Source organism: Lepeophtheirus salmonis, chromosome 11 (assembly GCF_016086655.4).
Source record: "Lepeophtheirus salmonis chromosome 11, UVic_Lsal_1.4, whole genome shotgun sequence".
Lineage (NCBI taxonomy): Eukaryota > Metazoa > Arthropoda > Copepoda > Siphonostomatoida > Caligidae > Lepeophtheirus > Lepeophtheirus salmonis.
This window is the reverse complement of record NC_052141.2, coordinates 13,605,699-13,677,787: the sequence shown is the minus strand read 5'-3', so window position 1 is coordinate 13,677,787 and position 72,089 is coordinate 13,605,699. Positions and strand designations below refer to the sequence as shown.

Here is a 72,089-nt window from a genome sequence, read left to right as displayed (position 1 = left end):
CCGTTGTTAAGGAATGGGATCTTGTTTGCGAGGATAAAGAAAAAATAGCACGGATTGGTTCGTCCCCTATGATTGGATATCTCCTTGGTGGAATTATTTTTGGAACTCTCTCTGATAAAATTGGACGAAAGTTTACTTTTTTATTGAGTGTGACCCTTCTTTTTATCTCTAGTGGAGCCTGTGCCTTTGCTCACTCAGCTTTTGTGTTTATGATTCTAAGATTCATTGTAGGGATTGCTATTCCTGGAATAGAGACGTCTTGTTTTGTTATGGGCCTTGAATTGGTAGGTCCTAGTAAGAGAACACTTGCCGGACTTCTTTGCTGGTTTTTTGAGTCAATGGGCCTTCTCACTACTGTTTTCATCTCATACAATATTCATGATAATTGGAGATTACTACAAGGAATTTTCGCATCACCTTTAATACTGTTCCTTTTATACTATTTCTTCACTCCGGAGTCTCCTCGATGGCTTGTTTCACGTGGAAGAACCAAAGAAGCAGAAAAGACAATTCATAAGATCCTCAAATCCAATGGATTTGATAAACCGGAAGAAAATTTAATCGAATTATTAGAAAAAAACAATATGGGGGAATCCCAAAAAATCCGTCACTACACATTTCTTGACCTTTATAAAACCCCCAATCTACGCATCAAAACCCTCATTCTGAATTGGCTCTGGATCGTTTTAGCATCTTTTTACTACATCATGCTACTGGATCAATCTGATCTCTCTAGTAATCCATATCTGGGGTTTTTCATCACAGTCGCTGCTCAGTTGCCATGCTACGTCTATGTTATGTTCACAATAGATCATCCAGCTGTTGGAAGGAAAAAATCCCTTGTTATCCTTTTAGCCATTGCTGGAACTTGTCTCATTACACATCCCTTTGTTTCATCAAAGGGAAACACTTATTGGATTAGCTTTTCCTTATCCCTAATTGGAAGACTCTCCGCTACAAGTTCATTCACGATCCTTTGTCTTTTCTCAAGTGAACAATTTCCAACAGTATTGAGAGGAATTGGATTCAGCTTTAATCTAACCGTCAGTCGGATCGGGAGCATTCTTGCTCCGTATGCTCTGATGATGGGAAAATACTCTCATGTTATATTTGGAGTTGGAGCTCTCATTTCTGCCATTCTTGTGAGCTACTTAACCGAAACACATGGCATTCAACTCCCAGACTCAATAAAGGACTCTGAGAAAATACAACCAGCCTTTCCTTGGCAGCAAGGGAAGAAATCCACAAAGTCAACCGGGGACGTTTGATTTATCCAGCATGATTATTCCCATTTATATTTGTGTACATATTGGTGTAATTAATTAATTAATAATATTGTTGTAAGAGAGTACAGAGTCTCCGGAAGTAGTTAGTTACTCAAAGCAATTTTATAATGACATCATGTCCTTATGAAAACGAAATTTGAGGATCTATAGCCCATTTTTTTATTTTATTTTTTTATTTATTCCTCAAATTAAAGCCAATCAAAGCAATCAATAGACTGAGTGTCATTTTAATCATCAATTGAGAAAAATGAGATTCATCATCCTGACAGCATACAATTGACTCCATTTTCAGGTCATTTAGATATGCCTCAGTCCCTCTTTATACATTGATGATTTTTTTTTTAAATTGCTTTGGAGTACTTCTTTGACAATCAATATAAGAAATAAGAGAAATAGAGCAGTCATCGCCTCTGGGTTTATATCATGATCATCTGACGGATGTAGGACATCATATTTTGTAAAAAGTACCTAGATGCTTACCAAATACAAATCTAGTTTAAGTAATTGGAAGAAAAAAAAACTAAGTTTCAACTAGAGTGTAGTTAGTTTTCATGAGCCTCTTCAGCTTTAAATAAGAGTTTAATTTATAAAATATTCGCAAAAATAAATTTCATTTAACATAACAAAATATAATTAATATTTAACGACAATTTCTTGAATAAAATAATATAATAACATTCATAAAGAATCCAATATTAGTTCATATTTCCTACTTTAGAAGTTGAAGTCATGGTCAAATATTCACGTATTGCTTGGTTATTATAATATTAAAAGTAGCTCTGGGTACTTGGGTGGGCATTCTTTTATATTGCTTTACAGAGTGGGGACCCAAAACTTGCACTAGCGAAAAACCTGTTTTTTTATGGAATCAAGGAAAGACAACTATATTTTTTATTCCATATGTCCTCTTTCACAAGCATTAATGGCCTACAACGCCAGCAAATAAATGGACAGCTCTTTACGATGAAGGCTGTGTCCTTGATGTGATGTCAGGGGTGAAGGAGGTCCCATAGAGGCAGGTTAGATGTCAGGAGCCCTGGAGATTGAATGGAAAAATGAACGGTGTGTACGCTTTCTGTTCATTTTTGTACGATTAACTGCGTTCATTTCCTTATTGTCTCTATGGGGTTCTTTTATGACTATTTTTTCAAAATATAATAACATTTTTTTTTTTTTTTTGATTATGGACATAATTATTATCTTTGAAGGTGCCTAAAAAAAAGATCACTGTGCACATAAATTATTTTCTACAAAATATTTCACAACACTATTTGTAAATCACTTGACTTTTGAATGTTTGTGTAGGAAATGGGTATTCTATAGGGTCGTTCCGATAAATCCGGACTATCTTTAACTACATCAATAAGGGAAGCAAGTGGAGGTTTGAAATTTTTTTTACAAGTTCTGATAATACAAAAGAAATAATTCATTGAATTTGTTTGCTATTTTTCCCAAATCATTTACTCGATAGGAGGTCTAAATGATTTGTAGGTAGTGACCATACTTTGTGCCAGCACTTCATGATGGAGGCCTTCAAGGAGTTGATGCATTTGTTTGCCTTCCTTTTTATCCCCTCCTAAAAGAAAAGAAGTAATCCATGGGATTCATATAGGAGGAGTTAGAAACCCAGGTGTGGGGTGTCAAAATCACACTTTCTCGGAGGAGACAGGTTTCATACAACGAGTTCTATCATATGCTCATGACTGGTACTGACTTCATCAACAAGAAAATTGATGCTCACTCCCAGGTATGAGTTGCAGCTCAACTCATTATTTGGTCAGCTGTTCCTTTATTCAATAGGGATTATATTCTGGATATAATCTGAGGCAAGGTTGAGAAGCCTGTCTTCTTTAGGAATCTTAACACTCCAAAGAAATTAGAGGAAGAAGCCATGGGAAAAAATATTTTAACCTTTAATGACTGAATGGGACATACCCCCCTTTTGTGATGGCCGTTTTTACTTCCTTTTAAAAAGAGCGACAAAAGAATTTATTGTTTCCAGACCCTTGCATCTTCAAATGACTTTACTTAAACCAACAGATGAAGCTCAATCTATTTGTGATTACTATTTAAATATGTAAGGACTTCGCGAAAATTGGAGAAAAATAATTTTATATTCCCTTATGTATATTTCGGATTGAAGGAAATTTACTGACCAATTTCAGATTTCTGCCAATTGTATCAAATTTTATAAGCCATTCAAAGATTGTGCAAAAATTTTTAACAATTTACTGCTTGCCTTTGTGGATTGCAGGGCTGTCAAAATTCTCCAAAGATTCATCAACATCAAGAGTCTGGAAAATGTACCTTTGAATTTAATTAAAGCTTGTAATCTCTTCGGATTATCTCAAAGGAAGAAGCTGTCTCCACAGAAGTCGAAAGCCATTGATTTTGCTTTATTAACCTCTAAGGCATTAATTGCAAGAGAGCTTACATCCTATGAGGCAATAAACCATTACGAACACATGAAACTGTCGTACTTTTCATGACCCCAAAGAGTCAAGTTGCTGGCTGGAAACTTGGTTTTAAAGACGTGGAGGACATAAGCTCTCTCTCTCTAGCCAACCATCTCTCGTTCTGGATGTTTTGGGATCTGTCGTCAGTCCATTGTTTCTCATCTGAATAAAAAGATGATTCGGTTACCAAGGGACTTCAAATCGTTCACCAATTTTCTTCCGTATGAAGCCCAGGTGGCCTACATTTTGTCTTAAGGATATTACTTTTGTAGAAGCGGCATGACTTAATCCTCAAGTCAGTTGTTATGGGCCTGGAGACTGATGCACGGCTTAGTTGGTGCTTTTTTTGGCAAAAGGAATAATTGAGTCCCAAGGAAAGCTTCAGGCCTACGAGACATATAGGAGAGCGTTTTTTATCACTCCGATACATTTGGGTTTTTCTCTTATTGGGCCCTCCTCCTTCTGTTGATGTAGACGTCATAGGCTGTGCTCATTGGATATCAGAGCATCATCTTGATGTACGCTTGGCTCTGTCCCACGCAAGCAAATTCGAGGATGGTATTCCTTGTAAAATCAAACAAATTCATTTGGTGTGATATTTCACTATTTCATTGATCTGAGGCAGTTCCAATTTTCTCAAAAACACACGTTTGATGATGATGAGGGTTCGCTCATACTTTGATCTAGATAAAATTTTCTGATAGTTTGGGTCGTCTAAATGAGAATAAGGGTCCTCAAGATCCATTTTAATGTTATTTAAAGATGAAAAACCCATTTTATGTCTCCACAATTTTTTGTCCCTTCTGGAGGAGAGTAATAAATTTTTATCAGTCATATTTTGATGTGTAGGACTTACAATGAAACAATCCTTCACGTCATTATCAGCTTATTTTACATAAAGAGTCAAATCCAGGATGACGTCATCAATTAGTTATAAAGGAATTATTTTACATTATAAATATATGTCAGGCTGGAAGCCAAGGACTTTTCTGGCTTAGCGAAATGAGGTTCAGATGACGGACTTTCGTGCTTGTCCCTAGACCAAATCCACCTCTAGTAGATAAAAAAGATAGTCATAAACTAATTTATATAGGAATCGAATCTTTTTTTCATTAGTATCAAGGGAAATAGCGAACCATTTCAAAATGGGAACAACCAATGAAAGGCCTTAGCCCTTACAGTCTATAAAAGTCTAGTTTAATTATATAGCTGACCCTAAAATGTATTCCAAATATGTTATTACATCGTACTACAATCTTATTTCCATATTGTAGATAAAAATTAACTATTACATTTAATAACATATTTTTTTTCTAATTATGCACCTATTTTCGTCCTTAATCGATCAATTTGATTATATTCAGTGTTTCGCATTGTCATCAAGTAGTGCTCAATGTAGGTCATAGTTTTTATTTATTCTCAAAACCATTCGATGATGTTTCATCAAGGTTTCTTATCTTATAATCATTTCAACTTTGAGTCTCCAAGATGACATTTCCTTCAATTATGATGCAATTTATGTTGCTAGTGAAAACAATCATTACTTAAATAAAATTCATTTTCCTAATCGAATGTCCAGTGACAACGGCGTCCACATGGTGTGAGCTAGAGGAGCTGTAACCCCCCCCCCTTCAAATGAAGGAATTCTTGCTTTTCACTAATAATTTAAAATGCGAAATTTAATTTAATCTTTCAATTTTTTTTCCAAAAAAATTAATTTTCCGTGTATATCTATTAATCTATGAAATTTTTCTCTAAAAAATTCGATATTGGTAATTTTTTTTCAACAGCTGTGAATTTTTGAAATTATTTTCCAATTTTTTTTTGTGAAAAGCTGTGGAATTTTGAATTTTTTTCGAAAAATTTAATATTTGAAATTTTTTGCCAGCAGCTGTGGAGTGATTAATTTTTTTCCAAAAAAATTAATTTCTAAATAAAAGCTCAATAAAGCTATGGATTTTTTGAAATTTTTCACAAAAATTTAATATTTAAAATTTTTTGTGGATAGCTGAGGATTTTTGAATTTATTTTTGAAAAAATTTAATTTCTAAATAAAAGCTATGGATTTTTGAAATTTTTTCACAAAAATTTAATATTTAAAATTTTTTGTGGATAGCTGAGGATTTTTGAATTTATTTTTGAAAAAATTTAATTTCTAAATAAAAGCTATGGATTTTTGAAAAATTTTTTTAAAATTTTTGTGGAAAAGGATTTAATATTTAAAAATTTTTTTTGTGGATAACTGATGGATTGACAAAAAATTTTTGAATTTATTTTTGAAAAAATTTAATTTCTAAATAAAAGCTATGGATTTTTGAAATTTTTTCGCAAAAAATTTAATATTTAAAATTTTTTGTGGATAGCTGAGGATTTTTGAATTTCTTTTTGAAAAAATTTAATATTTGAGCTTATTTTCGTTAAAAATTTGAGTTTGAGTTTTTTTTTTAGACAAAATGATAGTTTTATATGATAATGATTAAAATTTATCAATTTAGGGAGAGGGCCACAATACTTCCTTTTTCTAGCACCTCCTCTACGGACGCCCGTGAACAACGTGTAAAAATGTTCAAAAGTGCCTGATGTTGCCTAATCATGGAGAAAGACCAACTTTATAAAGGCTCATACTTCAGTAATTTCAGTAATTAATAAACGTTTATTAACGTAAACTACTTCAACATCATTCCACTTACGTTTATCTGTCACCAATGATGCTCTATACATTTAATATATGCATGTCTTACCAACAAATCAATGACTCTTTAAATTATGATATACTAAAAAAGATAAAGGATTCATACATTTTTTGAAATCATAACAAACACATTTTCCATGTTCTAAAATCATAAGTAAATGTTTGCATTTCTCTGGAAAATAATTTTTAGACTCAAAAGAAACATAATTCAACTCAAACAAAATAGTAAATCAATCTTCAAAATAAAGTGCGAGTCATGTCTAGAGTAATCCTGGTTCTAGAATGCAATCTAGATTAGCGTCCTATAAGGTTGATCTCATCCCATGAGATACTATATTGAATCTATTAATTTGCATGCAATCAATTTACACTTCATAAATCGAACCTATTATTTTTTATTTATATTTCTGACATCACTAGAAATCAGTTAAAATTCCCGGCTATCATCTAGATCATAATTTTTCTTGCTATACAATTCTAAAATTAGCTAGCCTGGAAAGATTATTCTTTATAACTGACAATTAAGGTTGGACCGGTCTAAAATAACTGAAAAGACTACAGTCCTAATAAAAATTTTCAGTCCTACGAGTGATCCTTATCAGTCTTTTATGGTAACTACAACACCTGAAATGACGTGGTTACTATGTCCTTTGAGAACAGTCAGTTAATGAAAATTCATTCTTTAGATTACTAATAAAAAAAATTAAAAAAATGGGGAAGCTAAAATATTCACAGGATTTACAAATTTTCAAAATAGGGAGTCATAGTTAATATCTTGCTGGTTAGCAACTTACACTTTTTGTTAATGTATACTGACAAGAATTTCGACAATTTTCATGTCCCTATCGATTAGAATGTCCCTTGCTACTTCTCCCTTTTCATGTTATTATTGATATGCAATACACTCAAGAGTCATTTGAACCTAAAATCCTTTACATTGGTGACCCCGATGTGATTCGAAAAATGCCCCGAAAGCAAACTTCACCACCTGTGTCTCCTAAAACAAGCAGAGTGATTAAAAAGGAAGAAGTGAATTTAGCCATAGCCGTTGCGGAACCCCGCCTTCCTAAGTTCTGTTCTTTAGATGTGGAGAACTAGTTCCTGGAAAATTGAACTTGACTTTGCGTTGAGGAGATTTGTCATACCAAAATTAAATAAAGTCTTATGGCGTCAGTATTGCCAGATGAGGTTTTCAATATAATTCCTATTAGTGAGGAGAATCTCACTGATGAGGGAGCGAAGAAATCCATATTAATCCGATATGGGCTATCATCTTCCGCAAGGATAAAAATAATAGTCGACTTCCGTGCTCTCGAGTATGGAGGTCTAAGATGAGGTTGAACGTCTTCTGGAAGAGGAATACATAAAGAATTTAATTGAAAGTTTGATTAAAGAAGCACTAACAAGGAATGCTCCAAAGGAACAACAGGGTATTTGAGAGCACAATCAACACTTATTACTAAGATTTTAGCAGATATGTGTACGGCAGCTAAGAAAGCCACAAAAACTTCCATTTGTACTGTCGAAGGTCCCTCTTCGACTCTTACTGTCATACCTTTGATTAAGAAGAGACCTAGTAGAGCGTTTTCAAAGTCCTCAACATCTGCAACCCTTGAACGTGTTTGACGAATTTCCATTCGCACACTACAAGCAGTTGGGCGTCTCCGGGACCACCATCTACGCCGTCATCAAGTCTGAAACGCTGGAGAGTAAGAAAGGTTCTGTCAAAAAGTCCAAACTGTACGCGGATGAGTAAAAGAGAAAAGGCAGGCCAATCTCCTCACGTCCATGAGGCCCCATGCAATGATCTTGTGATTTCACACCAGACTGTCAAGATAGATATCAAAAAAGTGGATGGAAAGAGTTCGTCATCAATACACCAATGCGCTCAAAGCCACTGTCAGCCAGCACTGTGACGCCCTGACAGAGGACTACATCCGTAGTGTGTGCCAGGGCTTCTGGCATCGCCTGAAAGCCATAATTATCACTAACGACAGGTACAATCATGTTTTAGAGAGCTCAGAGACACATCTATTTATAGTATTAAATTTGTTGAAATTATATTGCTAATTAATAAATGATAACTTGTTGAAGTTTACGAAAACAAAGTAACTTGACTTAATCCCAACTAATTTGATAGTTAGTTAATCTATGTAGCTTATCAATTACAAAAAACGATGGTTATTCACAAGTAATTCCTCAAGATGATATTCTTTTTTTTTTTTTTGGGGGAGCTTGGTTTCGAAATTTTTTTGATTAAAATTTTGTCGAAAAAAATTTCAAAATCCATAACTATTCACTAAAAATTTCAAAAATAGGATTTTTTTAAAAAAATTTCAAAAATCCACAGCCATTCACTAAAAATATAACAAAATATTAAATTGTTCCGAAATTTTTTCATGAATCTATACCTATTCTCAAAAAAATATATATATTTCTTTTAAATTTTAAACATTGTATTTCAAATATTAAATTTTGTTTAAAAAAAATCTCATAAATCCAAGGTATTCTCAAAAAATTAAATTGTTTGGGAAAAATTTGAAAAATAACATTTCAAATGTAAAACTTTCTAGTAAAAATCAACACTCCCTTTAACCCACCCCCTGCGGACGCCCCTGTTCACATGTTGATAATAGGTTTTACGAACAGAGAATAGACTTGACTTTCATGAATATGAGACTACAAGCCTTCAAAAATATATGATTCAATATATTATCGTCTGACTGATTCGATTCTGACCCTGAAAGTCTATATACATTGAACCAATGAGTAAATGCTTCAACTATATTTTTCTCTAACATTTGAAGAAATAAAATACAAATAAATTAAATTAAACACTTGATATTTGTATATTTGTTAATACTATTATAATTCATTCTAATGTGATTTTTTTTTTTTTTTTTGACAAATACATAGATATTACATATACATTATAAATACATAAATAAACTGATTTAATTTAAGTGATAACATACTTCACAGTTTGCTAAACTCCAATAAATATATATAAATAAATAACACTTTAATACAAAAGATAATCACATAGAGAGGGGATCCTTTTCCAAGCTATCTCCATTCTCCAACTCCTTCACGTTCCCTTCATTCCTGGTTACTTCAGACTCGCTCACTTCTTCATCCATTTCTCCTTTGTAATCTATTTTTCTTGCAGAGGAATTAATTAGATCAATCCATTCACTTGATCCCATAGGAGGTAGCGTTTGATCCTTGTGCTTCGAAGTCATCAAATGCTTTGGAATATCAGCCTTACATTGAAACTCTTGTTTACAGAGAGGACACTCAAACGGCCATTGACTCCGAGGTCTGTGACTTATCAAGTGCTTATTGAGTGTAGATTTAGTTGAGAGTCTCTTCCCACACTCTGGACACTGCTCACGAAGATTTGTATTGTGAGTTCGGGATATATGCCGACGTAGGGAAGCTTCTTTGTCATAGGTTATATCACATGTGTTGCAGGTATAGGATCCAGACTTTTGATTCAATGCCTCTAAAGTAGATGGCTTGTATACTCCGGTGATGGTGAAGGGGCAAAATGAATATTTTCGTACTTTTTTACGTCTTTTTCGGGTTGTAGGGATTTCCTTTACCCAATTCCCTCGATATATGAAAAGATTTTTTTCAGCTGTCGAGTCCGCGGTCAGTGATCCCTCCTCACTTTTATATTCCTCCTCCTCGTCCTCATCCAAATGATTATTTTCAAAAGAGGATGTAATGTCCTTATTATGTAGCCACGACTCTGAGCTAAAGATCATAGCTCCCGCATCCTCCTCTGCGTACATTTTATTGCTATCTAATTCCTCTGGAACAACATCCATCACTTTTTCACGAGATGACTCGAATTCCTCTTCGTCCATAGGAAGACACACACGAGCATTCAAACAAAGTATTTTCGTGATCAAATATCGAATATCCGGCACATCCTCACCATCAATGACCAAATTACCAGAATACAAAAACCGAAGCACGATTTTCATATATTTCGACTCCACGTCAGGTAAGCAAATGAATGCAGGGGAGGATGGACCTGGAATGTTCAGGAGTAGAGTTTTGAGAAACTTACTTTGAGCACCAATGATGAAGCGATGACATCTTAGTTCTATACCATCTTTACAAATGAAACTCAAGTCACTGTGATGATGACTATTATCCCCGCTAAGTAGGGAGCCGATGTCACCGTAGTGACCCAGCGTCACATAACCCTTCATTCTGTAAATTGTTCTACCAATGAGTTCTTCATTGTTTCTACTGTCCGAAAACTCTATTTTGTAAGACATAATATGCTTCCTTCTCCTCTTCTCATCATTCTCCTTGTCACTTTTGAGCCATTTTGTTCCATGTACGCAAGGAATGAAGAGGAAAGTTTCCTAAAGATTGTTTCAGACAAACATATATGTATAATATTTGAAAAGAAAAACTGCAGAGAGACAAGCTACTCACACTCCCTTATACCAAATATGAGAGTGGCTTTAACTCCAAATGGTCCCCTTTATTTTTTTAAATATTTGTCAAACGTTTTAATTAATGATGAAGATCCTTGCCTCCTGTCAACATATCTCTACCATTCCTGCTAAGGCCATATCTATGTACATTATACCCCAAGTCCCTCACTGAGGACCTTGAAAAAGAAATTCATTATTGAGAGGCTCAGAGATATATTTGAATGTAGGTAGGTACTTTCATGTAAAGTTGCTTTCTCATTCTCTGAGTGAAAGAGAGAGAGAGAAGAAAAGAAAAAGGAAGAAGAGATTTATCGATTAGTTTTCCTTTGATTTTTCATATCAATTGCTCTTCGTCATGAATGCGCACCACATCTTGACTTCCAAGGAAGTATATTTGTTTATTTATATATACTGTACACACATAAATATTTGTCTTTAAACGCAAGTATTATCAATATTTTTTATTTACATAGAAATCAATAGAGTTCAACTCAAAGACCTTTCTAATATAATCATTAATAGCTTGATTGGATAGTAACAAAACCCATTGAGAAATAGGGAAGAGGATACCTACCCCCTGTCCTTTTATACCTTAGCATTTCCACTCCACGAGCCATCACCCCTCCCCCCTGAATCCTTTGCCATCAATCCTTTTTTATCATTATTATAGAGAAGTAGAGTCTGGTCCTGATTCATTTGTCCTTCCTAGTGTGGAGGTGTGTGTGTGTGGGGGGATTAATTCAATTTTGTTTCAAGCGCAAAAAAAAATCATTTTATTACAATATAACGATCACAGTGGTATCACTAGCTGTTTTTTTTGGCCCCCAAAAAAAAAATATATATATATATATATAATCCTGCGGTCGCCCCTGGGTTAAGATAGGTTAATATATCAAAAGGAAAATATAACCCCTATAATTGAAAGAGGATTGGGCAGAGAAAAACTGTGGAGGGCATGTCCAGAGGGTTTAATGTCGATCGATCAAAAAAATTACACTGTTGAACCCACAGGGCTTCAGTACATATTTTGTGGACCATACAGAAATGTCCCATAGGTTAAACTCTGGTGATGAAGGGGGCTCTTTGGACAAGAATCGGGCCATGTTATCTGCGCAGAACTTTTAGCGCTAGGCGGACGTGTGAGAGGGAATGCCGTCCTAAGTCCACACGTAGTTACCCTACGGGAGTTGGTCTTCCGCCATGGCAAGATGGTGTACCTGAGCACCTTATAGTAGGCCTCCTGGCCGATTTTCTGTCCAGCCTTGAAAAAGAACGAAGGCATCTTCTTTCTATAAGAGGCCACAACGCTGAGGACCATTGTTTGGGCCAGATTCTTGGCGTGGTAAAACTGTTGGACCTCTTCTTTTGTTTCCGAAGGGCAGGGGTCGTACCAGTGGTTGTGATTAACTATGAAATTATCTTTGTGGGGATTTTCTTGCACCTCTCGAGCCACCTGGCTTTCATGCCCTCTCTCAGAAGGTGGCATGGGGTCCTCGTGAAAGAAACTATTCCAGAGTTGTGCTTTATAGCCCTCCTGCTGCTCCTAGGAGCCATAGAGAAGTATTTGGCGAGGCGATTCATCGACTTAGTGGGATCTTCTTTTATATTCCTCTCCAAACTTAACAAAACTTCGTATCCCTCTTTAAATTATCCCATCAACTTCCTGACGGCCTGGAGAGGCCTTTTCCATTTTTTTCATCTTGGATAACTTAAAAACAAATTCTGGTTGCTTACCCAGCATTAGAAGTCTAATGCGATTAAGTGCATCCACGGGATGTTCATTAAACCTACCTATTTGACTCAAGCGATTTTGTGGCAAAATATTTATTGTATCGAAACGTTATTATAAATTCTACCCCACATTTATCTTGTAAGTAGGGGAACTTTACTTTGCTATTTCAGTCATCATATTAAGCTCTACTTACAATTCTGGAATTTACATTTCCAAAAATATCGTAATTGAGTTTTCTGTTAGATCGTTTAAAAAACTGTGATTGTTGAATGTAGAATAAGAACTAAATCTTAACTATGCCTTTTTGGTGGGTTAATCATATTGGTAATTAATTACAAATGGTTATCATTTGGAATTTAGCTAATCCTTGATACACAATCTTAGGTTAAGAAATGGTCCTATCTATTTCTTGTCAAATATTTGAATAACTTCTGAAATAATCATCATCACTTTCCCTGATGTAGTTTATTTTCCTAAATTATGAAATTGTTTGCATAGTGTAGAAATTAAAAATAATAACGATATCATTTTCCCCAATCTTTTAAAATATTATAATATAAAAAAAAATCGAATAAACTTTAATAAACTACATTGCAGGCCACGGAATATTTGGGTGAGGCCCACTACTCATTCTCACTTCAAGTAGTATTTTTTAGCAAAATTATTGCAATATCATCAAAACGCGTAGAACGCTCAAAATACATTTAAACATTGAAAAATATTTGAGGGTATCTCGTATTTTCTGAAACTCTAACAGGTTAGGCAGTTTAGCTTTTTTTAAAGCAGTTTGGCCTTGAAAATTGAATGTGTCCTTTATTTATATTTAGCTTAATTTTGTAGGAAATTTAACTTAATAGGTTTTGTGGCCCATTAAAATATTTCAAGTGGGCCTGCAGCCCATTACATGAAAAGGTTAGACATTCCTCATCAATTATTATTATTTTTTTCTTGAAATTTATATTGCACTGAGACAAGCAAACTATAGTATGATAAGAAATTGTCACAAAAGACTCCATTTCATTATGTAAAATATACTTTGGTCAACAAGTTCTCCAGGTGGATCAAAATCTATCACCACCAATATCCTGAGTATCAAGCCCCCTTCATATATATTGAAATACACCCCAGAATACGGGTTACGCATGTAACTTGTGTTTTGATGATATTGCGATAATTTTTCTAAAAACCCTACTTGAAGTGAAAATGAGTCGTGGCCACACCCAAACATTCGGTGGGCCCCAATTTCGCCCGTTATCCACAGGTTGTACATCCTTTTACTAGATTATCAAATTGCTTGCAATGAAATATTATCTTAATTAAATTACTCACAATCATTTTATCTGACACTAATCTAAATGAAGTTAAAATGACCATTGGGCACTCTATTGGAAATTTTATAGATTGCCAGGACATTTTGCATATTGCCCGCTCTAAAGGCCATTTTGCATATTGATCTATTTTCCACATTTCCCTGAACATATATACTAAATATTCACATTCTATGAAGAAGAAAAAAATAGATTGATAAGAAGTCTGAGTTTAATTTACTAGTTCTTGGAAATTTCCAATAAATTGTCATAACATCAATATTTCCTTCTATTGCAAAGAGATCCGGGGGTCCTGATAGACATAGTTTTTAAATTTCTATGAATTGTATGAATATAAAGACTCGATAAATATTGTTTGTTGTCGCTGCCTTTATTTAGCAGCTATAAAAGAATCATAGCTCAATGATTCAATTTATCGTAATTTTAATTTTCCTTAAACTCCTCTGAATGACTTGTTATGAAAAGATCTCAAGTTACTTTTATTTACATCCGAAAACGACGTAAATGTAGGAAATCAATCATTATGCAGTTAAGATTTTTTCAAACTCTCTTTCATCCACCGCCAAGGTCAAGGAGTAATTCATAAAGAAACTATATTCATATTTTCTTATAAAATCCGGATCCAAAACAGTATAACTTATCTTCATCCGAGGGTTGAACTTTTTTGACATTAGCATGCACCATCTAAATGAGGATGAGAGCCTCTCGAAACTCATCTAAGAACTCTTTCCAAAGAAATAGAGGCAATGAAACGAATACTGAAATTCCTCTCAGCAAATGAACGTTTCTCATGAATACAAAAGATATAGTTGCAAATAAAAAGTCATCTGTTCGAATAATTAATAAAATCACTAGCCATAAAGCATAATCTGATCAAATAATAATTAAAGAGCAAGGTTGAGCCCGGTTCAAGTTCAGCGGTTCTTTCGGTCTCGGTTCAGCTTTATCGGTCTTGTTTCTTTTGTATACAGGCTCAGTTTGGTAACAAACAATTAAAACAAGGTGTGTTGCAAGAAAATTAGGGCCCAGAATATGATATTAGATACAAATAGGGCCGCAGCTACCATATACGTAGTGCTCCAAGTTTTAGCAGGGGTCCCAAAAACTTAGGTTGAGTAAGACAATATTTTTCAAAGTGGCCGTGAGGGGAGGCTCAGGAGGGGGAGCAGGAAAATGGAAAATTAAGGATTGCTTTTAGTCTACACTTCCATATTACACACATGGGGTTATCATATGAATAAAAAAGTGAGACACATCATCGCTTTTTGGACAATCAGAACGAGATCCTTGCGTATATATTTTCAATAAGGTTGTTGAAAATGCCCTCCACCCTCACTACATGCTGGATTGAATTTTATCTTAAGCTACATCCGAGCGTAGAAGTTTAAAACAAATCTTACAATTTTCAAAAGTTTATCAGTTGGACTTGATTCCGATATGTAGAATCTTAAAATTCTATTGGCTTTAGTAAGCCAACTTTTGCCATGTAAGTTTCCAGATGACTTACTTGGCTGGAAAATAAGAATTTTATGAAATTTTTCCAAATTGAATAGCTAATATAAGTATTGCTGATCTGAAATTCAATTTTTGAGTAAATCCTTAAAAATTAAAATTACTTTTCCTTGAATGGTATTGAATTCAATTATTGGTCTTTTTGATACATCATAGTAGATATCCTTTCCTATTGGTCCCTCATAAGTTCTTGGTCCTTCCTGAGGTCCTTCTAAGTATTTAAAAAATTATCTGAAGCGTAATTTGTTCATATGTAGAAGTTATATGAGCCATTGTACTGTTCTTCCAATTGAGAGCTCCAATCTTCTAATGATTTCGGACAAAGTCCTCACGTTTCTATTCCAACCATCACAACCAAGGACAAAACTTCGAGCGTACAAAATTCGACCGAAAAATATTGCAGTTCAAAATATGAAGAACAGTTTCCATTACATTCCACTCCAGATATTTTCCGCCCTAGATATTATCCCCACCACCCCCTACATAAACAAACAGTAAGAAATCCTAACAAAACCCCATTAATACTTATACTTTGGGGATATTTCGGGTACCAACGGTCCTTAAAATGAGATTAAACCGAGTGCTGATCATTACATTAATTTTCAGGACCCCTCTCAACACCCCATTTTATTTTACGAAAATTAATAGTTATAACGTTAATACATATTAAATATTATTATTTCTTCTATTATTTCCTTATACATATAAAATAGAAAATGTAAAATTATAAATTCTGACTAATGTAAAATAAAATAAATAAATAATTCTATTTTTTTTTTATATTTTTTTCACGACCCTGCATCTGTGTCTTACAACCCCCACTTTTGGCCCAGCGGTACCCAAAAACAGCCCAACATTGGGTTTTATATGGGAGTTAGTTGGTACCATTTCTTGTAGTTTATATAGTTGTGCAAGACTAACAATCTTTACTCGAATAAAATTTTAAAGAAAAGTATATCCAAGAAAACTTAAAGAAATCAATCTCTTGAAATATTATAAAAATTATCAATAGGTGTTTGTAAAAATTATATTGATTATCATCCTTTAATATAATTTATTATGATATTTTATATTTTGGACGAGAGCTTCTTCATTGGTTGCAGGCGGTAATTTATCGATCTTGTTTTTGACAATGGCTCATAGATTTTTTATCTGAGACAAGTCTGGACTGTTGCTAGGCCATGTACCCTTTGCCAAAATGAGTCCAAATTAGCATGAAACTAGCTTGAGTCACGTGAGAGCTATAAGCAGGAGCTATGCCGTGCTGGAAAATGGCTCTTGACATGTCTAGTAACATCTTCTGCGTCAGAGGAAAAAACTCTTCTCCAATCATTTATTGACCAATTTTCCTCTCACGACAAAAATAAGTCGGTTTTTCTTCTGAAAAAAAAAATTCACAGGAATTATTTAATGACTTTTGAAACAATTTAATCTAATAAACTGAAATTTTACGTTTATTATTTTCGAAAGAATGATTTGCTGTTGTCCAGGCTGTAGGACTGGTTATCTGCTATGAAAAAAAGTATTCAAAACCATATTGAAGAAGAAATTGTTTAAGAAAAACACTCTCTTCATTAGTTTCCATACTTATTGAAGTATGGGTCAATTCCATCAGAAGAAAAAACTAGGAGCCAAATCAATATTCAAGAATCTGTAGCAAGCATTTTCCTATATCAGCTTTTATTCACTATGAAAAGAACGGATACAAATTCAACTCCGTAAAAAATATATATAGTCCACTTAAACGATATAAATTAACATCTGATGCTGTTCCAACAGTATTTCCGTATATTAAAAAAAATAAACTTGAGAAAAATAAACTTTTCCTGAAAGGACAACAACATTATATATTTATAACAAAGAGCCTATACTTTAGTAAAGGCATATTAACATTTCAAAGTAGTTTAAAAGTGCATTTTTATTTTTTCAGATTTGAGAAAAATAAACTTCGTCTTAATTCTCAAATTGAACGTTTATTTCAAGAAGATGAGATACAAAATTTCACGGATATTAAAATCGTGTTTACCCAAAGACATTAATGTAATATATAATGAAGACTCCGTCATGTTTTTCGCCTTATAATTACAAGATCTTGTTCCTTACATTTTGTTTGGTTTAAAAGTGATAATTCCTCCATTTTTTTCATATTTTTTCAAAACGACTTCCTATATCTATTGTCGAAGTGAATCATATAATATGTTCATCAAAGAGTCTGTGCCATTATTCTAATATCAATAACATTTTAGCATATTTAAAAATAAACAAACTAGCTTCAAGCATAAAGTATGCCATTGAGATATTGGAAGAAGCAGTACATCCTCAAGACTTTAATTCGAAAAATCCTATCAGCTTTATTAAAGAACAACTTCACCTTCACTCTGTAAGTGCAAAAGGACGAAGATACTCTCCTGAATTTTTAGGCATTTCAATACTTTGGCACAATACAAGCTCAGCTTTATATAATCAAATTAGATAATCCGGAATTATTTACTTCCTATGTGAATCGCGGATAAGAATATATTTATGATATTCAATTTGTTGCATTTCTTCAAAAAAAATTATAAAAACTTTACTAGCAGACGTAAATCATCATATCCATCTTTTGAAAATGGGGATATTATTCTTCAAACCGAATTTGGGCATGTGAACCAAATCTACTACATGAAGCCAGGCCAGAAATTGAAATTAGCACACAAACTTAATCATAAACTAATTGCTCCTCAACCAATTGAAAAGTGTAATGTTGATCTTTGTGAAAGGTTTTTTAACGAGGCCACTAAGGATGCACTTAACCATTAGGTGTCGAAACATGAGCAATTCATAAGCTTCAAAGAAACAGCACAAGTAATGGATATTCTTAAGGGCTTTTGATATTGCATAAATGTGAACTTTAATACTATATATGTCCAAAACAGAGATGATTCATTAAAATCCATTTCTGTAAATGAGCCGTAATAAATTGATTTCTTGATTAAGTTTTCAGAATGAATTAAAAAATGGTAGACACTCTCAAAGAAACATGGAGGTGATTTATCTTCTGAGACACATTTCATACCGCCTATCAAACCTCTATAGGACAAGCCCATTTATTGGATAAAAATAAAGTGAAATTTATTTTTCTTCGTAAAATTAATTTGGCCCCTGTAGAAAGACGTTTTGGGTGGTATAGACAACTTGCTGTTGGAAATTACTATACCAGTTGTTGACAGGTTTTTTTAAGTTGAAAAAAAAATCGTGTTGGCCTACTTTTAAAATCAATATCATCAATTGCATCCATTTTAGTCGATACAAAAAAGTCTAATTATACAAGTGAAGATGTTTCTACTTTTATTAGCCTTAGGCTTATATCTACCAATTCTACAATGAAAATAGATTCACTTAAAGGTATGGATCCGCTCATTTATTTTGTTTCTATTTTAAAACCTTTAAATCGTGAATAGTGAATTAGCTCCTTTTTTTCTTCAATGTAATTTGTATATTGTAAATATCATATTTGTTTTATTATACAAATAAGTTCAATTAAAATTATGTGTTAAGTTTTCAATAAAAAAAATAATTTTTATTAGATTAAAAAAGGTAAATTATGAGTGACTTATGAGCTGTTAAAGTTTCCATTTACTGCATTTAATTTATTGATATGATAAATCCATTTGCACTCTAGTACAAAAAAGTGCGTTCCAAAAGAAGATATTGTTCCCAAGGTTAATAGAAATACAAAGTTATACTTAAGGGTGATAATTTTGGTAAGAATAGAAAAGCGTGCGAGGAGAAAAGAAGAATTACTTATGGCATCATTGATTAAATAATATACATCTTCTTCTATCAATCAATGAATTAGCAAAATGTTTATCTACGTTCTTCGACGTTTTTTATCCTTTATTATTCAATATTAATATAATATGAGATGGTGATAGTCGATAGAATATTGAATAATAAAGGCGGGAATGATAACGTTCATGAACTGAATAAAATCCCCAAAATGACGTCTAAATATATTCCTTCTGTCTGGATTTCTGAAAATGGAGGCCCAGGAATTTGGGAATTACTTACCAGATGAGAAACAGATGGTTTGTCGGATTTGTCGATATAAATGTGCCTTTAGTCCCCTGTCTAACACGCCACTCATTATCCTCATCTCATAACAAGAGTATCGATATTCATCCATAAAATCAATTTGACGATGAATACATCAAGTCAGACTTTAACTTTGATCTCACAACGATGCTTATTGCTTATAATATAATCTTATCAATTGCTAATCATCTACGTTCAAAAAAATTTATGGAGAAATACAAGGGTAAACATATTGGTTCCCGAGGAACCATCATTAAATTAATGGAGGATGTTGGTACTGATGTCATATATAGAAATACATATAAAAATGTTATGAGTCATCCACACCAAATGATGATCAAGTTATCAGTAAAAAGTATTTACGAATATCAAAATGGAACTCTGAATTTTGTACTATCTCACAGTAAGTATTCAATTTTTTTTTAAATCTAACCATAAAATATGATTCTATTTTAGCTAAACATATCAAGAATTATGATACACAACTCAGTAAAGGGCAAAAACAACTGTTTAAATGGTCACAACAACGGGGGTAGCTTAAAGCGAAGTAGTGGATGGTTTGCAACTAGTTTGTCTGAGACTACTTACTTCGCTTTAAGACTTGGGTATGATAATTAGGTTTTCCAATATTACATAGTCAATAAATATTACTTTTTTATCACTAAAGGCTTAGCTATGGTTGATGGGCTCCAAGAAATGGTGTTCAGAAAACTCATAAAAGGCAAAAACAACTGTTTAAATGGTCACAACAACGAGGGTAGTTACATTGGGTGTTGCATTATAATTAACAATTGTGTATATCCATCATGATAATAGTATGTTGTTATATAAGCATGCCTAAATAACGGGGGAAAATCTTTTTTGATGCTCTTAATAGGGAGTAATATCGCCGGACATTACTACATAATTAGCTTTTGCTCTAAATCTTTACGATGAATTTATTTATAAAATTTTTTTATTTGTATATTTATTGTCTAATTTTATGATTTTGACATTTACTTTATTAATAATAATTAGTTAGATCTCATCGGTAGAGATATATCTATCCTCTGCACAATTGTATATAGCAACTTCCACATGAAGAAGAGGGGTGATTATCTTTTTGATTAAGCTCCACGTCTCGCTTGTGTTTTGCAACATAAAGTTATGACATATCTAACTGGATTCCGATGTCAGAACAAGAAAATATTATTTGGATCAATCTATTATTTCAATATTTTGTATTTATAATTTATTGTTATTATTAGTTATATGATTCCAATTGTTTATTTTTTTATATTTAACATAAATGTGTGATGGTATATTTTTTTAGTGTGTAGATTATATTGAATTAAAGCCTTCTTTTTTAAACTTTTAACTTCAAATATATTCCGAAATACTCTACGTTGTCGTTTCATTAGCTATTATTCTGAGAATAAGGTTCATAATGAATTACAATTTCATGGAGTGTGACGTTTTCAAATCTACTGTAACGGATAAAAAACGTCGAAGTCAATTATACGTAGTGTATCTTCATTAAACATTTTGCTAATAAATACATTCGTTATACCCTCAAAAATCATAATAAAGCAGGCAGATGATAATCACATCAGTATTTTAAACAATGATACCATATGTCTTTTTTTCCCCCTCCTCCTTGCACGCGTTTTTCTCTACAATATTATCAATTATGGTTATACTATGGACGTCTCTAAGCTTCTGGACTGCACTCTTCAGAAGAAGAGCCGCACGCCGGCTCCATAAAGGGGCTGGACGTTTTGCCGCGTATTATTAAAATTATTCACTGTTAAGAAGAAGAAGTAGTTAGTTTAAGTGTGACGATGTTCTTTTTTCAATAAATTATATAGGGATTTTTAATTATTTAATTGTTTCTTCTTGGAAAAGAATAGGATGGAAATGCTGTGACCCAGGATGTAGACAGGGGTATGACGGTACCCCTAAGAACCCTGACATTAGTTATCACAAATTTCCTGGTTTCTATGTACCCCCTAATCTTCATCTTCAGGCATCCTGGGAAAGGGCAATACCAAGATCCATCACGGATCTTAAAACCAAAACAACCATTTAGACGATTACAGAAAATTCCTGGTTACGTTGCCTACAGGAAGACTTCATTATTCATTCCGTTGACAAGCGACATGGGAAAGGCCGGGAGTATAGAAGACAACTTCGTAGTCGTTAAAGCAGCTCAAATTTCTCGTAATTGATATATTATTTATTAATTTATTATTTGCAGACGCTTGAAAAATGATGCTGTCCCCTCAGTTTGGCCAAAGCAAAACAATGCCATCCTTAAGCCTCCGAACGGCCTTTCCTTCTCATCACCACCACCAAGGCCAACTCGAGCTTCCACTAGTAGTCTAAGACCCCAACTTGAACACCAACGTCAAGAGGCCTTGGAGTCAGAAATATTCAATGTGGAAGAGTGTACACGTCAACTGATATGTTTGATAAGTTATCACGGTAGACATTGCCATCAGGATTTCTTCTTATAAAAGCACCCAAATTGTCACTCGTAAAACTTGTAGCTACATCGCATTCTCTCTCAATTACAAAACGAAGTGTTTATCATGCAGATCTCTTTTGGTTGGCAATGACTCTACATTTAACACTGGCATAAGATTGATGGCTGAATCTGAAGAGGAGCAAGTTAACTTGGCTAAGTTGATAAAAATTACGAGTGGAGGAGGGCTCTCAACTCCAACCGATATCCTATTTCTTACTTGTCTTTACACTCATTCTTTATTTAGCTTCATCGCCAACGTACAGGAAAGAAATGACGTCATAGACGTTTTGTCAAAATCTGCCTATCTTGCCCAGCAATCGGTACAATACATAAGATTGAAAATTCTAGCATGCCCGATAAGATGACGGTCTAACCTTGTATTTCTATTAACCTTGATTGTTCCACAGTCCTATAAGAAGAGTTACGACACCAGGCAAACTGTCTGACGTTACCTGAAATAAATTTGTGGCCTTATTCAAATCTTATTAACTGTGAAGTCAAAGTAATTTTTCCAATAAGTCGACCTAAAATCTCAAAATGAGGATAGGAATGCCTTCATGTAGCGCTGTTAAATGCTCGAGTAAATCTGGAGACAAAGATGCAACGTTTCTTTCCCTTCCGAGGGATAAGAGTAAATCAAGGAAATGGATACTACGAATTTCAAAATGAAGAAAAGATTGAAGATCTTGAATTCATTTTTGTTAACTCTCTCGACTTAGCTGAAGTAAATTCCTTCACTTATTTGGTTGGCTATTGTTTACGTAAAACATTTCAGAGTCATTCTCATTGTAATGAATGCAAGCCATTCTATATTGATGAAGAAAAGTCGACAAGTGATTGAACCAGCCTGATGTCCTTATGCGTCTTCAAATGGATTAGTTTACGGCTCTAAATTTTATTTAAAGAAATTTCGAACGTGTAAATAATTTTTACACGTACATACATTTACGAGAACAAACCAAAATTATAAAAGAGAGTAAAAAAGTTAGATATAGTTTCAGTAGTCGTAGTATGTTCATGAGAGAAACATCAAAATAAATATTTTTCCAAAAAAACATTGATTAATATTTTAGTATAATCTTTTTTCTTATAAAATCGATTTTTTTGATATTATAAGTTTATAAAATCAAGTTTTTTTGGGATTCTTAAAGCTAAATCATTATTCAGTTCATCTTAGATTGAAAGATTTGGTATGTGTTGTCATTTTTTTTTACTAAATGCAATTGCTTCATTTTCTATAGCTTCCTCTGAAAATTAATGAAAATTTAAGACTAGAATATAATATAAATTCCAGTTGCTCGCTCCTTTGATAGAAAAAATCAATAATTAATTTAGAACAAAAAGTTTATAACAGAAATTTAAAAATATTGTAGATAAATAATTGTCGAATCTAATTGAAAATTGGAAGTCCATAAGAATAAATATTTAATGAAAAATTCCTTATTCCTATAACATCTTTACTTAATTTGTATTTTTGGTCACTTATAATTGCAAGCAAATATTTTCTGTAAATGTTAGTCGTCATATTTATTGAGTATATGTATAATAGAAAAAGTCGTCTAATCTTATGTCGCACTCCTAATGTTATGTAATTGTAATTAGTTTTTTAAACTAAAATGAACGCATTATGCTTTAAAAAATTTAATGGTGGCATTTAATAATGATTTTATTAGGTTTTATCTACTTTCAATGTAATTAATTTAAGCTGTTTAAGGCCTCAATTGTAGTTACTTAAGGTTGACGCAAGGTGGTACTCAAGTCTATTGTCGCAGCTCTTATTATAGGGCTCTGGATGGTTCCATATTCATTTCAGTGGTCCCCGCTCTAGCTAACCCCTTCTGTTTTCGTTATTTTACTATTTATATTCCAACTCAACCTTCAGTAAATTAGAGGTTATAATTCAAATTATGAATTAATAAATAAAATATTTCATTTAACATAAATATATAATATACACTGGGTAATAACCATTTTAAATTAGAGTTTAAAATATATCGTATGATATGGGTCATTTGTACACACTTTTTTGCAATTTACGGCATGATCATCTCTGATTTTGATGATTTTTGGTTGCTGTATTTTCTATATAAAATAAGAGAGTGTGTGAAATATTAGGGTTCTATGAATCACCTGGGCCTAATGCGTTGGGTCAGTGTTTTTGGAAGCCCATAATTCCGCTTGCAGTTGCTCGATTTATAAAAAAAATACATCAAAAGATGCACAAGAACACAAACTTTAGGTTATATTCAACCATAATCTTATATTTATCAAAAATAAAAGTTTGGGCTCTGGCGTGGCCTTCAAAATGGCGCCCCTGCCAAGCGGCAAGCCTGATTTTGTTTTAATTTTTGTAGAATATGGATCATTATATATTTTCAAACATATTTAAAATTCAGAGTGGGGTCTTAAAGGGATCACTTCCGACAAGAGCATTGTTTAGAGTATATAGAGCAGCTTTTATAGCATATTGGTATTATTGTTCTATATTTAAACTCGTATTATATATAATATACATATTTTCTGTTGATAAAGGAAATAAAATAGAATTCTTATTTTAGCATAATATGATTGAAAATTTATATATTTTTATAAAATATAAATAAAAATAACACTATGATATTGATAAAAATTACGGAGGAAGAAGTTGTGGTAATTGTTGACTTTTCATAAAATAAAAGTTTATTGTCCAGGATGCGGCTCAATCATTTCATTGGAATAAAGCACAGGCAACAATACACCCTTGGGTTTACTATTATAAGAATAATAGGTAAGCTATGTGACCATTCTTGCACTATTATATCCGATAACAACCATCATGATGTTGTAGCCGTACATTTATACCTGAAACGACTTGTAGATCATTTAAAGGAAAAATTGTGTCATATTAAAAATATATATTACTTCTCCGACGGGTGTGCAGGGCAATATAAAAACTGTAAAGCCTTTTTGAACCTCATGCTCCACCAAGAGGACTTTCAATTGTCTACTGAGTGGCATTTCTTTGCCACAAGTCATGGCAAGGGACCTTCAGATGGTGTAGGAGGCACTATTAAAAGAGAAGCTACGAAAGTGAGCCTCTAACGTCCTTATAATAATCAAATTACAAAGCCGAATGATTTATTCGAATATGCACAGGACAATATGAAAAATATGAAGATATATTTTTGTAGAGAAGAAGATTATGAAAAAGAAAAAGACTATACTAAAAGAAAGGTTTGGTTTTCTAAAACCTATTTATGGTACACAAAAACTTCATTCATTTATTCCCAAATTAGACCGATCACTTAGAGTTCGCTTAGATATTGAATCGGATGAGTCAAAAGTTGAATCTGTTATATAATTTAAGTTTAAAATGAAAATGATTGACTCAATCATATTGTTATTTTATAAAATATATAAATTTTCAATCCTATTATCCTTAAATAAGAATCCTATATAATACGAGTATAAATATAAAACAATAGTTTTCTTAGAGTAGGAGACGAAGCATAGTTAATTTTCAAGAATTTCAAAGGAGCTGTGGATGGAGGATGAGAACTCTCTCTGTTCCTCACTCGGTCATTTTGTCGTTTTATGGAACTCCTTAATAGTTAGTTCATAACTCATACTATAAGGAAGTGTGTTCGTATTTTATATTTTTAAAATTGTTATTACCAGCTATATATATATATTTATTTAAAAAATAATATACTTATTAATTTATAACCTCTTTAATTTAATAAAAGGTTGCGTTAGAATATAAACAGCAAAATAAACGTAAACAGATGGGGTTGACTATAGGATGTGGCATTTACCTGTATAAATATAAAATTCAAAAGAACAAGTGACGTCATTTTTTGAGGACTTATGAGAAGAAAATAAAGATGATATTTTCGTCGGTGGTTATCAAACAAACAGAAGTCAATATACATCGTAGGAACCTTTTTCAAGCCCTTCTTTCCGTTATTTTTGATTTTTTTGAACTTACTCATGTTTTAATGTGACGAAATGCTAATGATTTTCGTAACCAATCCCACCTGACTCTTTTTTAAGTCCAGTTTTGTGTTCCTAGTTCTAACTTATTAGAACAGTGTTATTAAAAAACTAAAAATGTGATTTAGTACTTCTACCCGCTTTGACAACTTAAACATGGATATTGAAGGTGTTCAGGAGAAGATTAAAAAATTCAAATGTAGTTATTGCTTTAGTTCTTTTACACAATCTGGAAACTTGAAGACGCATATTAAATGTGTTCATAAGAAGATTAAAAAATTCACATGTAGTTACTGCTCTAGTTCTTTTACACAATCTGGAAGCTTGAAGATTCATATTGAAGGTGTTCATGAGAAGATTAAAAAATTCAAATGTACTTTTTGTTCCAGTTCTTTTACACAATCTGGACACTTGCAGACGCATATTGAAGGTGTTCATGAGAAGATTAAAAAATTCAAATGTAGTTACTGCTCTAGTTCTTTTACACAATCTGGAAGCTTGAAGATCCATATTGAAGGTGTTCATGAGAAGATTAAAAAATTCCAATGTAGCTTCTGTTCCAGTTCTTTTACACAATCTGGATACTTGCAGACACATATTGAAGGTGTTCATAAGAAGATTAAAAAATTCACATGTAGTTACTGCTCTAGTTGTTTTACACAATCTGGAAGCTTGAAGATTCATATTGAAGGTGTTCATGAGAAGATTAAAAAATTCAAATGTACTTTTTGTTCCAGTTCTTTTACAACCTCTGGAAACTTGCAGACACATATTGAAGGTGTTCATGAGAAGATGAAAAAATTCAACTGTAGTTACTGCTCTAGTTCTTTTACATTCCCTGGAAACTTAAAGAGGCATATTGAAGGCGTTCATAAGAAGATTAAAAAGTTCAAATGTAGTTACTGTTCTAGTTCTTTTACAACCTCTCAAAACTTGCAGACGCATATTGAAGGTGCTCATGAGAAGATTAAAAGATTCCAATGTAGTCATTGCTCTAGTCATTATACATGCTCTGGAAGCTTGAAGAGACATATAGAAGGTGTTCATGAAAAGATAAAAAAATTCCAATGTAGTTATTGCTCTAGTCATTTTACATGCTCTGGAAGCTTGAAGAGACACATTGAGGGTGTTCATGAAAAGATAAAAAAATTCATATGTAGTTATTGCTCTAGTTCTTTTACACAAAAAACACACTTGAAGACTCATATTGAAAATGTACATGAGACGATAAAAAAATTCCAATGTGGTTCCTGCTTTAGTTCTTTCACACGAATAGGAGACTTGAAGTTGCATTATAGGACACATCATAATTAGACAACCACAAATACAACTTTTCTTACCTTCTAAAATATATTTATTCATACGATTGCTGTATGCATATATTACAAAAATATTTTTCTATAATTTATATATATTTATTTTTGAAATGTATTTTTCCTTTTTCACTTCAATTTTGGTTTGGTTTGTCCAAAGCTCAAAGTGTATGTTCCCACTGTTTTAAAAATTCCTAATTAAAAGAATAAGTTTACATCATAATAATTAAATATTTATATTTTAATTAGGAATAAGTTGATCGTTACAAAAATGTTGTATAGTATTTTTAAATGGGATTCGAGGTTTAAGAGGATTTATGTCTGAGATAGAAGTTATCAGCTTATTATTACTGTAAATAACTCTGTAATTCAGAAATCAGGAATTTCTACGTATTAACGCCTCAAATAAATAAATTGCTTCATTTTAGTAAAATAACCAGTTTTTGGTTATTTAAAGTAGAAATCAGTCCAATTATGGGGTTTGAAGTACTAACAGTTATTTAAAGTTTTTTTTGAGAAAAGTTGTTGATTTTGTTTGAAGTCTTGATTACGAATCCGAGTTTTCAGTTCTTCTAGCTATAAGGAAATTAAATTTTTGATCCAAACCTTGTATGAACACCTATGGACTTTTTCTACAACTCTTTCTAATAAAAGTTTCTTTTTGAATAGCTCTAATACATTCAAAATTCATTTGTGTTTAAAAAAGATTATTTTTTTGCCAACTTCCGGACATTTTCAGTCAACTACAGGCAAGATTCGGTAAACTTTAGACTTTTATCGATCAAGTGGTATAATTTCATAAAATTATATCCACTGATATAGCCAGTACTGGTACAATTTTGTTTCCTAAGCCTGTGATCTAATAAGGAGCACGCCTCTCACTCTAAAATCGCTGTAGAGAAAAAAAGAATTTATATTGTTCTTGATTTTTCCATTTTAGAATATCAAGAACAAAGAACGGAGGAGTTTTCAACTATACATTTACGATTTAATAATTGTTATTATAATAATAAATGTATAATTTAAGATTCGATGATCAATTATTGCCAGAGATGGGAACTTAGACTCGAATTGGACTTGAGTCTATATTTTGAAGACTATCTTATAATTAAAGACTCGAGACTTGACTTTGACTCCAAAGCTAGTATACTGCAGACTCAGGAATAGCGTTAATACTATAGACCTTATATTATAGTAGTTGACTTGAAATGAGCTTGAATATTATCTGAGGAATTGATGTAAATATTCAAGGACTTGGAGATGACGTGGACTACAGTACATATAAGGACGTTTTCCCTACTCTGATTAATGTTGTATAGTAAGCTGCTGGAGTGGAACCGACACTCCGAATTTCTTTGTAGATTCTTTGTTAAATATATATGTCGAAATGATTAGACACCTACAAAAATTCATTTTTGAATAAGAACTTTGAAGACAACCCATGGGATAACAAATCCTGAACGAAAAAGAAGTACGAATTGGATATCTTCTGAAGCAAGTCGCAGTAAATAATTGGAATTATTAAATGAACAAATAGACGCGTTTCACTTCTCCAAACAACTAAAAAAATTGTCAGATATACAATTAAGGTTGTTTTTAGAGCAAGAGCATACTTTTTATCCTTATCAAAATCATAAGAAGCTTCCAGTGTCAAAGCTTGTGTATATTAGCAGGTCGAATTAATTTAAGATTGTTGATACAATTCATAATGTTATAGCTTTTTTGAAAAGTAGAAAGACTATAATAAGGAACCAAAAGAGATAATTACGAAAATTGAGAATTGAAATTCCTTCTAATGTCTCGTATACCAACAAGTTCAAATTTGCAAATTTAGCTCTCTTCACCATCAATAAAGACAGAGAAAGACTGAAACATACAAAGGACCTTGCTTACAACTAATAAGTGCTATATGCGTAGTTTTATAATGATCTTTAAATTGATTGAATTAAATACGTCTAGTTTCGTAGTTAGAAGCTATGGTCCTTCTGCTAATATCCAATTAAATACGCATGTGACATGGGGATCCTTGAGAAAATAGAAAAGTGAAAAAACTGTGAAATATATCCTAAATGTATTGTGTCTAAATCCAAAAATTATTGTATTTAATATTATAATTGTACCTATAACAATAATAATATAATAATGATGTGCCGTTCGTTTTTTCGTGTAAAAATCAGTTACGTCAACGAAACGGTTAAGCCGTTTCAATAGCAGTAAACTACTGCACAAAATCTGTTCCCGTCATTTACTGATGAAAATTATGACTTGAAGATTTGGAGAAGGAATTGTTGGGAAAGACCGCTGTGAAAAGACTAAAGAAGCATATCATTCCAAGTTAGAAACTGTTCAACTCTGTGGTGAATAATGGAGATCCTAATCCTCGTGAGGATGAAAGATTTCCTAAGAAACAGAGGAGAGAAATACTTTATCAAATCATGAGAGAAGTTGAAACTAAATCCAAAGAAGATTTCTTATTCGACAAAGCCAAGAGTGTTCAAGTGAAACCTGAAATGACACATACCGGATCCCAGACCATCAAAGATTTTCAGACAAAGTTGCTGAAAAACAAAATCAAATTGTTCCAGAACCAGGTGCAATCTCTTACAGAATCCCTCAATTTGTATAAGAAGGCAAATGTAAGATTCAAGTCAAAGAAGAGTAATAAACAACTCATGAGAAAAGAATTCTGTAAGTGCTTCACACCTTCTCAAACAAACATGCTCAATCCTCATAGCTAAGGACAAATCTAAGACACGATGGGAAAAGGAAAACATTATTAATGACCTTGCTTTAAATAACTTCTCAAGCAGGACTTATACGTACATAAAGGACAAGAACTTATTTCTTTACCAAGTGTGGCAACCCTCAAAAGTGGATTAAATATTTTGAAACACCTCTTAGAGTAAACAGGGATTCCTTAAAAGTGATTGAAAAGCAAGTTGAAGTCAGTAAGGAGCCAAACTATGAATATGGTGTCCTGGGTTTGGATGAAATGTAATTACCAAAAGAAGTGACTATTTGTACGCAATGGTTTCTGACATGGGAACGAAAAATCAAAGATTGCGGAAACAGTTGGAGGCAACCCTTGATCAAACATCATTCGTAAACCCAGCGGATTCAATTCGTTCAATTCACGTTTTTGCAAATGTTCCTCATTTAATCAAGCTATTAAGAAGTCAGATCATCGACGATGGTTTCAAACTACGAGATGGTATAATCATAAAACCAGAAAATAATTCTACAAATTGACAATAATGAGTTACGAATGAATTATAATTTGTCCTTTAAAAATTTCAATTGTGTGTGAATAATGAAAGATGCTGCGTCAATTTAGCTACACAACTGTTTAGTAAGAGCTCTGCTATGAGACTTCGTATATTATTTGCCGGTGAAGAATCCTCTCAAAATGTTAATAATTCTGTGGATTCAATCGATTCTTGGGTTGATTTTATGAAAAGTCATGGTCCTTACGATCCAAAGAATGACGTTGGAAGTGGATTTGGAAAGTACCTTGAAAAGCAAAAAAAAGTTCTCGTGAACACCATCTAGATTATTTTATCCATGAGGCAACTTCCGGAAACAAGCAGCAAGAAATATGTAATATTATAAGAAAATAATAATATAAATTTTAATAGTGAATTGAACATGGATCCATCGTAGCATCTTCCTCGAAGAGACACATCAGGTCGAATGAGTAAAACAAAGAAGGAAAGTCATTCATCTCTCCAGACACTCCTAAGTATGGATTTTCTAGGAGTTCGTGCTGAGAAGTCCTTGGTCGTGACAGGGGATCGTGGGTTTCTGGTGAAGAGTAAGTACTTCCATATTGCCCAGTAATAATTAAGTACACTCATTAGTTTTACAAGAACAAAGGTTTTAAATTCCTCATTTTTTATCTTACGCTACTGCAACGAGGGGTTTAAATTGGAAAAATTAATAAATTATAATACGGTGTCGGACTGTCTGACAAATACAATTACTGAACATCTTATTTTCAAATTCAGTAAGTACTTAATATTATATTTTTATCTTATATATAATATTACGATAAAATTATAAATTGTAATTATGTATTGTACATTTATAGACACTTACTTTATTAATCACCTTCTTGAAATTTTTTTTTTATGTAGTATTATTTATTTTGTGTTAAATTAATGTCTATTCAGACTATTCCTATTTCTAACAAATCCATTGGCACACTTCGGATAAAAAAATGATTGTATATCTTCAATGTTAATTTATCAAATATAAATTACGTTATAAAGTGGCAAAGGGAGATCCCAGGAGATTTGTTGCGTTCCTCAAATTAAATTAAATCCCCTTAGCCCTAATATCTAGATATAGAGAAGATCGTTTACCACTAATATTTCACATAGCGAGAACACTATGATAAATTCGAAACTTTATTCAATACAAGTTCAGTTTGTTCGAATTTAAGAAAATATATTTCCAAGGACTTCCATAATTCCGTAGTTATTAAGCAACTGTATGTAATATGATTAATTGGAAAGCTTTTTCATGGATGTCCATGAATGAAAAAATTGTACTCCTCTAGTAAAAATGAAATAAATCATGTCGATGGGATAAAGTTAGTCAAAGAAATAATTTAGCGATTCTCCAAAATTGTCAGGGATAGTATTAAGGACTTAGTTAAAACTAAATATGACTTCTTTGGAGAAAAACTAAATATTGATAATGGCATGATACCTATGAGGCTTTGATGAAACATAAAAAGATGATCAATTTAAATATTTATTTTCGATTGACTCGTAGCAATCAACATTATCTTAAAAAGACAATATATAAAAAAAACATTTGGATATCGATATTGATGAAATTAGAAAAGTAGATTTGTCTTCCGTCGGAAGTCACAACATGGATGCTGAAGGAATCATTGCAAAGTTCGGTGCTCTAAAGGAAAAAGCTTCCAGTGCAACTATAAATGCACTATAAAGCTTGTAGAGTTCGAGCATCAAAAAATGATATTCCACAGAGATTGACAATAATGATGGAAAAAGAAATAAAAAAGTTAATAACAAAAGCAATAAAGTGAGGCCGTAAAAATAGAAAGAAATTTAAAAAATGTCATAATGAAGTACAAATAGAAATAATAAAAATAAATCTAGAAAAAGATTATAAAACTTCATTTAAAGAACCAAAAAAAAAAAATTGAGGCAAAATTGAAAAACATATCTCAAAATACAGCTATGTCTGAACTACTCGATCTAAGTGATTCAATGTAAGTAGATTTGATTTCAATATTAAATGATAGAGGCTTAGGTAGCCGTGCTACACACATTTGGAATGTAAATAATAAAAAAGAACTATACAACTTTAAAATAGGAGGCTGGGATGAAGAAACATCAATTTATACCACAGTCGGTTATTGGGCAGCAAGTGAATTGTATGATAAATGATAATGTATCAGACTATGAAATGCATCAATTAATTGTAGATTTATTACTTCAAGAATTGATGTTTATAATTTAATAAAATCCAGTTTTATATGTTTTAACTTTTATACTATTTACATTCCAAATGTGTTATTAAGATTATTATAAATGAAACTAATGTAAAATGTTAATACATAATATTTAGTAATATAATAAACGATATTTTAATAATGAATAATTATAATATGTATGAAATATTATGTTAATTCAAATTAATTAACAATTATAATATGTAGGAAATTTTATATTAATTCAAATTAATTAATATTTATAACATCAAAAAAGCATAAAATATTTAATAATTATATTATTTGACAACAAATTGTTCTCTTTGCATCGCATACATAAAATATATAAAAAAAAATTACAGACTTTGATCCTTCTTCTTTTCTTCTCTTATCATAACGTCAAGACATAAAATGAACATAACATATACGTCATATCCAGAGTTACCGAATAAACAAACAATGACATTGTGATTGAACGAAAACGATGAGAAGGTAGGTCGGAATTCCGAATCGAAAACACTAAAAATTACTCCGTTTCCATCTAATAAATATTTATGTAATGTTCCGCGAACACCACTTACAGACGGAAGCAACGGACCGGAGTAAAGTTAATAAGAACACCTTTGGATTGGGGGTACTATCATACACTAAAACATATATTCTGTAAGGGATTACATTTAAAAGGACGTACATACATTTGAGTATTAAAATATACAAACTCGTAAAACACAAGGTACCTACCTATCTATTTAAAACAAATCCCTACGTCATGATTTAAAACTAAATAAAAGACAATACATAACAATTTAAAATACTGGCATCACTGAAATAAAGAGAAAAATCTACATCAAGTAAAGGTAAATTATCTCCTTCAAATCTATTATTTTTTGAATACTTTAACATACCTAATTTTTTTACTTAGAAAAAGTGACATAACACAGTGGTTATCCAACAAATAGAAGTCATTTTGGTTTCGAACAAATTCTACACTCAATATATATCGCAAAAACCTAATTCAAGTCCTTCATTCCATTATTTCTGATTTTTTTGTAACTTACTCATGTTTTAACGTGACAAAATCCTAACAATTTTCGTAACTACTCTCAGTCCATGATTGAACCTTACTCTTTTTGAAGTCCAGTTTTGTGTTCCTTGTTCTTACTGTTTAGAAAAATGTTATTAAAAGATTCAAATGTGATATAGTACTTCTACTCGCTTTGACAAATTAAAGATGGACCTTAAAGGTGTTCATAAGAAGATTAAAACATTCACATGTGGTTATTGCTCTAGTTCTTTTACGCGCTCTGGACACTTGAAAACTCATATTGAAGGTGTTCATGAGAAGATTAAAAAATTCAAATGTAGTTTTTGTTCCAGTTCTTTTACACGATCTGGAAACTTGAAGGTTCATATTGAAGGTGTTCATAAGAAGATAAAAAAATTCAAATGTATTTACTGCCCTAGTTCTTTTACATTATCTGGAAACTTGAAGGCACATATTGAAGGTGTTCATGATAAAATTAAAAAATTCAAATGTAGTGACTGCTCTAGTTCTTTTACATTCCCTGGAAACTTAAAGAGGCATATTGAGGGTGTTCATGAAAAGATAAAAAAATTCATATGTAGTTACTGCTCTAGTTCTTTTACACAAAAAGCACACTTGAAGATTCATATTGAAAATGTACATGAGACGGTAAAAAAATTCCAATGTGGTTCCTGCTTTAGTTCTTTCACACGAATAGGAGACTTGAAGTTGCATTATAAGACGCATCATAATTAGACAACCACAAATACAACTTTTCTTACCTTCTGAAATATATTTATTCATACGATTGTTGTAGGAAAATATTACAAAAATATTTTTCTATAATTTATATATATTTATTTTTAAAAGGTATTTTTCCTTTTTCACTTCAATTTTGGTATGGTTTGTCCAAAGCTCAAAGTGTATGTTCCCACTGTTTTGAAAATTCCTATTTATCTGAAACTATAATTAAAAGAATAAATTTACATCATAATAGTTAAATATTTTAATTAGAAATAAATTGATCGTTACAAAAATATTGTATATTACTTTTTAATGGGATTCGAGGTTTAAGAGTATTTATGTCTGTGATAGAAGTTATCAGCTTTTTCATTATTACTAATGGAAAAAATATTTCTTTAATTGATTAAAATAAACATTTTTTGATTATTTAAAGTAGATATCAGTCCAATTATAGGGTTTGAAGTACTGACAGTTATTTGAAAGGTTATTTTGACAACCATTTTTTGATTTTTTGTTTGAAGTTTTGATTACGAATCCGAGTCCCTAGTTCTTTAACTTTATAGGAAATTAAATTTTTAAACAAGGAAGATCCAAACGTTGATGAAACACCTATGCCCTAATAAATACTATTTTCTAGTTAATGTAGATTAGTTTTTTAAATATTAATTCAGACTTAAAAACTACAAGGCTCCCTATATAAGAACCACAGGGCCTAATATCTTCTATTACCCACCCTCAATATTAAAAATTTATCACACAAAATAACTTTTTAAATCTAAAAAGTAATTACAACAATGAATTACTTAAATCATTCACACTTAAGAGTTATCTGCTTATGAGTATGATCCCTTATGAAATGAGTTAATATTCCAATGAATCGAAAATAGCACCTGGATCACAACTTCATGTCCAGTTTCTCCCTTTAAAAAGCTTATTTACTCTTAACAATCCTACTAGATTCAGAAACTGTCTTAACAAAATACTGTGTTAATAAAGTAACTCCACTTTTATCCCTTGTCCTCAAGCACAAAGATACTAGGCTTTTTGGACCACCAACTCCTTTATTCATACTCTGGAGTCAATTAAAAATAAACGATTCAGGACGGAACTACTAGACCGGGAGAAATTTGAGCAGCAACACCAAGATATGCCAATGAGCTGGCCCAATAACAATAACATTGTAATTCGTAGTAATTAGATAAAAGTATTATTATTAAAATTTTCTATGTAGTTACTTATATAGTGACTGGTGATGGAGTCCCGCAATAAATCTTGGATCTGTGCAGTTGCCATTTGTGACTCACCTGATAATGTGGTTTACCAGATTTCCCTAAGGATTGCTAAAGAAGAAAGATTTGGGAAAGAGCTTATCATGGAAAGGGTCGCCTTGGAAATACATCTAGAGTCATTTTGAGGAAAGCAATAAGAAGCTAAAATCTAATTCACATTTTCCTAAGGGTGATGATATATGAGGAATTGAAAAAATATTTACTTAGATTCAAAGTAAACTCATCGTCAGCAGGAATAGTCTGGTTGATTGAATAAAGAAGATATTTTTCAGGGACAGTTACTCAAGTATCTCTCTTAAAAAGGTTACAGATACATTCAGTCAAGTGGCCTTCTTCCGGATCCTTGTGTATCAACTATAAAAAGGTGGATTCGAAATTTTAAAACGATCTATCATTATTGAAATTGTTTCTCGACAATTTAAATTAAAATCCTACATAACTATTTTATCTTTCAGCCATTTTATTTGATATAGGTTTTTTTGTTAATGATGTTTTGGCTTAAAATGTTTAAATTATATATGATGTGACTTGCAACGATCATCGTCAGAATCCCTTTGATATATCACTAACAATTTGCAGCTAAATCAAGATATATACTTTCAGACTTTTTAGTCATCAAATCTTAAGACAGATTAACACCAAAGTCGACCGTAGTCCTAAGATCTCAGAAGCCATTGGATAAATTGGATAACGCTACAGATACTTTTTTTAGTATTCCACGAGTTAATTTATATAATAATGTTTATTATTGGAGCTAAGTCCAGCTTATATGTCTGCAATGATGTCAACAGATAAGAAATTCCATTTCAGAGCTCTTGGGATTTATAGTGCATGGTCGTGTTACAATCCTCAACTCCTAAAAAATTTCATAACCAACAACACAGTAATCATTTTATTAAATATATTCAAAAAAATAAGAAACAGTACATAACATTTCCATTTATAATAATTTATTTTGTGTACACCTTTGTTTATATTTGATATTCCAGTCAGAGTTTGTTCTATGCATAATATTGAAGGTCCTCAGTTATATAAATCCATATGTTTTAGCATTATTTTTATATAAAAAATCCATTGATATCTTTGCAAAATGAATTTGGTTCTTCATATCTGAACATAAGCTAGCAAACTCGACATTTTTAGAGATTGTATCTTAAAAAGTTGATAAGTTAGTTTAAAAACTGAAAACCTTTTGTCTTAATTATTAAAATCAATCACTTTATAATTATACATTTAACTCAATCGATGAATTTAATCAAGGAAGGCGATATAATAGCTATAACTAAAGGACTTGAATCACCACGGAAGACACACATCAGTCCAAATATGCTTATTGTCATACCTTTTATTTCAAATTACCTTGGACAAAACTAGTATCCAAACGGTTGGACAGACGAGGTCTGGCATCGATACAAAGTCACTGTTTAAAAACACTATAAATTCATTTAAGCAAAAATGTATCTACTATAGAATCGTATAAACTGCACATTCTGTAGTGAGAAAATAGCAACGTCAATATACATTATCTACGAGTGTGATAAGATAAGTCCTTCGGTACGAATATGTGATCTAAAAATAAAAGATATTCCACAAGTTTCGATCTCAAAAACTGATAGAGTAGTGGCCACGGATCCGAATATTCCTAGGGTTTTTAAGGTGGAGGATATCATCAACAAAGTACAGCTGATAATTTATTCTTGCAGATGCAATATGAAACCCATTAATTAATTTGGGGATTTAAACATTTGCAAAGGTGAAAAAATAATCAAGATATTTTGGTAGATTTAAGTAATGACCAACGCTACCTTTACAACATTGCTTTTGCAATTCAGTCTGGAAAAATACCTCCTGATCCCCACATACCTCTTAAATCAATGGGAACCTTGCACGAAGCTAGATAGCTTACCAAAGCTAATCGCATTTTACTATATTATATATCGAATAAAAAGCCTAGCAAAAACCTCTTAAAATTGGTAGCATTTATCATAAGCTATTATGGTCCAATGGGATTTGCAATTAAATGTCAACCAAATTAATATGATGGTTCGAAGCATTTTCAGCTTGTAATTTCACTATCAAGAGCTATTGATCAAAATCTGGCCCCTATAGTACAACAAATTTTATCCCGAAATTCTTTCTTCGCTCATCATGAAAATATATTGCTAGCAGCATTCGTATATGAAGATTCAGAAGTTTGTAAATTTGCCTTGAACAAAGTCTTGAATGCAAAAAATTCATATGACCCCGTAGGGAATTCATAATTCCTAATAAAATTAACTATGAATCAAATCATTTAATGAATATGATTGATTGGTCTAAGATAGTAATTTCAGTCCCTCCAATCTTACAATATTGGTAAGATAATGCACTTATGAAAGCAAGGAGTGAGCCTTTAAAATTAGAGAAATATCCATGTTATTCCCAATCTGTAGAAAGGGCAGTGAAACTAGTTTCAGAGGCTTACTGTAAGGTTTACGGATATAACCAAAGACAAGGTTACGTTTTGTCAACTTTAAAATAAAGAAGTAAACTAAGGAAATTTAAAACTAAGTGTCAGTACCCAGTTTGATATATTTACATATTATATCTTTAAAAATAGCGTTCATCAAAGATTAAGGATAATTATACACATTATTGTATAATAATTTATATAGAATTAAAAAAATAAGATATTGGCAGAATTTTCTCGTTTTCATAAAGAAATTATATTTTTTCGTCTATTTTTGCTGGGAACGTGCAATGTTTATCTTGCTGTAGAAGTAAAGGATTTAACTTTAGCAAAAAATTATATATCGTGCAATATCATTTTTAAGCACATAAAGCTTTGTATAAATAAGAAAATAAAGCTTAATTCATAATAATTTTTTTTACTTCATACAACAACCTTTAAGGACAAAAGGGGGGAGAAATTTTTCTCCGGGATTTTTTTTTAGTAAAACGGATTTCTATTTAACATTTACAACTTTTGAGGGATAAGACTGCACGATAACTCAATTTTGGGCTCCCGTGATATCCCCTAGGGTGTATCCAGTAATATTTTGTGGAGCACTATCTTCTAAACCATTGAAAGGATTCGGAGAGGCACTCAAAGGTTGGGTAATAGGAGATCATGGGGAAATAGGAAGCGTAAGCGAAGAAAACTCTAAAGCTCAGTAAGTTGGAAGAATTTAGAATCAAAATAGAAACATTAGAATGATGGTCTTCATCTCTTCATGAACTTTATTACTTATCCAAAGAGTACAAAACAGTCTGGATTACAAGCTTATAGGCTCCTTTAATTTTAAGTGTATATAAATTTATAATTATACTATAATCTTAGTTTACTTTCCGATACAATATTGAATATAATAAACACTCTTAATTTGAAAATAAAAAAATGAAAAATAAGGAAATATACTCGTTTTTAACATAAAAATTACTCAATTTAAAATTTATGTACATTCCAAGCATTGTTCTGTGAATATTTAAGCATATCGGCTGAATTATAATTCTGAACTTGGTTCTGCAATCTATTTTGTTTCTGGTTCGAACTCACTAGATAGTGAGATTTTGATAGTATGCATTGTAATTTTCGGGCATAATTCCGTAATAATTCCAACAGAAAATAACTCCAAATAATATTCCTTGGTTTAAGTAAAATAAATTCTTCACAAAAAATATATTTTCATAAATTTCCAAACCTTGCAAAAGAGATATGGATTCGCAGAGTACACTGAAAATAAAGTTAGAATACATCAAAGTATTCTATCGTTTGCTCAAAGCAAAAATGAAGAAGATTTTATTAAAGAAAGTCGAGACTCTCATACCAGAAAGAAGGTGAAAAGAAATATAAGAGTTCGTCTCGAAACTTTTAAGAAAAAGATGCTTATCTCCACATATTTTCAAACCTTCCTTCATATATATCACATAAAATAAATCATCGCTCAATATCCAGTACTTCTTCATCAATACATCAAAGAAGTCAAGTACGTCCAAATAAACGGAATCAAGAATTTTTGACGCAGGATAATTTGAATACTCTGGATGAAGGTTTTAAAAAGATTGAAAATGAAGTCATTCCCAAAGGATTTATAATTATAAATTCAAAGGACATTCTCACCTTCATTTATTTAGATGAGGATCTAGACAATCCCAAAATATTGTCCAGCCTAGTAATTAAATCAGACCTTACTTTTTCTTTAGTATATAGAGGAAACAAAATTAATAACAAAGAAGTCAAACACCTATGTATGTCAAGAAGGAAAACTTTGTAAAGTATCTTCCACTTTAAATACTCTTTCGTTTTCCAAATCTTGGAAAGAAGCTCCTCCATCCATATTGTTCTTAAGTCAATTTTAAATCAATTAGAGGATATATCATCTTTCATGAATGATGAAAAGCTTCAATTTCAGATATCCTTTTTTATAGAGCAAATCCTCTTGGCAATTAAACCCCCAAGTAATCGTCGCTATTCCTCATTTCTTCTTGGAACTTCATCAATTTGGCAAAGGTTATCTCCTTCTTGACATCGGGAATTGATTACGTCAAGATTGCTTTGTCTTCCCCTCAATATCATATCTACGTAGAATCATAGTGGAAATGACCGTAGATCTTGGACTTGGATCTTGGATTCTTTGAATAATAATTTATACATATATTTCTCCAGAATTTCAATGTAATATTTTAAGAAATGCCATCAAAGGATTAATGGAGGTAGGATTTGATATTGTCAGTATATCTTTTGACAATCATCCTACAAATAAATCAATGATGAAAAACTTTATATTGAACAGACAAACTAAAACATTCTTTACTAATCCTTTTAAATGTAATTCACGTATTCATGTAATTTTTGATATGGTACATAATTTGAAAAATATTCGAAATAATTTTGAAAGAAAAACGATATTCATTTGCTCACCATTTGAAGAAGGAGAATCAACTTTTTTTATTAAAAAACTTTTTTATTTAGAACAGGGGGAAAAACCTAATGTTCGATCACAAATTAACTAAAAAAGCTGTACATCCAAATAATATGGAAAAAATGAATGTTAGCATTATGTGATGCAATTTTTCATGAAAACACTATTAATGGCTTAAAGACGGTTCTTAAAAACTGTATAGTGGATGATATGTACCATCAAATTTTGTTCAATAATACACAAAATAATAAATATTACAAATGTGAAAACAAAATACACTGGGAATAAAAAATCGTGATCCAACAAAATCTCCTATTTATAATATTAATGATTTACAAATTGATTTTTTAAGAAAATTTTCTATATGGATAAAAGTTTTGGTTGACAGAGGATTTATCTTCATGTCTTTCAAAAGAAACTTGTTTTGCTCTTGAGCATAATGCATTGTCACTCGCTGAATTAGAAATACACTTGCTGGAAGAATTATTTTTTTAATATTTTATGATTGGAAAAGTTCAGTCAGATCCATTAAACATTTCACATTTGTTTTGTGCAATATAGAAGAAACCCATGATGGAATTTTTAAATTAATGTTCTTATAATTATAGAATCTGAAAAAATCATTTGTATTAATAACTTAATAAAATACAATAACTTGTCCAAACAATTTTATTATTACAAGATTAGTATCTATTAGATAAATATAATATCATTTGAATGAAACTGATACTACATAATCTTGTACAAACACGAACTGAAGTTGATACTTTATTTTTTGATGGGCAAATTTATCCGTTTAAATAATTAATTCAATTCCTTTTTGACGATTTATTTTAGAAAACATTTAAAAAAATATCTACTTTGATTTTGAGCTGTGAACGTGAAGTGAGTCCATCATTTTTGCCTCAACAACAATTTTTGAGGATTTAAAATGCTAAGCCAAAATGAAACAGTTAAATAAAACACCACGTGATGTTGTTAAAAAACTACAACAACGACAAACTATTTTTTTTATATTTGGGCAAAAATCATATGACTTTACCAGTAGGAATTTGTCATAAAAAATTGATGTTTATCACCACAACATGTTGCGTGATTGGAGCTTGTACTCCTCCGGATAGTATAAGAACTCATCGATAATGCCGTTATCTATAGATTATAGGCTATATATAAAAATATTCAATCGAAAGTGTTATGTCATACTATGAGGAAGTGTGTTCGTATATTATATTTTTATAATTATAGTTACAAATTGTTATAACCAAACTTATTTGATATATTTATAATTTGTTACCTCTTTAATTTAATGAAAGGTTGCGTTAGAATAAAAATAGTAAAATAAACGTAAACAGATGAGATTGGCTATAGAATGTGGCATCCTTAATATAAATATAAAATTCAAAACAACAAGTGACGTCACTTTTTCAGGACTTATAAGAAGAAGAAAAAATGATGTTTTCGGCTTAGAAAAAGTGAAATAACTCTGTGGTTATCCAACAAATAGAAGTCATTTTGGTGTCTTTATTTGGATTTCTTATAACATACTCATGTTTTAATGTGACGAAAGGCTAACGATTTTCGTAACCACCCCCACCTTATTCTTTTTTAAGTCTAGTTTTGTGTTCCTAGTTCTTTCTTATTAGAACAGTGTTATTAAAAAAACTAAAAATGAACATAACACATACGTCATATCCAGAGTAACCGAATAAACAAACAATGGCATTGTGATTGAACGAAAACGATGAGAAGGTAGGTCGGAATTCCGAATCGAAAACACTAAAAATTACTCCGTTTCCATCTAATAAATATTTAAAATACTGGCATCACTTTGACAACTTAAACATGGATATTGAAGGTGTTCAGGAGAATATTAAAAAATTCAAATGTAGTTATTGCTTTAGTTCTTTTACACAATCTGGAAGCTTAAAGATTCATATTGAAAGTGTTCACGAGAAGATCAAAAAATTCAAATGTAGTTATTGCTCTAGTTCTTTTACACAATCTGGAAGCTTGAAGATTCATATTGAAGGTGTTCATGAGAAGATTAAAAAATTCAAATGTAGTCTCTGCTCTTGTTCTTTTAGTCGCTCTGGAGACTTAAAGAGGCATATTGAAGGTGTTCATGAGAAGATAAAAAAGTTCAAATGTAGTTATTGCTGTAGTTCTTTTACACAATCTGGACACTTGAAGAAACATATTGAAGGTGTTCATGAGAAGATAAAAAAATTCAAATGTAGTTTATGTTCCAGTTCTTTTACAACCTCTGGAAACTTGCAGACACATATTGAAGGTGTTCATGAGAAGATTAAAAAATTCAAATGTAGTTTATGTTCCAGTTCTTTTACACAATCTGCACACTTGAAAACTCATATTGAAAGTGTTCATGAGAAGATAAAAAAATTCACTTGTGGTTACTGCTCTAGTTCTTTTACACAATCTGGACACTTGCAGACACATATTGAAGGTGTTCATGAGAAGATTATAAAATTCAAATGTTGTTACTGCTATGGTTCTTTTACATTCTCCAGAAACTTGAAGATGCATATTGAAAGTGTTCATGAAAAGATAAAAAAATTCACATGTAGTTATTGCTCTAGTCTTTTTACATGCTCTGGAAGCTTGAAGAGACACATTGAGAGTGTTCATGAAAAGATAAAAAAATTCAAATGTAGTTACTGCTCTAGTTCTTTTACACAAAAATCACACTTGAAGATTCATATTGAAAATGTACATGAGACGATAAAAAAATTCCAATGTGGTTCCTGCTTTAGTTCTTTCTCACGAATAGGAGACTTGACGAAGCATCATAAGACTCATCATAATTAGACAACCACAAATTTTACTTTTCCTAGATTGTAAAAATATTTATTCATACGATTACAAAAATATTTTTTCATTTTATGCTAATTTATATTTATTTATTTTTTAAATGCATTTATCTTTCCTTTTTCGTTTCAATGATAGTGTGGTTTGTCCAAAGTGTATGTTCGCAAAAAATATAATGAAAAAAATACATTTGCATCATTATAATTAAATATTAATATTTAAGACTGAATTAAGACTAAATTCATCGTTATCAATATGATGTATGAGCTCATAATTACCCTGAAATAACTCTTTAATTAAGAATATTAAATTTCTACCTATTAATTTCTCAAATAGACAATTTGTTTCATTTTGTTAAAATAAACAGTTTTTGATTATTTAAAATAGTTATTAGTCCAATTATGGGTTCTAAAATACTAATAGTTATTGGACAGTTCTTTTGACAACAATTTTTGGTTTTGTTTCATGTCTTGATCACGAATCCAAGTCACTTGTCCTTGTAGCTTTATAGAAAATTAAATTTTTGAACAAGGAAGGTCCAAACGTTAAAGGAGCACCTACACCCAAAGAAATAGTTATTTCTACTTAATGTAAATTCGTTATTTATAAGGTAATCCAGACATGGGAACTACAAAGCTCCCTATTAAAGGCCCTAATATCTTCTATTGCTCACCCCCAATATTAAAATTATACCACGGAAAATAATTTTGAATCTAGAAAGTAATTACAACAATGAATTAGTTAGATCCTATGCCATCCCTCGAGGAACATGTAGCAGATTCTTATTTTAAGCTAATCAGAATTGAGAACTACTAAATCCTACCTTTTTACCTTGACTGTTCACTCTCTTCCTAGAAACTACTGGCGTCTATAGGTTTTGTGGGTCAAAAAGAAGTTGTAAGACCCCTTTTATTATAGTCCCAGATAATAACTAACAAGGTGACAAATTCAGACAGCAAGGAAATTCTCCGCTTGTTTTTTTCATTATCAAGAGAAGAAGGAAAATTTAAGGACGGATCTGTTGCTACACATTAAGTTTTCTGGGAATTTTTTTCTGATACTGAACCATATGTGATGTAACTACTCATCAGCATAATTGTGGAAAAGTATCCAAAGGAAGATTATGAAGTTATAAAAAAATTTATTCGCATTCGTACATTCATTAGACTAAAGTATATTAATATTGTAAACAAAAAGTAGCATAAAAAGAAAAATAGCAAGTTAGATGCGAAAAACTGCTCATTTCATTAGTGAAAAAATAGAAACAGAAATTATATATTTTTTAAAGGCTCATTATTTAATTTTAAACAATAAACTTTTGACATGTGAGTCCCTGTGTTCTAGCTAAGTCTAAAAACTGTTCCAAGCAATTCCTCGGAAATTGGATGGCCAACATTGCTTTCGAAGTAAAAGAGTTCTTCTTTACCACAACTGTAATGCTATTTGGAGGGAAGTTTTCTTCTTGTGTCTAATCCACAAAGAGTCCATATGGGAACTGTTTGACTGTGGATTAATTAGTTCTATTTCAACAAAGTATTCGTTTTAAGATACTTAAGTTTAATTAAATCACAACATAACAATGCAAATTATGATTTCTTTTTAAATTTATGATCCCTAGTATATGTAATTACGTTTTACTTTATGACAATGACCTATTCTTTTACTCTTTATATGAATATAGCATTAGCGATATACTCACCAATGTAGAAGGATATATTTTCCATCCCTTCTACTTTACTACAATTTGAAAATTCAAAATTTGATATGATGCAAAGAAATTCTGTTTTATCAACTTGAATGTTATTTGCATCTACCACCTTTTTGTTGTTCAATAAAGTATCGCGGAGAGAAGTAAATGACTGGATATTAGTCAGCAATAAAGAGTTGATTCTGATTTTCTTTTGACTTTCAAGAAACTGTTGACAACTTAAGAAATAGTTTCCTCCCCCAAGCTGTCTCTACCCTCCAAATCGCCTCTTAAGTAGGTCAGAATTGACATCCTTAATAAAAGAAACTTGGCTTCTGTCTCACTTAAAATATAATTGGATAGTTCAGCCAGTCTCCTTGATGTTTGTAAGGCAGCCAAAAATGTTTCGGATGACATTCCTTTCTTGTGAAGAGACTTATCTCGTCATGATTTGAGCCAAGTGTAAAACGATAATAAGAAATCGATCTGTTCCCGATTCTCATTAGTGATTGGGGCCATTCTTTCGTCTCTCCACTTGATGCTAGAAATCAAAGAATTTACATTGACGCATTTCTAAAATTTACGGAATATCTTAAAGAGCATTGCAGTTTCCAAATACGATTTTTCAGGAGGCATTGCTATTTCCATAATGTTTCAAAGCTTCTATAGTGGAATATTCAAAGAGCTTCAATGATAAACTGACTTTAACTTTTTCAATAGGGTTAAGGAAATAAGAGTTGGTGTGTATATTTTATTCCTAGTCCCATTTCTCCTTGATAAATTTCGACAACATGGTGATAATAAGCTTCCAAGTTTTCATCGTGGTTTTCAAAAGATGGGAAAATAAATGTTTCCTATATACAAGGTTATTGTAGCAATTTTTGAAAATATGGACGGAATCAAATAATAGGAAATAATTGGAATTTGTTCTTTTTTTTAGAGATGGAAAACTGATTTTCAATATACAGTTGGGTAAAACCTTTTCCTAATTCATTCTTTTAAAAAATATGGTTAACCGAATGTCTGTCAGTCAGGATGGCGACTGTTCTAAATAATAAATCCGTAACAAGCTTGAGATCTTTAAAGAACCATTTTTTCATGACTTTTGAATCAATTATCGATAGAGGAACCTTTCAACTACGTCGTTCTACCTGCATAGGATACTTTTCACCATAAAACACAAGATTGTTTTGGTCGATCCATTATCCTCATATCCGTAGAGCTTTCCGCCCGAGAATTCAACTGTTTGAGCAGAATACACATCGTCTATGATGATAGAAATTTCTGTCCTTAGCATCGAGCGAAGCTATTTTACAATTCAAATAATCAGATGTAGAGTTACTTATTCCTGCTTCCATTGATACAATGCTGGTGAGTCTTTTGATGTGTTTTTGTGAAGGCAAAAAAATTAAGCCGGGCAAAATTATTTGTCGATATAAAATCGGACATGTTTTTTGCCATAACACGAACATTCCTAGAATTAGTGCTGCAATATGTAGTTTGAATGAAGGAATAGCTGCTCTTGTATAAATTCATGTTGATTACTTTTTTCCTTGAAGTTATAGAGGGCATCTATGATATCCTCTAAAATAAAGGATTGTTCCGTTTCTTCCTTATGTAGTTATAACTACTCAAATAGGACAAAATATTGTTCACATTTGAAACTAGAGAGATTTTTTGTTCAGGACAAATATTAATAACTTTTATGGGTGATATAGACAGTTTCCCAATTTTCAAGAAAAAAAACCATATCTTCATTGATTGTAAAACTAAATGCAATTCTGGGATGGTTATCAGTAATCAATACTTTATAAAATAGGGCCACATTATCTTTCCAAATTTCCTGTATCTGTTGGTTTACAAGAACGGCCATATTTTTCGGTCGAATCCTTGATATTTTCAACTTCGTCTCTCTCAAAGGACCTTTTTATTAGATCATCAAGTTTGATTTGTTTGTTTCTTAATCTAAAAATTAAAATTGATTTGTATTTAATTTTGAAGGAAAAGAACAAAATATCTAACCTTTGCTCCGAAGATGAACTCACGGTAAGTCTTGGATTAGATGACACTTTCGAATATTAGGAAGGAAGACCTAGATATAAAGTTGGTAGAACATCGTTTTTTAATTATCTTCGCCCCATTTAGGAATTTTTCTTGCTTCTATGTGTGACTCAATAATCAAAAATAGTTATCATTGCAAACATTCGATGATACTTCGTATTTGTAGTAGTAAATAAAAGGACACCATGACAGGGCCATCACCATCAATAAGGACAAAGGAGGAATGATATACACAATTTATATATATTTATACTAAACTAACTCTTTTTCTGTAAGTGCATTTAAAAAAAGCAAATGTATATTTTTATTTAAATTAGAGTCTTGAATGTATTATTGTTTGTTTTTAATGGTTTATATAATGCTAATAAATTTTTTTCTACATTTTTGATGTTGTTTTATTGAAATCTTATACTTGTTCTAAGAACATAATGTCCATGCGTATCAAGATACTTCACTTTGTTCAATGGCTTGTCTCCAAATCATGCCAAATATCAAACATTTATTTTTTTGGAGGTTTCCCCTCAGCAAAAATGAGATGTTTCATCCCTTTTTGATTATATCCCAGAATGGTGATAGGTATTATATCAGTTTAAAAGAATCTTTCCATTTTTTCACTTAGGTACTTTTCCTTTTTGTTCTCCTGCCATTTTTCCCTTACACTGTATTTTATATATTTATAATTTATAACTTCTTTAATTTAATGAAAGGTTGCGTAGGAATATAAACAGCAAAATAAACGTAAACAGATGAGGTCGGCTATAGAATCTGGCATCCTTAATATAAATATAAAATTCAAAACAACAGGTGACGTCACTTTTTCAGGAGGTATGAGAAGAAAATCAAAATTCAATTTTCGCCTTAGAAAAAGTGAAATAACTCGGTGGTTATCCAACAAGTAGAAGTCATTTTGGTGTCGACCAAATTCTACACTCAATATATATCGCAAGAACCTATTTCAAGTCCTTGATTCCGTTATTTTTGATTTTTTGTAACTTACTCATGTTTTAACGTGACAAAATGCTAACGATTTTCGTAGCTACTCCCAGTCCATGAATGAACCTTACTCTTTTTGAAGTCCAGTTTTGTGTTCCTAGTTCCCACTTATTAAAAGTGTTATTTAAAAATCAAATATGGTCTAGTTCTTCTACTCGCTTTTATAGCTTAAAGATGGATATTGAAGGTGTTCACGAGGAGATTAAAAAATTCAAATGTAGTTATTGCTGTAGTTCTTTTACACAATCTGGACACTTGAAGAGACATTTTAAAGGTGTTCATGAGAAGATTAAAAAATTCCCATGTAGCTTCTGTTCTAGTTCTTTTACACAATTTGGAAACTTGAAGACTCATATTGAAGGTGTTCATTTTACACAATTTGGAAACTTAAGACTCATATTGAAGGTGTTCATGAGAAGATAAAAAAATTCAAATGTAGTTTCTGTTCCAGTTCTTTTACACAATCTGGACACTTGAAAACTCATATTGAAAGTGTTCATGAGAAGATAAAAAAGTTCAAATGTAGTTTCTGCTCTAGTTCTTTTACACAATCTGGTCACCTGCATAAGCATATTGAAGGTGTTCATGAAAAGATTAAAAAATTCCAATGTAGTTTCTGTTCCAGTTCTTTTACATTCTCTGGAAACTTGAAAAGGCATATTGAAGGTGTTCATAAGAAGATAAAAAAATTCAACTGTAGTTACTGCTCTCGTTCTTTTACAAACTCTGTAAACTTGAAAGGTCATATTGAAGGTGTTCACGAGAAGATAAAAAAGTTCAAATGTATTTACTGCTCTAGTTCTTTTACACTATCTGGAATCTTGCAGCGGCATATTAAAGGTGTTCATGAGAAGATTAAAAAATTCCAATGTAGTTATTGCTCTAGTTCTTTTACAAACTCTGGAAACTTGAAGACTCATATTGAAGGCGTTCATGAGAAGATAAAAAAATTCACTTGTGGTTACTGCTCTAGTTCTTTTGCCCGCTCTGGAAACTTGAAGGCGCATATTGAAGGTGTTCATGAGAAGATAAAAAAATTCACATGTAGTTTCTGTTCCAGTTCTTTTACATTCTCTGGAAACTTGAAAAGGCATATTGAAGGTGTTCATGAGAAGATAAAAAAGTTCTAATGTAGTTACTGCTCTAGTTCTTTTACACAAAAATCACACTTGAAGATTCACATTGAAAATGTAAATGAGACGATAAAAAAATTCCAATGTGGTATTGCTTTTGTTCTTTCACACGAATAGGAGACTTGAAGATGCATCATAATTAGACAACCACAAATTCAACTTTTCCTAGATTGTAAAATATATTTATTCATACGATTGTTGTAGAAAAACCTTAAAAAAATATTTTTTCATTTTATTCTAATTTATACATATTTATTTTTTTAAATACATTTATCTTTCTTTCCTTTTTCGTTTCAATGATAGTGTGGTTTGTCCAAAGTGTATGTTCGTAAAAAATATAATTAAAAAACATACATTTGCATCATTATAATTAAAAATTAATATTTAAGACTGAATTAGGACTAAATTCATCGTTATCAATATGATGTATGTTATTCTTTAAAGGGGATTCGAGATTTAAGAAGCCTTATGTCTGTGATCAAAGTTATGAGCTCATAATTAACCTGAAATAACTCTTTAATTAAGAATATTAAATTTATACATATTAATTTCTCAAATAAACAATTTGCTTCATTTTATTAAAATAAACAGTTTTTGATTATTTAAAATAGTTATTAGTCCAATTATGGGTTCTTTTGACAACAATTTTTGGTTTTCTTTGATATCTTGATTACGAATCCAAGTCACTTGTTCTTGTAGTTTTATAGGAAATTAAATTTTTGAACAAGGAAGGTCCAAACATTGAAGGAAAAACGTTTTTGTTTTAAGTATATTTTAGTAGAATCATTTATTCCACCTTCTACACTTAAAAAGCTAGTTATTCTCGTCCGATAATTACTACGACGTAGAGATAATAATTTTCTAACACCATTATACAAGCTTGGTGATGCTCTAAACAATATGGCAGCCAATGATAAGAGCTTATTTGTGTATTTCTCTTTATTTTGAAATAAAATAAGTACTTGTTCTTTTATAAAATTCATTTTAACAATAAGGTAATAAGACATTTCTTCTTCTAATTCACTCATCAATTTATATATTATATAAAAAAGCTTTGGGTTGAGATGACTTACCCAAATTCTAAATCCCATGTAAATACATTATTTTTATAATAAACACGAGGTTGTGCGTTGTCATGTGAACATGAGTCCATTGAAGTACGAATAAAGGCAATGAAGGGATTTAGTTCAATATTTCTCTTTTGAAGGTTTGTTCATCTTATCGACTATTATCAACTATACTTATCGTTCACGATCTATTTAGTAGTGCCAAAGTTTGTTGAATTTGTCCAGTGATGCTTACGTGTTGTTGCCCAGTCTGTCGAACCGGTTATCCTGCTTTAAAAATAGTGAAGAACAATGTTCCTTTGGCTTCTCACCCCAAAGTATCCCTCCATCTTTTTTCAAAGGACGAGGAATTGAAAAAGAAATGGCTTCGGGTTATACCAAGAGTGGATTTTGTTCCCTTGAAGCATTCTCGTATCTGTAGCAGACATTTCCACGAGTCATACTTCCGCAAGGAGCGAAAATACTTCAAATCTACAAGAGCTAAAAAATCAACATCTTTTAAAATTCCAAGGCTCAAACTGGATGCACCGGCATACTAATCAAAATTACCAGCTCCTCAGAGATGAACTTCATTAGCCACTTTTCAAAAATGGTAGATGTTCAAAACATACATATAATTTATTACTAATGATTTCATTTAAATATGAATATTTTGTATGGTATTTCCAGAGCTGAGAAAGAAAAGCAAGAGGATAGATAAAAGGATGTCTCACTTTCTTGAGGAGGATATAATCCAAAAAAGATCTCGATAAGTTATGCTTGCCTCAGAATATTCACGAGACGTTCAACGAGGTTTGTCCCAAATTTTTTGCGATTTCGACTGTCGGCGTAATACCCGATGTCCTCCACGGTCTTCAAATTCCAAGTGATTTACCTTTATTATGTTTTTCCACGGCAAGCCTGTTTTACAGAGTGAAATACGTCATATTTGTGGTTCAAAAACTATACAAAGATTCTCTGATATCAGCACTATCCTTGCTTTCTTGAAGAACAAATCCGGCATATCTCACCAGTCAAACATATTAATGTCACTGAAACTATTAGAGTATATCACTGAAGAGGAAGAATTGGAGTATAACGACCACATAATCTTCATTATTGAACAACTCCAGCTACACTTAAGTCCGCTAAAAGGGCGAATATATTCGTCACGACTTCTGAGAATAGCTTCTTTGTGGCAAAACACAAGCCTTGAGCTCTACAATCAACTCTGTGAGTTAGGAGTGATAATTTTGCCTTCTATCAAATATTTAAAGAAACTTTCTAGGGCCTTTAACATTGATGGTGGAATTAACGTTTCGATTAGTGAATACCTCCGAAGATGAATAACAACTTTGCTACCCAAAGATAAGATCGTGTCTATTATCATAGATTAAGTTTATTCTACTCAGAGGGTAGAATTCATTAGAGGGAAAATTTATGGTAGTCAAAATAGCGGATCATTTAAAAAACATTATTATGATTCATGATCAAGAGTGTTCTTGGTCGATATAGTGATATGGTCACCATGATCCCTATCACCAAAATCAGCCCCACAATTATAAAGGATTATTTCATTGAAGTTTTAAAACTTTTTACAAAAATTGGATTTGAAACAGTCGCTGTGATTGTGGACGCTCATTCAACAAACAGAAAATTTTACCTTAAGGAGCTTGGGAAAGACACTTCATCTTCCTTCATCTGGAATCCATACTCGGCTGCTGAACCAAAAATATTTCTGCTCTTCGATCCAGTTCACATTTTCAAAAACTTATACAATAATTTTGTTAACAATAAAGTATTATCATTTCCATCCTATGACGACGAGGGTTTTGACATCCATGGAGACTTTAATCATGTCAAGAAAATATTTGAGATGGAGACTGGCATTGGCTTAAAATATGTACATAAACTATTTCATAAAGTTATTGCTCCACAACCCATTGAAAAATGTATCGTCAATTTGTGTGTCAAATTTTTCCACGAATCAACTATTAATGCCCTGGAATATTACACAAAACAGGAAGAAGAATATCAGCCCAATAGAGAAACTGCAAAAGTCTTGAAGATATTAAAAAGGTTCTGGATTGTGTCAATGTTTGTTCGACTTATTTTCATGTATCCAAAAAGGATTCTTCTTTAAAACCCATTTCAGTAAATGACAGAGAGCAAATAGGTTTTTTTAATTTCATGTGCGGAATGGCTTAAGAAATGGGAAATCAATTGCAAGGCTACTGGTTTATATGGATTGAATCCGGAAACCTTTCATGCAGCTTATAAAACATCATTGGGTCTGGCTGAATACCTTTTGAACGGACTATAATTATCCGCATAAATCTTCTAAATTCATTTTATACAAAATTTATGACAGTATTTTATTAAAAAAAAATAGATGCAATCTGCATGAATCTTGTAAAATTGGGAAATTTGCTTGAAAAGATGTCAAAGAGCATAAGAAGCTTCTTTCATCGATTTCCTAGCAAAAATGGAGAGGTTTGAAAGTAGTAATTTATGTATTGTTTTGTATAATAATATTTAAAAAAAACTTTATTATACAATAACTATCAAATACAACCGACAAGAAATTTTAACAATATATTATAGTTTTTAAAAATTCCATTATAAAAGTATAAAAAATAATAATCACTATATTATACACAAATTTCCTTATTGGATTAGGTTTTAAGGTTTAAAATCAAATAATTAGAGATTATTTATAACATACTATGTAATTGTTAGGCTTATAGTCGAATTAATATAATACTAACGTTTTTAAAATGACAATACGCTTTGTTTAAACTGGAAACTTGAAGATGCATATTGAAGGTGTTCATGAGAAAATAAATAAAATCAAATGTGATTCCTGCTCTAATTATTTTACAAACTCTTTAAGCTTGAAGATGCATATTGAAGGTGTTCATGATAAAATTAAAAAATTCAAATGTAGTTACTGCTCTAGTTATTTTACACGCTCTGGAAGCTTGAAGAGACATATTGAAGGTGTTCATGAGGAGATAAAAAAATTCAAATGTAGTTACTGCTCTAGTTCTTTTACACAAAAAGCACACTTGAAGATTCATATTGAAAATGTACATGAGACGGTAAAAAAATTCCAATGTGGTTCCTGCTTTAGTTCTTTCTCACGAATAGGAGACTTGACGAAGCATCATAAGACTCATCATAATTAGACAACCCCAAATTCAACTTTTCTTAGATGGTAAAATATATTTATACATACGATTGTTGTAGGAAAATATTTTTTATTTTATTCTAATTTATATCTATATATTTTTTTAATGTTTTTCGCTTCAATGATGGTTTGGTTGGCTTAAAGTTTAAACTCTATATATGATCCCATCGTTTTGAAAATTCCTAAACATATAATTAAAAGAAATAAATTCATATCATAATGATTAAAAATTAATACTTAAGACTGAATTAGAACTAAATTTATCGTTACAAAAATATTGCAGGTTATTCTTTGAAGGTTCTTTGAGGCTTAAGAAGACTTTAGTTTGCGATCAAAGTTATTTTCTCTTTAAGTATGAATGTTAATTTTAACGTATTAATATTTGTTTCATTGAATTAAAATAAAGAGTTTTTGATTGTTTAAATAGTTATTATTCCAATTATGGTTCCCGAAGTACTACGTAGGCTGCTATATATTTTTCTGGCCTATGCTACATAAGTATTGCCAGGTGCAATTTGACATTTCTTTTGTTAAGATTGATATTTCTGTAGCATAATTGTTTACTGAGAATGTTTTGACGTACGACCATAATTTGTGTTTTTTTGCAGTTACTTGAAAAAATTAATTTGGCAAAAAAATGGAATTAAGTCGTGAATATTTTCGTACGATCATTTTTCACAATTTTCGACGTAGATTATCACAACAAAAGTGGATTGATGAACTTAAATCTTTGTATGGCGATGAAGCACCATCCAATAGCAATGTGAAAAACTGGCTTAATGAATTCAATCGTGGCCGACGCTCGCTCAAAGACGAATTCCATGAAGGTCGTCCAAAAATGGCCGCTGTGCCAGGAAACATTGATGCCGTACGTGAAGTGATAATGCAAGATCGTCATGTGATATACCTTTGGCATTTCTTCCACCAGCCTACATTCAATAATGCATGTACACCTGGCCGTAAAAAAGGTTTATTCTCGTTACATCCCGCACAATTTGAAAATCGCTCAAAAGAAGGCTCGTGTCGATTGTTGCAAAAATAACGATGTTGAAAACATAGGCTCTTGGTACTTAAAAAAAACGTTTATAAAGATCGTCACAGGTGGTGAGTCATGGATCTATGCGTTTGAGCCCAACAATCGACCGTATGGGCCTTCGAAGACAATCCAAATCCAACGAAAGTTACTTCGAAGCAAATGGTCGCCTGTGTCTTCGGCAAAACTGGTCATGTGGCGACTGTTCCAGTTGAGCATCGTAGGACGGTCAATTCTGAGTGGTACATCACAATTTGTTTAGCTGAAGTCTTTGGAGAAATTCAAAAAACGAACAAGAGCAGGCGAATCATTGTTCAAAATGACAATGTGAGCTCCCACACATCGGCTCCAACCAGAGCCTTTTTGACCGGCCAAAACGTTGAATTGATGGGTCATCTACCGTACAGTCCTGACTTGGCACCAAATTACTTCTTCTTATTCCCGCACCTCAAAAAAAAAAAAAATGTGTGGTCAACGATTTTCGTCGCCAAAAGATGCTGTTGAAGCGTTTGAAATCCATGTTTTGAAGGTGTCTCAATCGGAGTGACAAAATAGCTTTGACGATTGGTTTGAGCAGATGCAAAGTGTATATATCATGCTGGATAATATTTGCGAAAACAATAAAACCATTTTTGATGATAAATATTGGCATTTTCATTATTAGGCTAGGAATGTATATAGCAGCCTACGTAGCAGTTGTTTGACAGTTATTTTGTCAACAATTTTTAGTTATGTCTGAATTTTTGATTACGAATCTTTGTCTCCAGTTATTCTAACTTTATAGAAAATTAAATTTTTGAACAAGGAATATCCCAACGGGGTTGGAACACATAACACAGTAAGGTGGAGCTGCATAGTGTCATCAAAATGACACCCCAAACTCAAAAACTGGATCGTGTGGACTTCATAATCTGTTCTGAATAAAATATTCCAGTTAAGGAGCAATAGTTGTTATCTTTACAATTTCTAAATGTAGTCGAAATTTTTATTTTATTTTAAACCACATACTTAAATTCAACTAAATTTCAAGGGATGAGGAGCTCGACGAATCAAGTATCCTTACTTTTCGTATTTGGGAAAATGAACTTTCCTATATTTCTACAATTAAAGTTGATCGTTGTCTTTTACATAAATTTAATTTCAATATGATTTATACGCTTTTTGAGATGAGAGTGAATCTGCTTTAGGATGTATCGTTTACATCAGATTCGAAGATTAAAATAACGTTGAAACGATGTTTGTGAAGAGCAAGGCTCGTCAAGCTCATAAAGCTTGCAAGACTTTGGCTAGCTTGGAAGTTTTGGGAGCGCTCATCAGTGCTCGTCACATAAAGTACGTCTTAAATGTATTTGTGAACACTCATACAGATCAATTCTTATGTCGGACTCGAAAGTCACTCTCGCTTGGATATCGAAACCTAAGTTATCATGGAAGATATCTGTTGGAAATCGAGTGCAAGAGATCTAAAATCTTGTTGGAGCATCTTGCTGGAAGTATGTTCCTTCCATATTAAATCTGGCATATGCAACGATGTCTCTGTATTCCTTAAAATCTAATATGCTTTATTGGAATGGACCTTCATGGCTTTAACATTCTTCAAAGCATTGGCCGGAGCATGATTGTTCCGGCATATCTCTAATCATTGTAGAGTTTGACACGAAATCTGTTGTCGCTATTTCCAAAGCCGAGAATGGGATCCTGAATCGTTTTAGAATTTATTGGAAGTCGATTCGCTTTGTGTCGTAGATGGTTAACTCGTAAATATCATCATTGCAATGTTCTCTCTTCCGAAGAATTACAGAATGCTGAGGTCAAAATTTTGTGTATAGTAATAGTTCAGTGTAAAGGCTTTCCAACAGAATATGAAGATTTATCTAATAATCGTGTAATTTCAAAATCCAATAATCTATCATCATTGGATGCTTCAATACAACTACTTGTTGTTGGTAGTCGTATTCACCATGCTTCCATCCCTGAGAAATTCAAACACCAAGTTCTTTACCTGGAAAATCGTCGTTGGTGAAAAAATTATTTTGTTTTATCATCAAAAAGCTTTTCATTCGGACATTGTAACTACTTTTACAAATCTTAGAAGAAGATCTTGCCCAGAAGTCTGTACAATATATCAGATTGAGAATTCTAGCAAATCCCGATTACATGATGGTCTAACCTAAATGCTTTAGGCTAACCTTGTATTTCTATTAACCTTGGTGTCTTGTCTTATTGCCATAACAAAACTCAGCCTCTTTCCGAATTCATATCGACTCTTCCTGAGGAAAGAGTTCGAATAGAGCCTGAATTTACGAGTGTAAGCATATATTTTGCGGGAAATGTTTACAAAAAAAAAAAAAAAATGATAATTCTACTGTCAAGTCGTACATTGTTTTGTTTATTTGAGCACAAAGTAGAGGAATTCATTTAGTGTTAGTATTAAAATGGAATGGAAAATTCTTGGAAGCTTTTCGACAGATGATAAATCGAGGAGTTGCTCCAAAAAATATCATATCTGATAATCAAACCACATTTTTTAAGAATAAAAAATTTTATCTTCCATGGATATTCGTAATTTTTGCTTTTTTATTAAGTTGGATTTTATTACCCCTAGAAGTACTTTTCGAGGAGATCAAAATACATTTGATTTAACACGGAACAAGGATCCATAATTATGGATTGTTTTCTAAAAAGAAAAGCCTAATAAGAACTCGACATGAGTTGCTTTAATGTAAATCAAGTTTGATGTAATATAAAGTTGAGGGGGCATGAGTTATCATGCCCCCCCCGCAAAAAAAAAAAAACCTAGGGACAACTCAGTCCTTTTATTTGTTAGCTTTATTTTGACATCCCCATTGTTCATTACGGTACCTAGACGAAATTCAAATAAAACAATTTTGCAAAACAAATCGTAAGTTAAGTTTCATATATTAAATAAAAAAAATACAAAGGCTACTCAAGGTTAATAGAAATACAAGGTTAAACTTAAAGTTGATAATATTGTAGAGAAAAACGCGTGCAAGGAGAAGGGGGAGAAAATACATATGGTATCATTGTTTAAAATACTGATGTGATTATCATCTGCCTGCTTTATTATGATTTTTGAGGGTATAACGAAAGTATTTATTATCAAAATGTTTAATGAAGGTATACTACGTATAATTGACTTAGACGTTTTTTATCCCTTACAATAGATTTGAAAACGTCATACTCCATGAAATTGTAATTTATTATGAACCTTATTCTCAGAATAATAGCTAATGAAACGACAAAGTAGAGTATTTCGAAATATATTTGAAGTTCCAGGTTTAAAAAAGAAGGCTTTAATTAAATATAATCTACAAACTAAAAAATAAACCATCCATCATACATTTATGTTAAATATACAGAATTAAACAATTGGAATCATATAACTAATAACAATAAATTATATATACAGAATATTGAAATTATAGATTGATCCAAATATTTTCTTGTTCTGACATCGGAATTTAGTTAATTATGTCATAAATTTAAGTTGTTAAACACAAGCCAGACGTGGAGTTTAATCAAAAAGATAATCGCCCCTTTTTCTTCATGTGGAAGCTGCTATATACAATTGTGCACAGGATAGATATATCTCTACCGATGAGATCTAACTAATTATTAATAATAAAGTAAATATCGAAATCATAAAAGTAGACAATAAATATACTAATAAAAAAAATGTTAGAAATAAATCCATCTTAAAGATTTAGAGCAAAAGCTAATTATGTAGTAATGTCCGGCGATATTACTCCTTATTAAGAGCATCAAAAAAGATATTTTCCCCGTTATTTATGCTTATATAATAACATACTATTATCATGAAGGATATACATAATTGCTAATTATAATGCTACCCCCAATGTAACTACCCCCGTTGTTGTTACCATTTAAGTAGTTGTTTTTGCCTTTTATGTGTTTTCTGAACACCATTTCTTGGAGCCTATCAACCATAGCTAAGCCTTAAGTGATAAAAAGAGTAATATTTATTGGCTATGTAATATTGGCAAACCTAATGATCATACCCAAGTCTTTGAGTGAAGAAACTAGTCTCAGACAAAACTAGTTGCGAACCATCCAAAGCTACTACCCCCGTTGTTGTGACCATTTAAGCACTTTTTTTGCCATTGAATGTGTTGCGTATCATAATTCTTGATAATTTTGGCTAAAAGAGAATAATCTTTTAGGGTTAGATTTAAAAAAAAATTGAATACTTACTGTTAGATAGTACAAAATTCAGAGTTCAATTTCGATATTAGTAAATACTTTTTACTGATAACTTGATCGTCATTTGGCGTGGATGACTCAAAACATTTTTATATGTATTTCTATAAATGACATCAGTACCAACATCCTCCATTAATTTAATTATGGTTCCTCATGAAGGGATATGTTTATCCGTGTATTTTTCCATAAATTTTTTGAACGTAGATGATTAGCAATGGATAAGGTTATACTACATAGAATAAGTATCTTTGTGAGATCAAAGTTAAAGTCTGACTTGATGTATTCATCATTAACTTGATTTTTTAGATGAATATCCATGCTCTTGTTATGAGATGAGGATAATGAGTGGCGTGTAATTCTAGACAGGGGACTAAAGGCACATTTATATCAACAAATCCGACAACCCATCTGTTTCTCATCCGGCAAGTATTTTCCAAATTCCTGGGCCTCCATTTTTAGAAATCCAGACAGAAGGCAACGTTATTTTAGGCATTTTATTCAGTTCTTTATCGACTATCAGCAACTAATATTGAATAATAAAGGCGGGAATGATAACGTTCTTGATTGATAGAAGAAGATGTATATTATTTAATCAATGATGCCATAAGTATTTCTTCTGTTCTCCTCGCACGCTTTTCTATTCTTACCAAAATTATCACCCTTAGTTATACTATAACGCGTTGATGTTTGACTTCCACCACGCTTTTTTTTATTGACGTCATAGTGTATGAGTGGTTGCATGTTTGGCCAAAATCTGTCTTTCTTACCCAGCAGTCGGTACGATACATGAAATTGAAAATTATAGTAATAATGACGTCAAAGACTATGATTGGTTACATGTTTTGTCAAAATCAGGCTGTCTTGCCCGGCAGTCGGTACATCTAATTAAAAATTCTAGCAAGCCCGATTACATGACGTATGATGTACTTGGTATTTCTATTAATCTTGAGCTACTCACAAAATATTACATTTTTGTAAAAAAAATTCCAAAATCCACAGCAATTGACAAAGAAATAATTTTTTGGAAAAAAACATTTGAAATATTAAATTTTTGGAAAAAAAATTTATTCTCAAAAAAAAAAAAAATTGAAATATTAAATTTTTTGGAAAAAATTTCAAATATTAAGTTTTGAGGAAATAAATTTCCAAAAATACATAGCTATTCACAAAAAATTAAATTTTAGAATTTTTTTTCATAAGTTTAATGGCAAATATTACATTTTCTTTTAAAAAGCTGAGATTTCGTAATTTGCCCTCAGTTTTATTCAGATTATATGAGTTTAAATTTGATTGGTTTACCAAAATTGTAAAATTGCATGAATGTTGTAAATAAATATTTCACAACTTGTGAAATTACATAAGGCGTATGTTTTTTACCAATGGGAGAAACAAAGATAAAAGTGAGTGGAAAAAGAAAAAGAGAAAGAAAGAAATAAATAAAGAGAGGCTGAAACTTTATTTTTTACGTACCCTTCGGATTGTTGGAGTATTCCGTTCTTTGAACTCAATAATTTCCTAAGATGTTAAGGTAAAACTAATCAATCATAAGGATGGAGGAAGAGACAATGGTTCCTGAGTCATCTTATACAGCAATTGATCGCGATGACTTCGAGGCTCAGGCCCTCCGTGCTATGGATGAGGCCGTTCAAGAGAAAGAAACGGAGAGGCGAATTAAAGAGTACAAAAAAGAACTTAAAACCGTTCTTCAGACCCTAAAAAGAACCACTCTTCCTGTTGAGACTCTAAAAAAGAATTTGATTCTTCAAAAGAGGCTTTTTGCTCGCCTTGGGCCCGAAGAGACCAAAGGTATCGTTCCAATAACTCTAGCCCATATTTCTATATCCACAAAAGAAGAGGAGCAACTTCTTCCTCTTCAGGATGAGTTGGAGGATGATGAGGCTCAAGTAGAATCTGAAAAGGATAGAAATGTCCGACTTGGTGAAATGACTGCCTTTGGCTCAAAGCTGAATGAAGAGGAGATTGTCTCTGGCTCTGTTGACTCCTTCAACTCCTATCTCCAACAACAGTTTTCTCAGTCGTCTAGAAAAAGGCGATGCAGAAGTCGGAAAGAAGATCCTGACTATACTCTAGAGAATAATGAAACAAGGTGGAGCAATTCTGATAGTGATCGAGGCTCTACAGATGAAGAACTCGGGGAATGTCCTCAACGACAAAAACGTAAAAAAATTGCTACAGATGATGGGGATAAAAAGGCATACATGGAGCGAATAAAGACCTGGAAGTCCTCTCTCACTGCTCAAGATGCTCAACTCGACTCCAAATATGAAAAACTTAATAATGGTCTTAAAGTTCCTTATCGCATTTGGTCCAAATTATACAAGTATCAAAAAGTATGTGTTCAATGGTTGTGGGAGTTACATCAACAGGATGTTGGTGGGATTCTGGGAGATGAAATGGGCCTTGGAAAGACCATTCAAATCCTTGCTTATCTTGCTTCTTTAAGTTACTCTATTGGCTTAGGACCTACACTCATTATTTGCCCAGCCACACTCATGCATCAATGGGTGAAGGAATCTCACGCTTGGTGGCCCGCATTTCGAATTGCAGTATTACATGATAGTGGATCCTATCAAGGGAAATCCCGTAAGGCCCTCATTTCCTCGATATTTGAGGCCAAAGGGATCCTTGTTACATCATACAGTGGGGTCGTGTCTTTTAAGGAGCCCATTAATTCTCTTAAATGGAACTATGTCATCCTCGACGAAGGACACAAAATTCGTAATCCTGATGCGTTAGCCACACTAGCCGTCAAAAGTATTCCAACATGTCATCGATTAATACTCTCTGGTAAGTTTTATAGTAGATTACTTTACAATTATTATCATTATATCACATAAATAAATAATTTTTTCTTCCCAGGATCTCCCTTGCAAAATAATCTAAAAGAACTCTGGTCCCTCTTTGATTTTATTTATCCGGGAAAGCTCGGAACTCTGCCTGTATTTATTCAACAATTCTCCGTACCAATTACTCAAGGGGGATACTCCAATGCTAGTCGTGTGGCCGTAGCTACTGCCTATAAATGTGCTACAGTTCTTCGTGATACAATCACTCCATATCTTTTACGTCGGATGAAGAGTGACGTTAAATCTCATATCAATCTGCCTGAAAAAAGTGAACAAATTTTGTTTTGTCGTCTCACAGATGAGCAACGTTCCTGCTATCGGAGTTATTTGGACTCGAGTGATATTCAAAATATTTTTGAGGGAAAATCCAAAATATTCGCTGGATTAATCAATCTCAGAAAGATTTGTAATCATCCCGATCTTTATGCTAATAAAAATGAAGTCTCCAAATATGGGCACTGGCGAAAATCTGGCAAGATGATCGTTGTGGAAGCACTTTTGAAGCTTTGGAAAAAACAAGAACATCGTGTCCTTCTTTTTACTCAATCTCGTCAGCTCCTAAGTCTTTTAGAAATCTTTATTCAAAGACGACAATATTCATATTTAAAACTCGATGGAACTACGTCTGTGAGTTCCAGACAATCCCTCATTGACAAATTCAATGAAGACCCAAATATATTTGTGTTCATTTTAACCACTAAAGTAGGTGGACTTGGTGTTAATTTAGTTGGTGCGAATCGTGTTGTCATTTTTGACCCGGATTGGAATCCATCAACAGATACTCAGGCTCGTGAACGAGCTTGGAGAATTGGACAAAAGAATCAAGTGACTATATATCGTCTTATAACGTCCGGAACCATTGAAGAAAAAATATATCATCGTCAAATCTTTAAACAGTTTCTTGTCAATCGTGTCTTAAAGGATCCGAAGCAAAAAAGATTTTTTAAATCAAACGATTTGTATGAACTCTTTACATTAAAAGAGGGGAAATCTGATCGTACCGAGACCTCAGCCATTTTTGCTGGCACTGGATCTGAAGTGAGAAAAAGGGATGTTGCTTGCTTTAAGCCTAATAAGAAGGATAAAAAGCCAATGGATGTGAAAAAAACATTAGAAAAAATATATGAGGAAGATGATCCAGAGAAGGCACGACTCCGTGAAATGGCGAGAAAAATAAGTCAAAAGTTATCTAATGGTAAATCTAAAGAGTTGGAGAAAAAAAGAAGCAAATCTCGAGATAAGAAAGTTGAAGGAGTTAGAATTTCGAACCTTGTTAAAACAACGTCCAAGGAGAAAAAGGCAGAGAATGAACCTGAGGCAGTAGAACAGGACAATTATGTTCTCTCTAAGCTTTTTAAGAAATCTGGGATACAGTCTGCCGTGAGACACGATGTCATTGTCGGAAGTGGGGATGCAGACTATTGTCTCATTGAACAAGAGGCTGATAACGTGGCTAAGGATGCAATCAAGAATCTAAAAATGTCTCGAAGAAGGATTCTTCCTCTTGACTCCGGAGTTCCGACATGGACTGGCTCAAACGGGGGAGTCAAAACAGGCTACAGTTTTGGGAAAAGCAAATTAAAGTCTTCCCAAACGGATGAGGATTTGTCGCCCTCGAAAGAATCTTCCAACATGAGTGCGGCTGAGTTACTAAGTAAAATAAAAAAGCGGAATTCTTACTCTGAGAACGGCGATGCATGTTCTTCAGATGAAGGGAGCGAGCTTCTTGCAGATATTCGAAATTATGTCGCCTTTCAAGCCAATATTGATGGTGAGGCCACAACTCAAGAGTTAGTTGATCGATTTAAAAGTCGACTTCCATCACATAAAAGTCATTTATTCAAGGCACTTCTTAAGCAATTGTGCGATTTTAATAGAGATTCCTTCAGTGTAGGAAAGTGGACTCTAAAAGAAGAGTTTCGTTAAAGTATTATTTTATTTTGCATTTTATATATTAAAAGTTTATACATATATATCTATATATTTATTCACTGTTAAACTGAAATCCAACGGGAGGATATTGCCTAAGTATCTCCTCCATTGTTCTAGGAAAAATCGAAAAGAACTTGAATTTATCTCCCATTTTGTCACTATCAGTTAGAGTTTTATAATTCTCCTCTATAATTGATGCAGCCTTTTCATTCGAGGATGAAGCCAGTTTCTCCATTCTAATCCGTATCCCTAAAGCTTCTAGAACCTCGGATTGCCTGACTGGTCCAAAAGTGATCGTTTTTTCCTTACAGCAATACTCTTTTAACTGACGAAAGTCGACATCTGCAGTTACATCAGCTAAACCCGGGAGTTGAAGAGCATTTTCTAACAAAGTATGTTTTTTAAAGGCTCTCAACGTCAATTCCTTGTCCCCATTATGTCCATAGTCAATGATGAGCCCCATTCCTCCATCTTCTGCTACTCGATTGCTCAAATCTTTTGCGAAAGTACGTGCATCAGAACAGACTTCAATTGCATCTCGAGACTCGTTTTCCGACAAGTAAGAAATAGCTGGAGTCTTATTTCGAGCCTTAATAAATCTTAGTTGATCATCATTTTCCGGGGATACGTCAATGAGCACCTCTCTCCATTCATTGTCTTCATTTTTAACAAATTGATGAATAGGTAAGGCGTCGAGATACTCATGGGCGATAAACATTGAAAACCCCCGTGGAACTGTGTCAAGCGAGCGATGCCAATGAATAGGTACTCCTGAAGGCGTTTTAGTCTGAAAACATTTAATAACCATCTCAGGTATCCAATGCTCAATAGAATAACTTAACTGTTTTGGGACTTTTAGGATCTGAGAGTTGAACTCTTTGAACTTTACGAAGGTTTGGACTAATTTCAACTAAGTGTAAGGATAGAATATCGGATAAATGCTTCGTCCTTAATAGAGTTTCAAATGTACGGAGAATATCCTTCATGAGTAGACCTGTTCCAGGGCCGAACTCGACTAATTGAAGAGGTCTGAAAAACAAAAACAAACCATTAAAAGTGATGGATAGTTCAATAATTAATAAACATTACCTTGGAGTACCCATTTTGGCCCATTCATTCAACAGCCATACACCTAAACATTCTCCAAACATTTGAGACACCTCTGGAGATGTGATGAAATCAGATGTATACGTGTCAGTTCGATTATGAGCAGCATAATAGCCAGACACTGGATTTGAAAGAACTTCCCGCATATATTGAGCAATCGGAATAGGTCCAGAGAATCGGATCATTTGACACAGTTCTCTCTCCAGCCGTGTCAGTTCATGTGGAGGAGAAGGTGAAGAAGAAGAGCAGTAATGTCTCAAATTATGAAAATTAACAAACGATCTTCGAACAAGTGCGTGCATGCTGCAAGAATATCAATGTATTTTTGTAATAATAATGTTTATTTCATTTTGTTGATGTTTATTTCGAAATGAAATTCCGGTAATCGCTCTCTTAGTCACACAACCTTTTCTTTATATAATAAAAATTGGCTGAATGAGCGTTTTCACTGACGTCATAAATTGCATCATAATTGAAGAAGATGCCATTTTGGGGCCAAAGTTTATATTTTTACTACATAAAATGGACATATTTCTAATCAATCTTGATTAAACTCCATTAAATGACTTTAAAATTAATAAAATCACTTGATGCCAATGATAAACAGTGATATTTGAATATAATCAAAATAATTCCCTATGAAATAACTAAAATATATATTTTTTTGATCTGTTATGGAGAAGAGTAGGATAGTAAGGGAAAAATATATTATTACTTCCATTGTCATGGCTAATTTTTATCTACAATTAACATGGAAGTAAGATTGAATAACGACGTAATAACGTATTTTTAATACATTTTAGGGTCAGATATTATATTAAATATAGGCAATTGAGTGATAAAGTTTTTATAGCCAGTAATATTCAAATCTTTTTATTTGTTAGTTCCAGTTTAACATCCAATAGTTCACTATTTCCCTTAATAGTAATGAAAAATGGTTTTCATTGTTATAAAACTTGATTGATTAGGGCCTCAAAATAGACGACTTCAGAATTGTGAAGTCAACTGAAAACGCTCTATTAAGTACTTTACCATTTCTAATTCAAAATGAAAATAGTCCAATTCAAAAATAGAATTTTACTTTTTTAAATCTAATAGTCACTCAAAATGGAAATAGTCCAGTTCAAAATGGAATAGTCTAACTCAAAATGAGAAAAATCGATTTTAATATGAGAAAAATAGGCAAATTCAAAGTCTAAATGTATCAGTTTAAGAAAATAGGCTAAGAGTAATTGGAGCTGAGATACAAAAATATCCTACAGAAATCAGTGCAAGATGGATCCCTTGTAGGTATACAAACTGAAGACAGTGCTGGTTTAAATTTTGGGATTATTACTTTTTATAAGAAAGACAATTTGTTGTTACTATATATTTGATTACATTAACATTATTATTTGATTATATACATTAATAGTCAACAAATTTTTGGCCTTATACTAGGGGTATTCAAAAATATTTAGTTTCTTATCAAACAATATGTCATTTTTTTAAGGTTTCAAAATTTTCAACCCCCAAGAAAAATCCTAGCCTCATACCCATATATGTTATGTTACTATGTATTGTCTTTTATTTACGTTTATCTCATAACGCAGGGATTTGTTTTAAAACGTAGTAATGTACCTTTTTATTAAGTAGAGTTTATACATTTTAGTAGTTATGCCTATGTACATCCTTTTTAGTATTAATCCCTTACAGAATATATATTTAGCGTATGATTTTACCCCCAATCTAAAGGTCTTCTTATTGGCTTTGCTCCGGTCCATTACTTCCGTCTGTTGGGTAGAGTTTGCAGTACACTACAAATATATGAACTAATAAACACATATACTCCAAGAGTTCTACAGTTGTAAATAACCTATTTGAAAAATCAAAGAGGTCAAATTTGACCTAGAATCTACCGTTGAGGCTGTACTTCTTGGAAGTACACGGGATTGGATCATAGTCAATTGGGAATGCAAATTCTCAAGCATAGATGGAGTAGCATGAAGTAACGACGATTGAAAGTCGTTTCATTCTTCCTACGAGGATGATAATTCGTCTTCCTCTCCTTCATTACCTATTTTATCAAATGTTTACAACATATTCTTGAATTGTTGGAATGTATAATAATAATTCATACATTAAATTGAGAAACACATTATATATATATTTATACTTTTCAAGTCTTAAATATATGGTCAAGTCTCTCTGATATATTCAATACCTGACTAATTTTATGTATAAATATTTTTTATTACCCTTAATAAGTTTAAATATTCCCATTTTCAATTGGACTGGTCTCAATTTGAGTTGAACTGTTACGTTTTGAATCTGACTATTCTCATTTTGATTTGGAAGTACTATAATTGTTAACTACATAGTATTTAGTCCAGAAGTGGAATAAAGACCTTGCTCCGTGCACCGTTTTTAAATCACTGTAACAAAGAAAATAACATTTTTTAATGCACCACAATAATTTTAAATTCTCAAAGAGTGGGGTTGCCATAGCTCACCTGTTTCACAACCCCTGATATTGTAAGTCTAAGTAGAGTCCACGGCCCTTGATATCATGTTCCAAATCTTTGCTCATAAGCCCAAGTACCCAATATTAACATATTGGGTATTCAGCTTGCTTTTGAGGTTTTTTCAAGTACATCATCATCATTATTTATTAGTAGATTGAAGTCTAAAGACTTTTTCTTCACCCTAGTATAAATTATAAATCAATAATTAGTCCATCATTTATTGTTAACATTTTGCAACTTATTGAGAACGGAACTGCGTTTTTCCCCAGAGAAAAAGTACTTTGATGTGTAGTTTACTTCAGTTAAATAATGCTCTCAAATTTTAAATATATTATCTGGAGGAGCACAACCTCAAATCATGCAGCCTGTTGTGGTCGAAAGTATCATTTGTGACGAGAAATCCCTGTCGGGCAACTCAAATGAGCTTTGTACAATTATAAGTTTATAACATTTGTCGTAGTTGTGATTTTATATCAACAACAAGTGGTCTTTAAAGCAACTCTTCCTTTTTGGGATAATATTTAAAATCCCAAAGAATTGTTTTTGAGCAAAAAATGATGGATTACAATTTAAAAATAAAGTATATATATATGTTAAAGGCTTCAAAAAATTAAGTTCCCATCTCTCATGTAGTTTCATTGTATTATAATGATGATTAATTAATAATGAAATGCCGCATTATAAGGGGAAATATATAAATATATAATATATTCTAATATGTTCATTGAATAATATTACTAAAGAAATTATAATATTTAATTATGAATTGAAAGTAAAGGAGGAATATGAATGTATAGATCTGCTTCTTCCCTGAAAATATAGAAGCTGAAGTGATAGTAATAAGAAGGAGTGGGAATATGAATTCTTTGGTATTATTAATTAAATGATTTCTCCATAATTTTTTTCATTATCCTTATTTTTTTCCTTGTCCTCTGGATGGTCGTTCATGGCGGGATGGGGAATGATATTCTTCAGACTAAATTTGCTCAAAAACCTATTAACAGTAACGGATACATCAGTATCTTTAGAAACGGAGCTGCTATCATGTTTGTTCTCACCAGGGGACTCCTCTTCATTTCGAAGATTCACCTCGTTGAAAGCCTTTTCCGGTAAATCCTTTTTCTCTTCCTCTGACGTTGAATTGTTGTAGGACTCTGGCACCGTAACTTGTTTGACAATACTATCTGTACTCTCGGAATCATCAATATGATGATTTATTTTACCCTCTAAATCCTGAGTCGTGTTTTTATCCAGAGCAACGACTTCATGGTTACGACCCTTGCAAAGGTTCAACTTTCCACGACGATGGAGAATAACAAAGATTCCAATGAGTGTAATGGCGATCCCAATGAGTATAACAACAAGGATTGGGATTTCATCCAAACTTTCATCCTCTTCCAATAGTCCAAAATAATCCAAATCCATGGTCGTGTCTTGTCCAATGATATCATCAAGAAAGGTTTCCTCCTCTTCCTCCACGTATACTTCGACAGACTCCGACAAGGTTTCATTCAGGGCCAAATGGGAAACGGAACAGGTGAGCGTTGCGTTTTGAGACTCCATTATATCAACTAAATTTGTCAGAACTTGAATATATGTATTCTCCTCATGAAAAAAGTCCCTGACTTCCGGCATCACAACCTTCTCTCCATCAATGAACCATTCAAAACTCGGTTTAGGGCTTGCATATTTTACCTCACAACTTGCCTTTGCCTCACTTTGAGTATCATTTAAATCCTCTTGAGGAGAAAATGTAAGGCTCAACTCTTGAGGAGGCGAAGCTAAACGAATGGAGGCTTGACCCGAAGCAGATTTAATTTCATCCTCTTCAACCACGCCGATATTACAGCTCCATTTACCCAAATCTCGATTCTCGATCGTTTTAATGAGTATACCACACTCTGTGACTCCATCGGATTGCTCTTCCTGGGAGTAATATGAGAGTCGTCCTCCCTCAGCCTTGAGTCCCTCTTCAAGCACATAATTCTTTTCATAGGGGGTTGTCCAGGCGCAGGAGCGAATGGGCTTATCTGACTTGCATCGGAGAGTCACTGTTTCTCCAGTACGAGCCCACACATTTTCAGGAGGTGTAAGTCGAAATCCGGATATAGGAAGGGACTCTGATCCCTTACCAAAAACCACCACAATTAAGGTAAGATATACAAAAGACGAACGAGGGGCCATCATTCAACACTCAACGACAAGAGGGAACTAAACTTGGATCAGGTAAATGTTTATTATTGTATATGATGGGGGGAGTGTGGGGATTGAGTATTCACCCTCAAAAATAATGGGGAACTTTTATTAGCTCCTGACCCGCGTTATTTCCTTCCTTCTGCTCTTGACCCAGCAGCACCATCACTGCCGCTGTCTCCTTTCCTTTTTAACGTCCATAAATCATAATAACAACATCTGCTGCCATCTCCCCCAAATGCTATCTTTTTGTTGAGTTTCCCCCCACAGTAGAACTCATTATTAGTTTTCAGGTAAAAAAAAAAGAAAAAAAGGAACCATTGCTGAACACGCCCACGCTCCCTACTGAGTCCTGGAGTCCTTTCTTTGTAAACACATACACATCTCCCCTTTTAAATATAGAATTTGTTGTTTTGTTGAAACTGTTTCGAGTCTACCTATCTAGATATTCCTTTCTTTCCATTTTAAGGGTCCTCTAAGAATCGAATCCCTGCTCAATGTTGATCAATTATATATATGATTGATCAAAGCCCCCTGTATCATTATGGTTCATTGACCACCAGGAGGGTTAATTATACGCTTTGAATCCCAACCAAAAGGTCTCAAACAATTAAGTTTAAAGCATTTCATAGGGCCAACACGTCGTGTGTGTTTTATGTCTTTTTTTTTCCTCAGACATTGAGTTGTAAAACTTTCTGTCTTTTTTCTGATATGCAAGGAATTTTATTTTTATTTTTTTGAGTGAATGAATAAGTTCTTTGAAAATAAATAAGAATCTTTAGAGGGGGATGTGTTTAGACACATATTTGGTTTCAAATCGGAAATATGTAACCTTGAATTTAGAATCTGCACACAAAAGTATGTTAATCCGCAAAGGATTTGTGTAGATGGCAAAATCCCGCAGGCAAAATCATAGATAATCGCCTGATTTAAAACTGTTAATGGATCATTTTTGTTGTGTTGTTGAGATAACAGGAATCAAGGTGGCAATTATATCTATTTCTCCCTCGTTTTTCGTGTGTTTATTTTCTAATTGACAAAAAAATATAGGTAGATACAATATACAAGGAGATCTTTCAAACAAATAAGGACCGGATGTGCTCACTCCTCTTTTGAAGAAAAGTCATTTGTCTCCGAGTCATGTTAAGGAGCATCTATCTTAATCATCAGCTCCAGTACATAGGTGCAAGAGATTTTTGCTAATTTTACTTATGAGACCCCGTATACAGTGTTGCCAGGTGGGTTTAAGTAAACTCGGCTATACGTACTTCTGAAATCGGCTAGTTTCAATAGCAAACTGGTAAAAAATCGGGTAAATATATTAAATCGTGTATGGCTTGAGGAGTTTTAATATCATTTTTCAAAGCTTCAGCGGTACCATAGTATAAAGTTATCATTTTCCGAGACTGCAGGCTAAATTAGCCTGCTATAATGTTAATCTGACCCTGGGTTTGCTGTGGGTCATTAGTATTGCATTGAAAATTTTAAATTTGAGTATAATCAATTAATACAGCCAAAATCGAACCTATAATTTTTATTTATATATCTGACAGCGCTAAAAATTGGCTAAACGATTCTAAAGATCAGTCTGGCTATCCACTAAATGATACTTTTTCAAGTATACAAGTAAAAAATAAGCTAGTTCTAGCCAAATAAGCTATCTTGGCAACATTGTCCATTTGTAGATTAATTTCGAGAGGATTGATATCTGGTTTTATATACTGGATATTCAAAAAGTCTTGGAATATTTTTAAAATGAATATAAAAGATGTTTCTTAGGCATTTTTTTTAAGCGTCCAGTTCGAACTTTTTGACGCGATATTTTTAGAGGTGAATTCAGCTGTTTAGGGCATATTAAATACATACTCTTAAGTGGAAGATAGAATCCAAAAGAAAGGTGTTATGTTCGTGCCGGCCACACCAACATCTTGAACAAAGATGGTAATTGTCTAAATCCTTGTGAATGTAAATCAAAAAAGACAAGTATATGTTGGCAAGTTTGATAGACGACTTATCTACTGAAAAAGCTCACTTAATACATTATAGTGGTCTGTACTCGCTAATACTCATTTTTTTTATTAAATGTATGCTCACGAAGACCATTTTCAGATGCCTAATCATGAACAAAAACTAGTCAGCAACTAGACGGTCTAGAGGGTCAAAAAACGGATTTCTCTCTCAGGATCCCGTTTTCCTTGGATTTATTAAGGGTTTTGTATCTATTATTTTGCCTGTTAATAGCAGGATCAACAGGGAAGGTTTTTTCCTCACTGAAAAAATGAGGCTGTTTCCATAATGTTTAAGATCATTATTCAAGATGCGTTTACAGCATTGGAGGCCAGTTTTTTTTATTAGAGCTGACTAAGTAAAGATCGTTTCTGATGCCTGTAGGGCTTACCAAGCAAGTTTTACGTCTCTTGACACTATGAACATTGCAATGGTTTTTTTTCTTGGCCCAATCAATCATTTCCTTCTTGGATTGGCTTTTAAGATCTCTCAGGCAGCTTCAGGAGTTAGTTTGGTTA

The 72,089-nt window shown here is 32.3% G+C and overlaps 6 protein-coding genes and 2 long non-coding RNA genes across 8 annotated transcripts in view; 6 read left to right on the top strand and 2 right to left on the bottom strand.

The window, feature by feature from the left end:
• LOC121126136 (organic cation transporter protein) overlaps positions 1 to 1,971 on the top strand; it is a 2,643-nt gene extending 672 nt beyond the window's left edge. Inside the window, exon 1 of the mRNA XM_040721439.2 lies at positions 1 to 1,971. This exon is cut by the window's left edge and continues 672 nt beyond it. Within this exon, the coding sequence (XP_040577373.1) occupies positions 1 to 1,268 (1,268 nt within the window). The 3' untranslated portion in view covers positions 1,269 to 1,971.
• Positions 1,972 to 25,805: 23,834 nt separating this feature from the next.
• Positions 25,806 to 28,003, top strand: LOC121126363 (uncharacterized). The gene has a single exon (XM_071891675.1). It carries the CDS (start codon positions 26,172 to 26,174, stop codon positions 27,327 to 27,329), a length of 1,158 nt encoding a protein of 385 aa, XP_071747776.1. The 5' UTR covers positions 25,806 to 26,171; the 3' UTR covers positions 27,330 to 28,003.
• Positions 28,004 to 33,596: 5,593 nt separating this feature from the next.
• On the top strand, positions 33,597 to 33,990 carry LOC121125988 (uncharacterized). Its single transcript, XR_011782178.1, has 2 exons — positions 33,597 to 33,649; positions 33,715 to 33,990. It is a non-coding gene; the product is annotated as an uncharacterized lncRNA (long non-coding RNA).
• A 13,784-nt stretch (positions 33,991 to 47,774) lies between these two features.
• LOC121126417 (uncharacterized) lies at positions 47,775 to 50,038 on the top strand. Its single transcript, XM_040721739.2, has 2 exons — positions 47,775 to 48,678; positions 48,723 to 50,038. Exons 1-2 carry the CDS (start codon positions 48,378 to 48,380, stop codon positions 49,445 to 49,447), a joined length of 1,026 nt encoding a protein of 341 aa, XP_040577673.1. The 5' UTR covers positions 47,775 to 48,377; the 3' UTR covers positions 49,448 to 50,038.
• Positions 50,039 to 60,306: 10,268 nt separating this feature from the next.
• Positions 60,307 to 63,801, top strand: LOC121125925 (DNA excision repair protein ERCC-6). Its single transcript, XM_040721186.2, has 2 exons — positions 60,307 to 61,769; positions 61,842 to 63,801. Exons 1-2 carry the CDS (start codon positions 60,512 to 60,514, stop codon positions 63,752 to 63,754), a joined length of 3,171 nt encoding a protein of 1,056 aa, XP_040577120.1. The 5' UTR covers positions 60,307 to 60,511; the 3' UTR covers positions 63,755 to 63,801.
• Positions 63,746 to 65,210, bottom strand: LOC121125926 (protein arginine methyltransferase NDUFAF7, mitochondrial). The gene is made up of 3 exons (XM_040721187.2): positions 64,850 to 65,210; positions 64,603 to 64,789; positions 63,746 to 64,547 (listed from the first exon to the last, which is right to left on the bottom strand). The coding sequence occupies exons 1-3, from the start codon at positions 65,167 to 65,169 to the stop codon at positions 63,813 to 63,815; spliced, it is 1,242 nt and encodes a 413-aa protein (XP_040577121.1). The 5' UTR covers positions 65,170 to 65,210; the 3' UTR covers positions 63,746 to 63,812.
• A 556-nt stretch (positions 65,211 to 65,766) lies between these two features.
• LOC139906626 (uncharacterized) lies at positions 65,767 to 66,594 on the top strand. The gene is made up of 2 exons (XR_011782266.1): positions 65,767 to 65,890; positions 65,941 to 66,594. It is a non-coding gene; the product is annotated as an uncharacterized lncRNA (long non-coding RNA).
• A 1,455-nt stretch (positions 66,595 to 68,049) lies between these two features.
• Positions 68,050 to 69,734, bottom strand: LOC121126339 (uncharacterized). Its single transcript, XM_040721667.2, has 2 exons — positions 68,430 to 69,734; positions 68,050 to 68,365 (listed from the first exon to the last, which is right to left on the bottom strand). Exons 1-2 carry the CDS (start codon positions 69,556 to 69,558, stop codon positions 68,358 to 68,360), a joined length of 1,137 nt encoding a protein of 378 aa, XP_040577601.1. The 5' UTR covers positions 69,559 to 69,734; the 3' UTR covers positions 68,050 to 68,357.
• Positions 69,735 to 72,089: the final 2,355 nt, after the last annotated feature.

Bases quoted from the DNA above. Each gene is read 5' to 3' on its own strand.
- LOC121126363 (XM_071891675.1), top strand. From the start codon at position 26,172: ATGGATATTGAAGGTGTTCAGGAGAAGATTAAAAAATTCAAATGTAGT.
- LOC121126417 (XM_040721739.2), top strand. From the start codon at position 48,378: ATGAACCTTACTCTTTTTGAAGTCCAGTTTTGTGTTCCTAGTTCCCAC. The intron at 48,679-48,722 runs GTGTTCATTTTA...CTCATATTGAAG, and splicing joins CTTGAAGACTCATATTGAAG to GTGTTCATGAGAAGATAAAA.
- LOC121125925 (XM_040721186.2), top strand. From the start codon at position 60,512: ATGGAGGAAGAGACAATGGTTCCTGAGTCATCTTATACAGCAATTGAT. The intron at 61,770-61,841 runs GTAAGTTTTATA...TTTTCTTCCCAG, and splicing joins TCATCGATTAATACTCTCTG to GATCTCCCTTGCAAAATAAT.
- LOC121125926 (XM_040721187.2), bottom strand. From the start codon at position 65,169: ATGCACGCACTTGTTCGAAGATCGTTTGTTAATTTTCATAATTTGAGA. The intron at 64,790-64,849 runs GTAATGTTTATT...TTTGTTTTTCAG, and splicing joins GCCAAAATGGGTACTCCAAG to ACCTCTTCAATTAGTCGAGT. The intron at 64,548-64,602 runs GTTAAGTTATTC...AAATGTTTTCAG, and splicing joins ATCCTAAAAGTCCCAAAACA to ACTAAAACGCCTTCAGGAGT.
- LOC121126339 (XM_040721667.2), bottom strand. From the start codon at position 69,558: ATGATGGCCCCTCGTTCGTCTTTTGTATATCTTACCTTAATTGTGGTG.